This window comes from Seriola aureovittata, chromosome 5 (assembly GCF_021018895.1).
Source record: "Seriola aureovittata isolate HTS-2021-v1 ecotype China chromosome 5, ASM2101889v1, whole genome shotgun sequence".
NCBI classification, from domain to species: Eukaryota; Metazoa; Chordata; class Actinopteri; order Carangiformes; family Carangidae; genus Seriola; species Seriola aureovittata.
The window spans coordinates 15,328,812-15,396,895 of record NC_079368.1 but is presented as its reverse complement, the minus strand read 5'-3'; the positions used below and the strand labels follow the sequence as shown (position 1 = coordinate 15,396,895).

The 68,084-nt window shown below is 41.7% G+C and overlaps 4 protein-coding genes across 7 annotated transcripts; all 4 read left to right on the top strand.

Moving 5' to 3' along the window:
- Positions 1–8,442: 8,442 nt before the first annotated feature.
- Positions 8,443–13,183, top strand: LOC130169989 (eosinophil peroxidase-like). The gene is made up of 12 exons (XM_056377062.1): positions 8,443–8,509; positions 8,824–8,911; positions 9,072–9,247; positions 9,366–9,498; positions 9,798–9,927; positions 10,105–10,311; positions 10,555–10,912; positions 11,027–11,187; positions 11,285–11,543; positions 12,306–12,476; positions 12,608–12,845; positions 12,958–13,183. Exons 1-12 carry the CDS (start codon positions 8,443–8,445, stop codon positions 13,166–13,168), a joined length of 2,199 nt encoding a protein of 732 aa, XP_056233037.1. The 3' UTR covers positions 13,169–13,183.
- Positions 13,184–16,567: 3,384 nt separating this feature from the next.
- Positions 16,568–21,813, top strand: LOC130169987 (eosinophil peroxidase-like). Its single transcript, XM_056377060.1, has 15 exons — positions 16,568–16,621; positions 16,812–16,880; positions 17,164–17,251; positions 17,399–17,574; positions 17,689–17,821; positions 18,034–18,163; positions 18,341–18,547; positions 18,812–19,169; positions 19,284–19,444; positions 19,542–19,800; positions 19,887–20,057; positions 20,198–20,435; positions 20,549–20,745; positions 20,856–20,888; positions 20,998–21,813. The coding sequence occupies exons 2-15, from the start codon at positions 16,814–16,816 to the stop codon at positions 21,417–21,419; spliced, it is 2,640 nt and encodes an 879-aa protein (XP_056233035.1). The 5' UTR covers positions 16,568–16,621; positions 16,812–16,813; the 3' UTR covers positions 21,420–21,813.
- A 4,204-nt stretch (positions 21,814–26,017) lies between these two features.
- Positions 26,018–31,383, top strand: LOC130169988 (eosinophil peroxidase-like). The gene is made up of 15 exons (XM_056377061.1): positions 26,018–26,091; positions 26,279–26,347; positions 26,631–26,718; positions 26,866–27,041; positions 27,135–27,267; positions 27,480–27,609; positions 27,787–27,993; positions 28,135–28,492; positions 28,607–28,767; positions 28,865–29,123; positions 29,210–29,380; positions 29,521–29,758; positions 29,872–30,068; positions 30,179–30,211; positions 30,330–31,383. The coding sequence occupies exons 2-15, from the start codon at positions 26,281–26,283 to the stop codon at positions 30,740–30,742; spliced, it is 2,631 nt and encodes an 876-aa protein (XP_056233036.1). The 5' UTR covers positions 26,018–26,091; positions 26,279–26,280; the 3' UTR covers positions 30,743–31,383.
- A 3,829-nt stretch (positions 31,384–35,212) lies between these two features.
- Positions 35,213–65,491, top strand: ebf2 (EBF transcription factor 2). 4 transcript variants are annotated; one of them, XM_056375410.1, is made up of 16 exons: positions 35,213–35,991; positions 37,921–38,077; positions 39,855–39,912; positions 41,545–41,600; positions 41,722–41,795; positions 43,167–43,235; positions 58,957–59,038; positions 60,482–60,623; positions 61,669–61,799; positions 62,019–62,145; positions 62,261–62,349; positions 62,459–62,524; positions 63,041–63,215; positions 63,308–63,487; positions 63,589–63,759; positions 63,937–65,491. In XM_056375410.1, the coding sequence occupies exons 1-16, from the start codon at positions 35,858–35,860 to the stop codon at positions 63,966–63,968; spliced, it is 1,743 nt and encodes a 580-aa protein (XP_056231385.1). In that variant the 5' UTR covers positions 35,213–35,857; the 3' UTR covers positions 63,969–65,491. The 4 variants fall into 4 exon arrangements, with proteins under 4 accessions (XP_056231385.1, XP_056231384.1, XP_056231383.1 ...); XM_056375409.1 differs by having other exon boundaries at positions 39,849–39,912; XM_056375408.1 differs by having other exon boundaries at positions 63,589–65,491.
- The last annotated feature ends 2,593 nt before the right edge of the window (positions 65,492–68,084 follow it).

Sequence of the window (68,084 nt, the reverse complement as noted above, 5' to 3'; positions counted from 1 at the left end):
CCAAGTAATAAATTGCCTCTTTTTGTTACATATACATCTGTTTCAGTACTTTTCATTGAGATAACAGTATTATATAGCGATATATATATTAGGAAAGAGACCAAAATATTATTCAAAATACATTTTTAATATTTTGAATATTCAAAACATTGCGAACATGGGCAGTGCCAGTACCAGTTAACCTCCTGTTCTGATAACAAATGATAATAACAAAATTCAAGGAAAAAAAAAAAAAAATAGAACAGAACAAAGTGGATCAGTGCATGATCTTTGGTCTCTTCTGATAAAGACGTCAGAGCAGTCACGGCAGGTTGAGTGAAGAGACACTGATTTGCAAACAGCGTGACATTTGCTTCCTTCGTGCTCTCGGATGGTCTCGAGTTTCATCGTTTTATTGCCAACCACAAATTAATTGGTGCGCTGCTTTCTCCTCTATACTCTTTCTTTTTGGGTCACTCACACCGGGTATGTGCCTCCACATTGCTGCGCCGGAACAACACTGCGCGGGCTGGTGGTGACGCGTGGAGGCTGATTTATACTACTGCGTCAAGTCGACGCCGTCACGACGCAGAGCCTCTGCGTCGACGTGAACCCCCGACACAGAGCCTCTGCGTCCGTCAACGTGCACCTCCAAAAATGTCTAGGCATTTTATCGCAGCAATGTTTTGCTATATTGTGACAAACACTTACCTGCCCCATGGCATGTACCCCTCCAAAATTAAGTCGCCAGGGGAATATTTTAGTCGCATTTGGCGAGTGGCGACCGTTAGTTTACAGCCCTGTTTATCACCTAGGGGAGAATCAGTTTATTTATTTCTTGTTCATTTACTCTGTGTTCTAAGCAATGGGGAATATTCCTGAATTTGTTTGTGATTCTTTTACTGAAATGAAGTCCGCAACACGTATTTGAAAAAAACAAAAACAAAACAAAAACAGTCTACTTAAGGCTTCTGAAGTGACCAATAGATGGCAGCAGAGCAAAAGAAATATACAGGGCTATACATGCTCGGACTGGAAAATCGGGTTAGAAAAAAAAAAAAAAAAAAAGATTAAAAAATCCAAAATCCAGAAATTATAAACACATGATAAAATGAAAAATGTGCATATGGTCCTTGGATTTGCTAGAGGATGTATCTAAGTGACAGGTCATTCACCTCTGCCAGCTGGGCCTTCTCAGCATAATTGGTGGTGTGACCTATCATTACTGTGTCATCAGTGTGACGATGAAGCTGGAACTATTTGTACAGAGAGTGTAACAGGGAGCTAAAGACACAACCATTCATCAATCAATGAGTTACCTAATGTGTATTTTTAACAGTTTTGTATTTTCTTTATAGATTAATCCTCAGTTTTGTGGCACGTTTTGTCTGCAGAGCTTCCTATTTATTTGGGCCTACAAGTGTAGGGTTATGATTATTTCCCACATGTACTGTCTTGCATGAGAAGCCATAGGTGGGGTTGTATTTGATAACAATGCAGACTTTAAAATTCCCTTTGTCATTAAGATCAAGAGTGACTGAAAGCCACTTTATTAGTGAGTATGCAGCTCTCTTTTCTCCGTGTTGGATGCATATACTAAAATAAGAATAAGACAATAAGATAAAGTCCATCAATTTTACAATTCCTGGAGGATTGTGTTGCAGCAGCAGATGGCATAATGTTATAAAACCAGAAAATATTATGCAATTGAACACTATAGGTGTGTGAAAGGGACAACCTTTGTGCTTTTCTCTGTTATGTAATAGTTTCCATGCCGTGCTTGTATGTTGTTGCAGTTCATTGTATTTAAGGTTGTCTCTGTCTCTGTAACTATCGGCTTACGCTAACTGCTCATTATGAGTCAATCAAACCTTGATGTATTATGTTCTGTCCTGTGTTGTCTCACCTATATGTCTCTTCTCACTTACAGTGCATTCGGAAAGTATTTAGAGTCCTACGATTCTGTTATGTTGCAACCTTATACTAAAAAAAAAAAAAATCACAATTTCCCTCATCAGTGTTCACTCAATACCCCATAGGGACAAAGTAAAAACAGAATTTTTGAAATCTTTGGGGAATTTATTAAAAAGGAAACTGAAATATCACATTGACACAAGTATTCCAACCCTTTGCTTTGACACTTGAAATTTAGCTCAGCTGACTCCCATTTCTCTTGATCATCTTTAAGATGTTTCTGCACCTTGATTGGAGTCCACCTGTGGTAAATTCAGCTGATTGGACATGATTTGGAAAGGCACAAACATGCCTGTATAAGGTGTCACAGCTGACAAGACATATCAGAGCAAAAACCAGACCATGAGGTCAAAGGAACTGCCTCAAGCTCAGAGTCAGGATGGTGTTGAGGCCCAGGTTTGTGAAGGCTACAAAAACATTTCTGCTGTATTGAAGGTTCCCAAGAGTATAGTGGCCTCCATAGTTCTTAAGCAGAAGAACTGTGGAACAACCATAACTTTTTCTACAGCTGGCCGCTCGGCCAGACTGAGCGATCGGGGGAGATGGGTCTTGGTAAGAGAGATGACCAAGAACGTGATGGTCACTCTGGCTGAGCTTCAGAGATTGATTATGAGGGAATGGGAAACACACGCTCTCTCGCTCAAACTGTTCAAACCTGTTGCACTTGTCTCACAGCATTGACTTCTTACCCTTGGCTTGAAAATTTAGTGGTGACAAGATTTAAAAAAAAAAGGGGGAAAAAATATAAATAAATAAAAAAATAGCATGAGTGTGTAACGTATTTAACTGGGCCACTGTCATCACATGGATTTACTTAGATGTGGCCGTACAGGTTAATCTGCACTTGTTTGCTCACAGAAAGTAAATATATATTTATGTATGCCAACATATATATATATATATATATTTATGTGAGAGGCCAAGGCTTCAGTATTTTGTGATACTGTAACAAAACTAAAGACAAGAACAAATAATTATGTTCTTTCTTGTTGTATTTGTTATATGGCATCTGCTTGCACTAAACTGAAATAAATGAATTCCACAAATGTTAACATAAATCCAATTTCATGTATTTTTGCAGTAGAACATCATATGCAAATTATAATAACGTGAACCTACATAAAAATGCTTTTTGCAAAGAGATTAAAGAACAAAATCAAATTGAAACAAACACAAAAAAACAAGTGGGTGGCCCTCCTTGATGTCATGTCAGCTTTGCCTCTGCCAGCAAACACAGAGTAGACATGCAGGTTTTTCTTCAGTTTTGTAAATGCAAACAATAAATATGCCAGTTATTTGTTAGTATTTCCTTACACTGGGAATAGCCTTTACGGAAGTGCATGATATAATTGGCAGACAGGACCAAATATGAGGAAAGACTACAAACAAACTTTCACGTTCCATCTGCAGTGTACCGGAAAGAAACATGCCCAGAGGACAAAAGAAGCCAAGACAATGACGAAGGTGCGATGGAGAGTCAATCTGCAGACAGATGGTCATACATGAGTGACCACACACACACACACACACACACACACACACACACCACACACACACACACACACACACACACACACACACACACACAAGCAGACTTGTTCCATTATACCTGTGGGGACAGCCATTGACATAGTGCATTCTTTAGCCTGTTACCTAATGTCCTCACAACAATTGTTTTTGCTCTTATTTATAATTGTGTGCAGAGGTGGACTTCTTTTAGCAGTTCATTATCTTTCAATGCTGGTGTGGAAAACACATTTATCTTCTCTCCAGGAAACTGTGTGAGGTTGAGCGCTAATCGGCCTTCTTCTTCTTGAGGCTCCTCCCTGTGTTGACTGATGAGCACTAATGTGTTCATTCTTTGCATTATCAGTCTTGTGAAATATTACTGTAAGTGTAAGGGAGAATTTTACATTTCATTTCTCATGTCAGCAGTGGTGATAAGTAGCTGTGTGCTGTACATTTTTGAAGTTCTTACTTGACTGGAGGGTTTCCATTGCATTCTTCTTTAGTTCAGAATGAAATATTAGCTACTCCATACTTTGCAGATTAAGATTGTACAACCAACATATCACCCTCTAATAAAATATTGTCTTGTTTTCAAATAAACTGCTAACAATATATTAAATATATGAATCCTTTACCACGAACTGCTGCAACATTAAAATTCTTTGTACATGTTAATTTATCCATGTAAAAATGACCCAGAAATAGGATTTTGTTGTTGTTGCTCTTTTGTTTTGTTTTTTTTTACCTTTTTTTTTGTTTCTGATAATGTAACAATCTGAAACAGGGTTTTTTAATAAGGACTACTTAAATAATCTGTTAATTAATAATTATATAATCCACAAAGTGAGGCTTTCTTGTGCAAAACCAAAAACACACACTTCCCATATATTTTTAATTTTGTATCTACTAAATACAAATTCTATATATATTCTTCTTTTTTCATTGTAACTTTATAACTAACTCTATAACTATTTTAAATTTACTTTGTGCTACATTCGGTAAAGTTAGTCACTCTTCCAGTTTGGCATCTCTGTTTTCCTTATACATACCAGAGTCACTCCATTCCTTTCAATCAAGTAAATCAGCTATTTACCTGAAACACCATTCAGCTGTCTGACTGTAGATACTGAGACTATTTCCCTGTAAAGGCAACCTGATGATAAACATCAGATAATTAGCAGGGATTTTCACATTTTTTTATGGCCCTGACACTGAAAGACAAGGTCTCACTCTGCTGAATATGTTGCAACCAAAGAAACTCTCAGTTCACTGGTGTTGAAGAGTGGAGATTCTTTAACCTCAGGGTCTGAACTCTAAGTCCCTCACAACTAACATTTAGAGACACTAAAAGCACTAAGATGACTGTCTTTTTCATTTTAAATGGGAGTTTGTCTGTCAGGAGGAGATATGTTTGCTGTTTGTTTTGTAATGTTTGGGAAGAGGGGAAGGAGTGAATTGATACATTTAGGTAACTGTTGTCCAGTTGATGGATAATGACAATCATTTGGAGCTATTTGTGCTCTTGAGCAATTTGTTTTTTTTCTCTTGCAAGCCAGGATCTTCTTATTTTAGTTTATACATACATACATACAGTATATATATATATGAGATTAATTCTACAATAAAAAGAGAAAACCAATGTACTACAGCCAAGACCATGTGAATATTGCATGACGATAAGCGTAAGAGCAGCTGCTGGTTTTGGAAGTAGATTTTTCTTCTAATTTTATGTTTAATGATAAATTAAATACAATCACTGGAATCAATTGGATTATTAAACAATGCAGGTGCAATTTTCAGAATGTCTAATGACACTAAATACTAGAAAAGCCTTCTAAAGCTGTAGCATCTTCTTCATGAATCATAAATGAATCATAAATTCTCCCACTCCACAATTCTCATTTACATGGGCTCTTTTCTTTTTTAAATGAAATTTACAGTACTGTGTAATTCATTGTGTTGCAATCACATACTGTAGGTTTTTACAGCACCTCAGTCACACTGGTATAACAATTGTTTAAATTTTGGATTATGACGGTATACTAAATGAAAAGGTGGGGCAGGTAGGTAATTATAGCCTACAGTACAATTATTTTTGTGCAACGTCCTCTGCATCTAATGGCACCGCACTGCTGGTAAAGTCGTGTGACCGAGAGTACACTAATTATTTTAAGACGACAGTTGTCTGATGAGGAAGTATCCATGCTGCATCAGCCTGTGCCCAACCTGCTTTTTAAAGCCTGCAGATGTCTCATCCAGGTGATGTCATAAGGTTATCAAAAGACACCAGTCTAGTTTTGGCATTGCTTTGTCTGCTGTGTTCAGGGACTGTCTGGCAAAACATGTCTCAGGTTTCATTGTGCATCTTGACTGAAAGCATCAAAGGCTGCAGATAAATTAAAATTTTAATGTTGCAGCAGTTCGTGGTAAAGGATTCATATATTTAATATATTGTTAACAGTTTATTTGAAAACAAGACAATGTTTTATTATAGGGTGATATGTTGGTTGTACAGTCTTAATCCAAAGTATGGAGTAGCTAACATGAAATATTTGTACCGGAGTAAAAAGTACAATATTTCATTCTGAACTAAAGAAGAATACAATGGAAGTAAGAGCTTCAAAAATGTACAGCACACAGCTACTTATCACCACTGCTGACATGAGAAATGAAATGTAAAATTCTCTCTTACACTTACAGTAATATTTCACAAGACTGATAATGCAAAGAATGAACACATTAGTGCTCATCAGTCAACACAGGGAGGAGCCTCAAGAAGAAGAAGGCCAATTAGCGCTCAACCTCACACAGTTTCCTGGAGAGAAAATGCGTTTTCCCAATAGAGAACACATAGACCTATAACCTGAAAAGTTTCATACATTTTAATGTAAAATTACAATATTTGATAAGTTTAAGGTTAGTTTCATTACTGGTCGTATTGATATTATTTAAGACCATGAGACGAACCACTCATTTGTATGAATGACAGCCTGTAAATATAAAAACCTTCGGTCTGCAAAATATGCTTTTCCTTTTCCTGCATTACTCATCATTGTCAGTAAATGACCTACTTACACATTGCCAACTTACTTAACACTAGAAACAATCACTGATGAGGAAACAGCATGTAATTCCATTTGGATATAATTACCAACATTACAGCATTTAGGCTAAATAAAATGTGTTTTTTTTATGATTATATATTACTTGCACTCACTCTAAAAATCATTATTATAGCTCTGCTCTGCCTAAACAACAACAAGCTTTTTTTTTTAACAAAAACTAATGTTGTTTTTATGTCTCATGTTCATTTAACAAACATACAGTAAATCTTGGACAGTGTCACCATCCCTAACTTATCACTGGCTGTCATGAAGTCAAGTAACAAAACCAGAAAGGCCACATGCCTGAATGAAAGCAATGGCAAATCTACCTTATTGTTTCCAAATTAGTGCTATTTTTGTCTTTGAGGAAATCCATGACACTTATGCAGGATCAGGAAATAACCTGATAATAACCTGATACATTAGTCGTAAGTATTTGATATGGTATGTTTTGTTAAGTCCACAACACAGGTTGATGAAAATTGTGCATGCTGTGTTTTATACATTTTAATTCACTTGAATTGAAAGTGAGGTCTTCAACTGTAAATTTTGCAGCGGCCACGAGAATTTATTCAACTGCCAAAAAAATATTTGTAGAGAACTATCAACTAACAACTAAACAAATTTTTCAACAACAATGTAATTCAAAGACATAGAAAGGCATTAAGGCAAGACATACAAGAGAAGATAAGGATAGTTCAAACTCAATAAACCACAAAAAACAGCAACTTAATAGTTAATCTTGTCCCTCTATAAAACAAATCAAACTGTCACCAATAAAAAAACAAAAAAAAAACAAAGCAATAAATAAATAAAAAAATGCTGAATATTAATAACTTTAACACACTTTACTAAGAAATGCATACTAATATGTTGGAAAAATGAATCTCTTCCTACTTTTGGGAAGTCTCTAGACCAAGTAGTGAAATAAAAAGAGATGGAAAAAAACAAACAAGCAAAAAACAAAAGTGACGAAATATGAGAGAGTTCATTAAGAAATGTTTCAATTCTTGTCTGATATTTGCAAAAACCAGTGGACAATGATCTGGACTCCTGCAAGGCAGATTCTTACATAAAGTAAAAATAGATGTTTGTTTCAATTCTGTTTCAGTAACTAAATGAAAGAATCACTTTTCTTTTTCTTTTGAATCATGTTGCATTCCAGGTAAAAGCTTTAGGAATGTGTTGAGTAAACTGTTGGGTACTGCCAGAGAGGCGACATCATTTACTGATTTTAAATGATGAGGAACTGTTTCTGAAAATGGACTCACGGTGGCAGGAGTCAGTTATGCCCAACTGTCTGTATAATAGTCCCGCTTAGTTTATTTGATAGGATTTTACCTCATCCCTTCACTCGCTGTCCTTCACAAACTATGAAAGTAGGAAGTAGGGAAAACATTTTGACACAAATGACCCTCTTATGACCCTCATGGGGCTATTTTCACTTAGAGCATTGTGTTGGCGGTTAATTGAAGTGTTAGGTCCTACAGGTTTTTTAGTTTCCTGTTAAACAACATGTCCATTTCTTTCGGAACCTGCTCGAACAAAGATGCCCCAGGTGTCACCAATGGGGATTTCTCTGACAGAGAAAGTGCTATATATATATGGAGGACAAATTGGTGTAAAATGCACTGACTCCTGACTGCAGGTGGAGGATCAAACTGGGACGTCACAGGTACTGTGGTCGAGCATCTTGTCTAACTCTTTACCTTTCACATAGTGTTTCTTCATACTTGTGAATAGCAGATGCACCTCACATTCAGGCAATCATGCACTCGTTATATATTTTTAAGTAAGGATTTTAAAGAAAAGTTAAAAAAAAATCTGTATATAATCAGTTTTGTACATGACAGGACTGTGCCTGTCTTTTTCAGAGATGAAATGGTTTATGTGTCTGATAGCTGTCGGTCTTTACCTGTGTTTGCAAAGCCATGTAAATGCTGGTGAGTATTATGAAATTGGAAAATAATTTCATTATAATAATTTCATATCTATGACATTATAAATGTGTATAAAATAGTCTCTTGCTAAAGTTTATTTTGTCAAATTGATAAAAAATAGAAATCAGAGAAGATATATTGAAACAGTGTTTTGCTGTAATTACTGAATTGACATTAATTGAATTGAAACTTGCAGATAAAAAAAATCCATCAATTTTAAGAAATCATGCAGAAAAAGAAAGCACAGAGACAGGTGACTGGATTGTGTTTAACAACAAAGAGCAGATTTACTGTGAGATTTCTTTTTTCCCCATCAGGATCACGTTTCAGCAGAAGTGTCATTGAAAAAGCTGTGACTGAAGCAAAGGCCACTGTGGACTCAGCTTATGAGTACTCCAGAAAAGAGTGCGTGCACACATCTGCTCGATTTGCTGCACATGTTCTGCAGTGAGAGAAAAATAAATGGCAAAACATGAATGTATCAGAATATTCAAACTGCAGATTTCATGGCATCAGAAGCAGTGACATCTAAGTGCTGATAAATGGACCTCTCCACACAACACAGGAGCATTGATCGGGTCAGGAGGAATGCAGCGAGTCCCTCAGACGTCCTGCGGCTGTTGAAACAACCCGCTGGACCAACCCGCACTGCTGTCCGTGCTGCAGACTATATGGATGTTGCTGTGAAGCTGATCAAGAGGTCTCTGGACAGACGTCCAAAACGCTCCATCAATGCCACAGGTGTGTATCCAAACTACAGTGTCTTTTTTTTTTTTTTTTTTTTTAATTTTCCATACAGGTGGCTTCAAGTTACTAAGTAAGTCAGCTAAAATGTCTATCCCTTGCCTCTGTGAATTAGATTTGATCTCTGAGGAGGATCTGCACTTCATCGCTGATCTGACCGGCTGCTCTCCCCGACACCGGGTCCCTTCTTGCAAGACAACTCCAAATTTAGACAAGTTTCGCACTGCAAGCAGCACCTGCAATAACAGGTGAGGAACCTGCTAGATTATTTTTTTTAAGAGAGGAACCAGGAAAAGAACAAGCAACAAACAATCAAGCTAATTGACTGCTTAATTTTTGCCACCGTGGTCAATTTGAACCTTGTAAAAGATTCCACCCCTGAGTTCTGTCTTTTTTGTCATTTGATTTCACAACTACAAAAACTTAAAGTGGGTGTGGATGGTTGGAATGTTGGCAGTCAAGTATAAGACTGTTTGTTCATGTTTTTCACGATACACCCAGGTGCAAGACAAAGAGAAACAATAATAAAGGATTTTTTCTCCCTCAGAGAAAACACTCGCTGGGGATCCTCCAACATACCTTTCACCCGCTGGCTCCCTGCTGAGTATGAGGATGGCACCTCTCTGCCTAAAGGCTGGACCCCTAATCTGAGAGTCAACAAACATTTGCTTCCATTGGTAATATATTTATATATATATTCTATATAAAGAACAATGTGCTGTTATAAATTGAATATTTAATCACATCTGCAGTGATGCTTAATGTATTTTCTCACTTGTAAAATGAGAGATAATCAATGATAGATGTATCAATCACTTTCATCAAGGTGATCATTGTCTACATCCTGTCCCCAGGTAAGGGAAGTGTCCAACCGAATTCTGCGCACAGCTAACTCTGATGTGGAGAGCGACCCTCTCTACACTCACCTGGTGACAATCTTTGGCCAATGGACTGACCACGACCTGACCTTCACTCCTCACTCTCCTGTCATCCGCTCATTCAATAATGGTGTTGACTGCGACAAGAGCTGTGAACGCACAGAGCCCTGCTTCCCCATTGAGGTCAGTGTCACTGCATCACAAAAGAAAAGATGTGAATACACACACACACACACACACACACACACACACACACACACACACACACACACACACACACACACACACACACACACACACACACACACACACACACACACTCTCTCTCTCTCACACACACACACACACACACACAAACACACACACACACACACACACACACACACACACACAGTGAATTCTAACTGCTTCTTGTCGTCTAAACAGATTCCCAAGAAAGACCCCCGTTTTGGCAAAAAGTCAGAGGAGTGCATACCCTTCTTCCGCTCATCAGCAGGTTGTGGATCAGGCAACACTGGCCACATCTTTGGTGCGAGCACTGTCCGTCAGCAGATGAACTCTCTCACAGCTTTCATCGATGTGGGCCAGGTGTACGGTTCAGATGATACCAAAGCTCGCTTCCTCCGCAACCTCACCACGGATGAGGGTCTATTGAGAGTCAACACAGAGTACACTGACAATGGCCGTGAGCTCCTGCCCTTCACCAACATGGGTGCCAACATGTGTGCCTCACGAGCCCGCATTACTAATGACGATGTAGAGGAGGTGCCCTGCTTTCTGGCTGGTGAGTGGCAACAAAAGCTGGTAAACAAGCTGCGGTGCAAGTACTAACCACACATTGTGGTTGTACAACAACATTTGATTGTGATTGTTAAAAACCTTCTGCTTTGTGTTCCAGGTGATGAGCGCAGCAACGAGAACATTGGTCTGACCTCTCTACACACACTGTTGATGCGTGAGCACAACCGTCTGGCTCGTGCCCTGGCCGAACTCAATCCTCACTGGGGCGGAGAGAGACTCTACCAGGAGGCCCGCAAGATCATGGGAGGATACTTCCAGGTCAGAGAGGGGCTTAGCTGCATGAAGAACACAAATCTTGCATTAACGATTGTGTCCTTGCGTGGTTCAGTTAACTCAGTTTCTTTTTGTTTTTCAGGTTCTTACCTTCAGAGACTACCTGCTCCACATTGTTGGTCCAGACTTCATCGCCAGGCAGCTGTCCACCTATCCTGGTTATGATGAAAATGTGGACCCCAGCATCTCCAATGTGTTTGCCACAGCTGCCTACCGATTTGCTCACCTGATGGTTCAGCCTTTCATGTTTCGTCTTGATGAGAAATATCAAGAGCACCCTGAATACCCCAGCAAGCTGCTTCACAGAGCCTTCTTCACACCATGGAGGATCGTCTTTGAAGGTTGCCATGGAAATTGCACGAATAGCGTCTAATGATAAACACATAAATGAGTATAAAGATATAAAGGAATAGCCTTTAAGCTATTCCTTTATATCTTATATCTACATATATGTATATATATATATATATGTATATATATATATATATATACATACATATACACATATATAACTGAGATTCCTAATGAACAATAGTGAAACATTCAAGAGAACAAACCGTACTGATAATAACACATGAGACATATAACTAACATACTCAGCCTGATGTGTATCAGACCTATAGTATACCAGAACACTTGCGCATATAGAACATGAGGAACATCACACCGACACACCCATACAACTGTATTATACAGCTGTCATACTCATGTCATTTCAGGCAACAATGCAAAGACATTACATGATGTTATGTAAGATGGGATATTTTTATGTCTTATACAACCTCCTTTCTCAATGTATGGCCAACAAGCTCATTAACTTGACAGAAACTGACAAGCAGATAATAAGTAGATAATTGCTTAGGTACAATGAACCACTGGCACAAAACAAGATGAGCAACAAAAACAATTAACACAAAGCAGCTAAAACCTACACTGAGCTGCAGAGAGGGGGCAACATTCTCAGTGGCATCAGCAGCACTATAAGTGCTCTCACATGACAGAGGCTTATAAGTAATCCAATCAAAAATATAACCAAACTGCAACTAAACTGAGATCCAAAATAGCTTTAAAGTTAAATTGTTCCTATCTCTTGGGCTCCTCAGGTGGAGTGGACCCAATCCTGAGGGGGCTGGTGGGTCGCCAGGCCAAGCTGAACACACAGGATCACATGATGACAGATGAGCTGAGGGACAGGCTGTTTAAATTCTCCACTGAGTTGGCTCTGGATCTGGGTGCACTCAACATGCAGAGAGGAAGAGACCATGGACTCCCTGGTATTACTCTGGTTCAACCGCTCTCTGTATTTTTTGACTTGTATCTGTGGGACGTTGTCTGCATCTAAGTCTTTGCAGGCTTTAAAGAACATACACACTGTCCTATCTTCACACTGTATGCTCCCTTTTAGGTTACAACCAATGGCGCAAGTTCTGTGGACTGTCCCAACCACGAAATCAGAAGCAACTGGCAAAAGTTCTGAAAAATAAGAAACTGGCCAGGAGCCTATTTAAACTCTATCGCAAAGCTGACAACATCGATGTGTGGCTGGGAGGAGTGGCTGAGCCGTTTGTCCGTGGAGGAAGAGTGGGACCCCTGTTTGGCTGCCTGATTGCCACTCAGTTCCAGAGGATTCGCCAGGGAGACAGGTAAGCGGACAGGAAGCAGACCTGAAATCACATTACTGACAGACATGTACTAAAGAGCTGGAGATAGCTGAGTTAGCCACAACTTTGGACATTAACAAACTGTCAATTTCAGATATTGGTGGGAGAACGAGGGAGTCTTCACTGAGGCTCAGAGGGAGTCCCTGAGGGAAACATCACTTGCCCGCATCATCTGTGACAACACTGGTATCACTGAAGTACCAGCTAAGCCCTTCCAGTACAAGCTCAGAGTGTCCGGTTACACTAAATGTACGAGCATCCCTGCCTTTGACCTCAGTCCGTGGAGGGAGAATATGACAGTCTGACAGTCTGACTAAAGGCAGCTACATCTCAGACCATCTAAAGAGATCTTTCTTCACACTGATGTGATGTCCTCAAAACATTACTGACACAGAGCTACAATGTTTAAAACCTGTGTCATTGTTTGATTTTGAATATTTGCTTTCTTTGTTGTGTTGAACGAAATAATTGTCCTTGTGCAGTTTACCTACATTACTTATTTAAATGAAAAAAGAAAATTCCTAGGTCATATTTTCTCAGGCCCTTTAGACTAAAATGTTATTCTTATGTTCAACAAATAAATGTGAACCATCTCATAATTTCTAAATGATGTAAAAGATATGCATTTTTTCAAAGTTAAATAAATTAAAAACGTGTGGAATAAAGTTGTGTTCTACCTATGAATTAACATATAAGATTAACAATACTTTAAGTGTAAAGTAATAAAGAAACGGCCCAGCATTTCCTTTTTATAACAACATTTGGAAGATCTTTGGTGTCGTACTGGGCAACACTGACAGCAGGAGAAAATACATCCATGACACAGCATACAAGAGTCATGCTGGCTTGGTATAGACAATATTGAAATAAATAACATGTAATAAAGAAATATATATAATAATCATCATAAAGGTTGTATGCACATAATGGTTTCAGTAACAGTCAAGCCTTTTTCTGTCAGAGCTCGATCTCTTCCAAATTTTATCTGTCTGAGTTAGAACTTCAAAATAGGAGAAATATGTTTAAAGGGCATATTTGATAAGCTACAGTATATGTAGAGTATTTCACTTAAAGAGCTGCTTTTTCTAGATAAAGATTCGGCAACACATCAGTCTAGTTTGTTGGACTGCCAGCCGGTTGGTGTGCAATGAAATAGAGAGAGTGGAGGTGAGTTTACCCTGCACTGCATCCTTACAGCTACAAGAATACAAGCAGTAGTTTTCCATCAGATGGGAATAAATTCATGCTCAGGACTTGACTCTCAAAAGTGAAGAGGTGTGGCAACCACTCACACTTGAAACATGTTCCAATGTAACATAAGCAACAGGCTTATGTACAGTTGTTGAGTCCAAATGACTATGTGGACTCTAATCTCAGAATAAGGGGTTTTTAAGACAACAGCAGTTATGTCATATGACTTTAGCTATTATCTATTTGTTGACCTTATCTTTTATAATACAATCAAGCTGTAGCCCATCCACATCTTATAACAGACCACACATTAACACACCTGCCTGCCAAATAAACCTTATTTTCTTTACTCTTTATACTGTAGATTGATATTGTGATACATTTTGCTTTTTCACAACTTAAAAAACGTTCTCTGCCTCACTGCACTTACATGTGGAGAGGGATTCAAAAAGGCCAAAGAGGCCGCTGGGTGTATCCTGCATAGCAGCCAGAAAATTTGGAGCTTCAAATGTTGGATTTCTGCAACTGAGCGTGTAATATCTACACAAAAACAGTGAAATTTCAGGTTCAACACCATGATGTTATTGTGGATCACATAAACTAAAAATAAACCATAATGGTCAAAAAGGCAAAGGCACTGCAAGGCCCACACCTTCCCATTGAATGGGTTGACTAATTACTTTAATTACAATGACTCACATTATAATGTGGTATTCTGTAAACCACCTTAATAGTTGGTAAAGCTTAGCTTTCCACTGTTGGTGATTACTACCCCATGTGCCCTGGATGGAAAAGTTTCTCACTCAGGAACACATGAATCCTGATTTCTTATAGAAAAGGAGCAAAGTTCTTGGATTAGATGAAATGAAGAATGAACAATCGTGTCATGATCTCACTGCTTGGTCGAAATACGCTGATTCTGTCCAGCTCACTAAGAAATAACACACATTGTCAGTGTAAGATGGAACTACATGCTTTGCATCGAATGTGCGCAGATTTGAAGATCTCTGTCCAGTTGAAAGTCTGTTTGCAGGTAAAAAAAAAGAAGGCGTGTGGGCACAGCAGCTTTGTGGCTCTGCTGTGGTTGGTTTTCAGCTGTAGGCCTTTTCACAACTGACATATTGACTTATTGTGAAAAGCACCAGTGTTAGTAATAATGTAAGATGAGATTTATTCTTGTGAGGACATATTCAACAGATTGCCTTATTTTGCATTGTTCATTATTTTGAGTCCACATAATTTAATTATTTGTAACTACATTTATAAATATTGTATTCTGCTGTTTAAGTTTAATCTGGAACTATATAATATGGCGCACTTTAGTGGCAGGTAATGTGAGTTATGATTAGGAGTGGCGGAGTGATATGTAAGAGGTGAGATGTCACTTTGGTAGTCAGTGTTCGGTTTGCCTAGGGGGGGTTCTCCGGGAATTAATAAAAGATGGATTGACCTACACAGAGAAGTTGTCCCCGTGCTCTTGCTTTACCCACAGCCCTTCGATAGTTTAATTAAGCAATATGTAAGGCAATAGTTAAGACATCCCAAAACATGTCTTACAATAAATTCAGGGACGGCTCAAGTCGACTCAAGTCTCCCAGTGAACACACATAGCAAGAAAATTTGGATTGATACTTACTTAAAATTTCACTGAATTTCATAATACAAATTTCACATAGAGCATCATTAAGTGAAACTAAATATTAAATGAACTTATTTCGCTTTTAGCACAAAAAAAGCCGAAATTGTATGTTGGCTTTTGTTTGTGTTATATGAAACTAGGTTACATGTAAGGGACACTGAATTTTTTGGACATGATGCTTTTATGTTTTACTGTACCTGTTCATGTAAAGGGGTATTTATATTCCATATTTGTTTAGAGTCCAGTAAACGAAGCAGTTTGCTTTTGTCACTGTGTATTGCTCAGAAATTATACGTCCAACTTGGCCTACAGTAAAACATCAAAGCACTATGTCCAAACAAAATCAGTTTCTATCCTACTTCTATTTATTTGTTTTGTTTTCTATATTGTTCCAGGAGGCTTTTTGTTAGTCACGTAACCTCAGTGATGTCTCAGACCATTCTGTAGGTTGTCAGAAGGGGGGCAAATGTTTTCAGGTAAGCGTTGATAGGCTGCCTGACAAATGTGGCGTTGCTGAGCCACTTATTGTTTGTTTGGCATCATCTAAACGCTATAGCGGAGTTTAACTGAATAAAAGAAAAATCCTCAATAGCCTATATTATAAGCATGCAATAAAATACACTGGAACAACATTTTAAGAAATAAAAAAAAGTGCAGTCAAAGCTAAAGTGAACAATTCGGGTTGATGAAATGCCACTTTTGACTTTAAGTGGAGTGCGTTCCTCACTGCCACAGCTGTCATGTTAATTGGCTTAATTATCAGAAGTTGCTTTACAGGGATACTATGGAGGAGGAACGGAGAACATTCTTGACTACAGGTGTCACATAAATGAAGCGTCGCGGCTATATAAACACTGATCACGACAGCAAATAATTCAAGTTGGATACTGAAGAACATTAGAGGACACGAGCTTCAGCTTCTACACAGGTGACTTTTCCAAATGCTGTTTTTTTAACACCATATACACAGTTAGTAGGATATATTATAAGCTATAATAGAATGATGAATAGATATTTTTGTCCTGTTTGTTTTGAAGGAAATGTTGAAATATTCTTTTAGCTAGAATTATTTGATCAGTGCCTAAATGACAATATGACAATATTTGTCTGTTTCACAGAGATGAATCGTTTTCTGTGTTTTCTGGCTGCAGCACTTTGCATGTGCTTGCAATGGCAGGTGAATGCCGGTGAGTGCTGCCTCTCTCATCTTAGAAGAGTTAAATGATTTAATAGTGTAATTGATCTAATCTCATTCTAATACAATGTATTCTATTATTTTTATATTAAACACCAGATCTTAAAGAAATGTACGTTTGGATCTTCAGTAATGTTATTCTGTGAAATGCTGTAACTGTGTGATATGAACGACATTTAAACATTATGGTGTCAGAAATGCACTGACCAAAAACATCCACATTAAGAGTGAATCATAAGTAAATTAAACAAAATACATATTTTTTTTCTTTCCAGAATCGCGTTTGAGCAGGAGCGTGATTGAAGATGCGGTGGCAGCGGCCAAGGCCACGGTGGATAATGCCTATGAATATTCCAGACAAGAGTGAGTTTACAAACCCGTTGAACGGCTTTGAAATCGTTAAATCTTCAGTAGGTCGAACCAAAAAGGGACAACAACATAGATCCTTAAAAATGATACTGTTATTTTGAATGACTGTATTGATACATCGGACCTCTCCACACAACACAGGAGCATTGATCGGGTCAGGAGGAATGCAGCGAGTCCCTCAGACGTCCTGCGGCTGTTGAAACAACCCGCTGGACCAACCCGCACTGCTGTCCGTGCTGCAGACTATATGGATGTTGCTGTGAAGCTGATCAAGAGATCTCTGGACAGACGTCCAAAACGCTCCATCAATGCCACAGGTGTGTATCCAAACTACAGTGTCTTTTTTTTTTTTTAATTAATTTTCCATACAGGTGGCTTCAAGTTACTAAGTTACTCAGCTAAAATGTCTATCCCTTGCCTCTGTGAATTAGATGTGATCTCTGAGGAGGACCTGCACTTCATCGCTGATCTGACCGGCTGCTCTCCCCGACACCGGGTCCCTTCCTGCACTACAACTCCCAATTTAAACAAGTTTCGGACTGCAAGCAGCACCTGCAATAACAGGTGAGGAACCTTTCATTTTCATTTCAAAATAACAGATAATGAAAATAGGTGAATGATACCGAGTATGATGCACCTGGTTTTGAATGTGGCAACATGTTTCCTTTTCCCTGTGTTCTCATTTAAAATATTTAATAAAAAAAGAGCCATGAGACTTATTCCCAAAACAGAGAAGATAACAAGATCAATGATAGATTTATTTCTCTGACATATAGAGAAAACACTCGCTGGGGATCCTCCAACATACCTTTCACCCGCTGGCTCCCTGCTGAGTATGAGGATGGCACCTCTCTGCCTAAAGGCTGGACCCCTAATCTGAGTGTCAACAGACATTTGCTTCCATTGGTAATGTATTTATATATATATTCTATATAAAGAACAATGTGCTGTTATAAATTGAATATTTAATCACATCTGCAGTGATGCTTAATGTATTTTCTCACTTGTAAAATGAGAGATAATCAATGATAGATGTATCAATCACTTTCATCAAGGTGATCATTGTCTACATCCTGTCCCCAGGTAAGGGAAGTGTCCAACCGAATTCTGCGCACAGCTAACTCTGATGTGGAGAGCGACCCTCTCTACACTCACCTGGTGGTGATCTTTGGCCAATGGACTGACCACGACCTGACCTTCACTCCTCACTCTCCTGTCATCCGCTCATTCAAGAATGGTGTTGACTGCGACAAGAGCTGTGAACGCACAGAGCCCTGCTTCCCTATTGAGGTCAGTGTCACTGCATCACAAAAGAAAAGATGTGAATACACACACACACACACACACACACACACACACACACACACACACACACACACACCACACACACACACACACACACACACACAACACACACACACACCACACACACACACTCTCTCTCTCACACACACACACACACACACACACACACACACACACACACACACACACACACACACACACACACACACACACACAGTGAATGCTAACTGCTTCTTGTCGTCTAAACAGATTCCCAAGAAAGACCCCCGTTTTGGCAAATGGTCAGAGGAGTGCATACCCTTCTTCCGCTCATCAGCAGGTTGTGGATCAGGCAACACTGGCCACATCTTTGGTGCGAGCACTGTCCGTCAGCAGATGAACTCTCTCACAGCTTTCATCGATGTGGGCCAGGTGTACGGTTCAGATGATACCAAAGCTCGCTTCCTCCGCAACCTCACCACGGATGAGGGTCTATTGAGAGTCAACACAGAGTACACTGACAATGGCCGTGAGCTCCTGCCCTTCACCAACATGGGTGCCAACATGTGTGCCTCACGAGCCCGCATTACTAATGACGATGTAGAGGAGGTGCCCTGCTTTCTGGCTGGTGAGTGGCAACAAAAGCTGGTAAACAAGCTGCGGTGCAAGTACTAACCACACATTGTGGTTGTACAACAACATTTGATTGTGATTGTTAAAAACCTTCTGCTTTGTGTTCCAGGTGATGAGCGCAGCAACGAGAACATTGGTCTGACCTCTCTACACACACTGTTGATGCGTGAGCACAACCGTCTGGCTCGTGCCCTGGCCGAACTCAATCCTCACTGGGGCGGAGAGAGACTCTACCAGGAGGCCCGCAAGATCATGGGAGGATACTTCCAGGTCAGAGAGGGGCTTAGCTGCATGAAGAACACAAATCTTGCATTAACGATTGTGTCCCTGCGTGGTTCAGTTAACTCAGTTTCTTTTTGTTTTTCAGGTTCTTACCTTCAGAGACTACCTGCTCCACATTGTTGGTCCAGACTTCATCGCCAGGCAGCTGTCCACCTATCCTGGTTATGATGAAAACGTGGACCCCAGCATCTCCAATGTGTTCGCCACAGCTGCCTACCGATTTGCTCACCTGATGGTTCAGCCTTTCATGTTTCGTCTTGATGAGAAATACAAGGAGAACAGAGAATTTCCCTCCCCACTGCTTCACAAAGCCTTCTTCGCACCATGGAGGATCGTCTTTGAAGGTTTGGCCAAGAGCCTTAATTCTTTGTTCTTCCTTAGAAAGAAAATTAATACAATTGATCACTTAATGATATGTTGTACTCTACAGGTGGAGTGGACCCAATCCTGAGGGGGCTGGTGGGCCGTCAGGCCAAGCTTAACACGCAGGATCAGATGATGACAGATGAGCTGAGGGACAGGCTGTTTAAATTCTCTGCTGAATTGGCTCTGGATCTGGGGGCACTCAACATGCAGAGAGGAAGAGACCATGGACTTCCTGGTATTTATTTAGTCTTCATAGCTTCATTTCCTTAAAGTTGAGAATTAATTTTGCCTACATGTCCGGGCTATGGCAGGCATTACAGATTACACTCTGGAACTGAACAGGACAACACTTTAACCCAGTGTCTCCATCTTTAGGTTACAACCAATGGCGCAAGTTCTGTGGGCTGTCACAACCACGAAATCTGGCACAGCTGGCGAGGGTTATGAACAACATTGGCCTGGCCAAGAACCTTCTGGATCTCTACGGCACTCCTGACAACATCGACGTGTGGCTGGGAGGAGTGGCTGAGCCGTTTGTCCGTGGAGGAAGAGTGGGACCCCTGTTTGCCTGCCTGATTGCCACGCAGTTCCAGAGGATCCGCCAGGGAGACAGGTATATTACTAGACCAACATTGATAAAATATGTGGACATAGCTGTGTTAGCTGCACCTTTATGTTCCTTTTTCATTCAGAGACTTCAAATGTTAACAAACTGTCAAATTTCAGGTTTTGGTGGGAGAACGAGGGAGTCTTTACTGAGGCTCAGAGGGAGTCCCTGAGGGAAACATCACTTGCCCGGATCATGTGTGACAACACTGGCATCACTGAAGTACCTGACAGACCCTTCCAGTACAGGCCTCGAGGATCTGGTTACACTCAGTGTGAGGACATCCCTACCTTTGACCTCAGTCCATGGAGGGAGGGTGAGTTGATATTGTGAAATCTGCTCTGACACAGTTGAGTATGACTTGTGCCAACATTGGAGTATTTTGGAAATACTGATTTTTCCCTTTAATCCTTTAATTTTCTGTAGGTGGAGACTCAATTGGAACACAAGAATCACCAGGTAAGTCTACCACTTTCTGTCCAATTATCCATGCATATTTAAATTGATATTCTCAAAGTAACTTTAAAATGGGACGGTTCTGTTGCTTTAATTGTACTTTTTCACACAGGAAAAGGGCTACGCACTCCAAGAGACATACACTCTGGCACCAAGGAGAATGTTGCCTTCTCTGTGCGACTGGGAAACAACTTCCCCAAATCCGGCGTGCCTATCACCTTCCGTGACGTCATCTACAATGGACAGAAGAGCTACGACACCAAGACAGGGATTTTCACTTGCGAGCACCCAGGTGTTTACGAGTTTCAGTTCCACTGCACGATCAACAAGAACGATGCCAGTGTGGATCTGCTGCGTAACGGAGAGCTGATCGTGCACTCATTCACCACGCGACAGAACGGGTACATCACAGCCAGCGGCAACACGTATGTTAAGCTTCAAAAGGGAGACAAGGTCTGGCTGATGGCCAACCATGGTAGCAACGGTTTGACCAAAGACAGCTTCTTCTCAGGGCATCTGCTGTTCACTGAGTAGGAAACCTCCCTCAAGTTACCCTGCTCTAAAGGAATTGAAGACAAAATAACATGTTAAAACTGACAAGTATCACAGTCAACCTTGCTTACAAGAAAACAGAGTGTTTAAAAACCCATGGCATTATTTTAGTATTTAAAAGCTTCTACTTGATGTGATATATTCTCTCTTTTCTTGAATGAATCATTTTCTTGCCTTTTAATATTGTCTTTAATTCTTTTCTGAAAGTTGCATTATACAGTAACATTCACACAGCCTTTGTCCGGAAAATGATTGTATATTGTAACAGCTGTAATTTTTAACAGATTTTTGGAACACACATTTGTTTGTCCCAAATATAAGTGTAAGACACTGTGTCACGTTTGACATCAATAAATGATTTTTTTTTAGATATCAACTTCTGCCTCTGAGTGAAATGCATCATGATACAGAACAATCGTTCAGAAGATAATTCATTTTGTTTGCAGACGCATCTGAAGATGTCCTTAAAAAGACCAGCAGATGCCACTTACATACAAAGTTTCAAGGACAGGAAGGAAGGCACAAGCACAACCTGTGGGTTTGGAGGAATTTCAGTTTCTGCACTAAGGACTCAGGGGTGATTTTTAAGTTTAACTGTTGATTTGTTGATGGAGGACAAATTAAAGGAAAATCCTGAAAAATGAGTGGAGAAACAGCATGACAATGCCATAGGGAATGATGAGTCACTGAATGTTTTGAGTATGAAAATGACACAAATCAAATGCTATGCCCTTTGCAGTGACTAGATCTCAATCTAATTGAAACCCTGTGAGAGATTTTGGATCAGCGTGTTTGATGATGTGCATCTCTCCACCACATAATCAAAACACCAAATGAGGGCATATCTTTTGGAAGAATGATGTTCCATAACTCCAGTAGAGTTCAGAGACTTGGAGAATCAGTGCCAAGGCGGACTGAAGCTGTACTAGCAGCATGTAGTGGCCCCACACCTTACTAAGACACTCTGTATATGTTGCCTATACTGTTAAAAACATCATAAATTAAAAAAAATAAAAATAAAATTTCATGTTTGCTTTAAACTCATGCAGTCTTAAACGTTGTAATCGTTTCAGTTAAAGGAAAGCAAAGAATCAAAATAGGTTGATTGCTTGGAGCTAAATTAAAAGACAGGATGTTCAGAGGTAATGTTTATTTAGATTATGTATTACTAGTACTGATCCAGTGCTACCCAATACAGTGCTAATTTAGTTCTTCAGTGGAAGAATGTTGAAAATATTAAATCACTGAAGGAGAGGTGAACGCTAACCAGGAGAGAAGTTATTTTCAGTAGAGTATAAAGCATAATTTAACAAAACGAAAAGCACAATTTAGTCCCATAGATTTATTATTCCAATAGACTGCAGTTGATTTCCCTTCAACTCAACACAGTCCATGTAAAAGCTGTGCTCTCCATCCATGACAACATCGACATGTGGCTGAGCCTCAATTCCACTCAGCGCATCTGGCCACTCTGGTCCAGCTGTTTCAAGCTCTCTTGTGGGACATTTCCACAGGACATTTAAAGCGCACTTTGGCGCGCTCTGGTGGCAACGAGGCTCCTAAGCAGGCGCTTAGTTCGCATATATGAGTCAGGTCAGTTCTGATTTGATCCCCTTTTTCTCATTGGCACTAGAAAGTAGCCTATTGATTTGATCTCTTTAAAAAAAAAAACTATTATAGTAAGTTTGTTGAATGCAAATTAATGTATGGGCTGTAATCTCAGAGTCACAGTCTTCAAGCGGCACCAATTGATACCTGTTACAAGAAGTCTAATAAAAGCCACATTTTACAACAAGTGCTAACATTTATTATATCATCATCACCAAAATTCCAGTTAATCCAGTTTGTTGACTTAAATTACATAAAACATTAAACAGCACTGAATCCTGCAGAATATTCAATTACCTGCGGTTACATATCACCAAATAATCATATTTCAGTGCCTGACTTCGCGCTGCAAGCTGTCCAGTATCCAATACAGATGGCAGTTTTTAATTCACACAACGATCATTGTGTGAAAAAAAAAATATAGTGTTTTAAGTATTATCATTGAAAAGGATCATTTAATATAATAATGAATAAATTCCCGTTCCCTTGCAAGTATGCCAACTGACATGTGATTCAGAACAGCGCTGCTCCTCCTCCTTCAGCTGGCAGCACGGCTGGTTCACTGATACGGGCATGTGGTCGGGAAGACAGGGCTGCTTGTGTCCGGCCTGGCGCCACGCAGGGGCAGGACAGCTAGTTTAGGTCCAAGAGCTTTGTAAATGGCGGCTAAAAGAGGAGCGAAATGTAAACACTCATTGTCTGTCAAGATATTAAATAACTGGTGTAATGGGAGCCCAAACAGCCTGTTTCACTGTGGACTAAGCTAACAGGTTAGTTTACAACACTCACCTTACTTTGAGAAAAAGTGGGTGACATACTGTCGACCTCTCGGAGTTTTCTCCCTCCTGTCTGTGTTTACTGTCCCTGCAGTTTGGAAGCCAGGTTGCTCTTTGGAAGGCCGACACATGCTTCAGTTTCCACCGTCATGTTTGCAGTTCACTTCTAGCATCGTTCCGTGTGCGCCTAGTTTGAAGGCAGGACCGAACCGTTTCATGTAATTTATCTTATGTCAAAAAAGGAAAAGGAAATTATTTGAAAATAAAAATTCCTAAAAATAGTTATTAGACTATGTATTTGTTGACCTGATCTCTTATAATGCCATCATGCTGAAGCCCATCTTATAACCACAGATCACAAATGAACACACCTGCCTGCCAAATAAACCTTGCTTTCTTTACTCTTCAAACTGAAGATTAATATTGTGATACAATTAGCTTTTTTCACAACTTAAAAACGTTTCCTGCCTCACTGCACTTACACGTGGAGAAGGATTCAAAAAGGCCAAAGAGGCCGCTGGGTGTATCGTGCATAGCAGCCAGGAAATCTGGATCTTCAAATGTTGGATTTCTGTAAGTGATTAAAGGTATAGTGTAATAGCTACACAAAGACAATGAGATTTGATGTACAGAAACATGACGTAGCCTAATTGTGGAACACATGAACTAAAAATTAAATCACATGTCAAAAAGACAAAGGCACTGGAAAGGCCACAAGTTTCCATTGCGTAGTGCATATCTTACACTAATTATTCTGATGACTACGGCTCCAATTACAGTTGACAATTTGTAAACAACGTTGATGCCGATCAAGTTTGCTTGCTGCTGTCGGTAATTTCCCGGAAACCTGATTGTTGTTGTAGAGAGTCAGCTAAATTCTTGGATCAGATTAAATGGAGCATGAACAATCGTGTCATGATCTCACTGCTTGGTCGAAATACACTGATTCTGTCCAGCTCACTGAGAAATAACACACATTGTCAGTGTAAGATGGGACCTCTCCTGCTTTGCGCCGAATTTGATTTTAATGCCCAAAAATCTCTGTCTTGTTGAAACTTAATAGGGTTGCATATAGGAACTGAATTTGTTTGGATATAATGCTTTCATATTTTACTGAAGCCTACTTGATCGTGTAAAGGGGTTTATATATTCCATATTTGTTTAGAATCCAGTAAAGGAAGCAAACTTTTTAGTTAAGAGTTTATAAGCAGAAAATCAATCATTCTATTGCTACTTTATTATTATTATTATTATTATTATTAATATGATTATTGTTGTTGTTGTTGTTGTTTTTATTATTATATAGCGTATATATATTTATTTAACATTGATCCAGGAAGTTGGTTTCTTTTCCTTTGTCACGCAATATAATGTGCCAGACCATTGTGTGGCTTTTCAAAATATGTGGCGAATGTTTCCACTCAAGGAAGTTGTGGATACCTGACATATCTGACATTGCTAAGCTGTTTTTTCTGTTTGACATCGTCTAAACGCTACAGCAGAGGGACTGGAAAAAAGATTTCCCCTTGAATTATAATGACTGTATTTTAAACCTGTATATAATGTTTATCTAGCACTTTTCAAAAGTATCAAAAACAATATCATGCTCATGAACAAGAACAGTTAAGGAATTTTGTTAAATAAAAACTGCAGTAAACGCTAAAATGGAAAAATAGAGCTAGTGACAGATAATAACAGGTTTCACTTTAACTATATGCAAAAGTTATATTTATAAGTTGTATGTGAAAGAACAGTGTGACTTTGCCAGAATCATTCGTTCAGGTGAAGCGTTGCCACGCAGCTTTGATGCACCTGACAAAACATGAAAAATTAAAGCCCAATAAAAATGTGTCACTATCAGAATGTTTTTCTCTGGTCACCCAAAATGTCGTTCAATATCTTGCATTATTCCTGCAAGCATGTTCTTCTGCCTGGCATTATTTTTTTTCTGCAGCTACAACTCCGGATAAACTTAATAATACTATAAAAGCATCGATGTTGACCTTCAGCAGGGGTTGTTTATTCCTCACTGCTCTGTTACCGTAATTAACCTACTCGTGAGTGGTTTCTTGAAAAGGACGCTTAGGAGGAACTAGGAAGAAAAAAAATATTTCATTGTCTGGTGAAAAATTCCTGACAACAGGTGTCACATCAGTCGAAGCGTCACAGCGCGGCTATAAAACCTGTCCAACTCTGATCGTGACAGCATCTGCGAGTTCAAGTTGGATACTGAAGAACATTAGAGGACACGAGCTTCAGCTTCTACACAGGTGACTTTTACAAATGCTGTTTTTTTTAACACCATATACACAGTTAGTAGGATATATTATAAGCTATAATAGAATGATGAATAGATATTTTTTGTTTGTTTTGAAGGAAATATTGAAATATTCTTTTAGCTAGAATTATTTGATCAGTGCCTAAATGACAATATGACAATATTTGTCTGTTTCACAGAGATGAATCGTTTTCTGTGTTTTCTGGCTGCAGCACTTTGCATGTGCTTGCAATGGCAGGTGAATGCCGGTGAGTGCTGCCTCTCTCATCTTAGAAGATTTAAATGATTTAATAGTGTAATTGATCTAATCTCATTCTAATACAATGTATTCTATTATTTTTATATTAAACACCAGATCTTAAAGAAATGTACGTTTGGATCTTCAGTAATGTTATTCTGTGAAATGCTGTAACTATGTGATATGAACGACATTTAAACATTATGGTGTCAGAAATGCACTGACCAAAAACATCCACATTAAGAGTGAATCATAAGTAAATTAAACAAAATACATATTTTTTTTCTTTCCAGAATCGCATTTGAGCAGGAGCGTGATTGAAGATGCGGTGGCAGCGGCCAAGGCCACGGTGGATAATGCCTATGAATATTCCAGACAAGAGTGAGTTTACAAACCCGTTGAACGGCTTTGAAATCGTTAAATCTTCAGTAGGTCGAACCGAAAAGGGACAACAACATAGATCCTTAAAAATGATACTGTTATTTTGAATGACTGTATTGATACATCGGACCTCTCCACACAACACAGGAGCATTGATCGGGTCAGGAGGAATGCAGCGAGTCCCTCAGACGTCCTGCGGCTGTTGAAACAACCCGCTGGACCAACCCGCACTGCTGTCCGTGCTGCAGACTATATGGATGTTGCTGTGAAGCTGATCAAGAGGTCTCTGAATAGACGTCCAAAACGCTCCATCAATGCCACAGGTGTGTAGTCTTTACATATTCTCTGATCGTTGCCTGCTAATGTCTGCAAGTGGGTTACAGCTGAGTTTCCTTTGTTCCGCTTCTTTTCATTAGATCTGATTTCTGAGGAGGACCTGGAGGTCATCGCTGATCTGACAGGCTGCTCTCCCCGACACCGGGTCCCTTCTTGCACTACAACTCCCAATTTAAACAAGTTTCGGACTGCAAGCAGCACCTGCAATAACAGGTGAGGAACCTTTCATTTTCATTTCAAAATAACAGATAATGAAAATAGGTGAATGATACCGAGTATGATGCACCTGGTTTTGAATGTGGCAACATGTTTCCTTTTCCCTGTGTTCTCATTTAAAATATTTAATAAAAAAAGAGCCATGAGACTTATTCCCAAAACAGAGAAGATAACAAGATCAATGATAGATTTATTTCTCTGACATATAGAGAAAACACTCGCTGGGGATCCTCCAACATACCTTTCACCCGCTGGCTCCCTGCTGAGTATGAGGATGGCACCTCTCTGCCTAAAGGCTGGACCCCTAATCTGAGTGTCAACAGACATTTGCTTCCATTGGTAATGTATTTATATATATATTCTATATAAAGAACAATGTGCTGTTATAAATTGAATATTTAATCACATCTGCAGTGATGCTTAATGTATTTTCTCACTTGTAAAATGAGAGATAATCAATGATAGATGTATCAATCACTTTTATCAAGGTGATCATTGTCTACATCCTGTCCCCAGGTAAGGGAAGTGTCCAACCGAATTCTGCGCACAGCTAACTCTGATGTGGAGAGCGACCCTCTCTACACTCACCTGGTGACAATCTTTGGCCAATGGACTGACCACGACCTGACCTTCACTCCTCACTCTCCTGTCATCCGCTCATTCAATAATGGTGTTGACTGCGACAAGAGCTGTGAACGCACAGAGCCCTGCTTCCCTATTGAGGTCAGTGTCACTACATCACAAAAGAAAAGATGTGAATACACACACACACACACACACACACACACACACACACACACAAACACACACACACACACACACACACACACAGTGAATGCTAACTGCTTCTTGTCGTCTAAACAGATTCCCAAGAAAGACCCCCGTTTTGGCAAAAAGTCAGAGGAGTGCATACCCTTCTTCCGCTCATCAGCAGGTTGTGGATCAGGCAACACTGGCCACATCTTTGGTGCGAGCACTGTCCGTCAGCAGATGAACTCTCTCACAGCTTTCATCGATGTGGGCCAGGTGTACGGTTCAGATGATACCAAAGCTCGCTTCCTCCGCAACCTCACCACGGATGAGGGTCTATTGAGAGTCAACACAGAGTACACTGACAATGGCCGTGAGCTCCTGCCCTTCACCAACATGGGTGCCAACATGTGTGCCTCACGAGCCCGCATTACTAATGACGATGTAGAGGAGGTGCCCTGCTTTCTGGCTGGTGAGTGGCAACAAAAGCTGGTAAACAAGCTGCGGTGCAAGTACTAACCACACATTGTGGTTGTACAACAACATTTGATTGTGATTGTTAAAAACCTTCTGCTTTGTGTTCCAGGTGATGAGCGCAGCAACGAGAACATTGGTCTGACCTCTCTACACACACTGTTGATGCGTGAGCACAACCGTCTGGCTCGTGCCCTGGCCGAACTCAATCCTCACTGGGGCGGAGAGAGACTCTACCAGGAGGCCCGCAAGATCATGGGAGGATACTTCCAGGTCAGAGAGGGGCTTAGCTGCATGAAGAACACAAATCTTGCATTAACGATTGTGTCCCTGCGTGGTTCAGTTAACTCAGTTTCTTTTTGTTTTTCAGGTTCTTACCTTCAGAGACTACCTGCTCCACATTGTTGGTCCAGACTTCATCGCCAGGCAGCTGTCCACCTATCCTGGTTATGATGAAAACGTGGACCCCAGCATCTCCAATGTGTTTGCCACAGCTGCCTACCGATTTGCTCACCTGATGGTTCAGCCTTTCATGTTTCGTCTTGATGAGAAATACAAGGAGAACAGCAAATTTCCCTCCCCACTGCTTCACAAAGCCTTCTTCGCACCATGGAGGATCGTCTTTGAAGGTTTGGCCAAGACCCTTAATTCTTTGTTCTTCCTTAAAAAGAAAATTAATACAATTGATCACTTAATGATATGTTGTGCTCTACAGGTGGAGTGGACCCAATCCTGAGGGGGCTGGTGGGCCGTCAGGCCAAGCTTAACACGCAGGATCAGATGATGACAGATGAGCTGAGGGACAGGCTGTTTAAATTCTCTGCTGAATTGGCTCTGGATCTGGGGGCACTCAACATGCAGAGAGGAAGAGACCATGGACTTCCTGGTATTTATTTAGTCTTCATAGCTTCATTTCCTTAAAGTTGAGAATTAATTTTGCCTACATGTCCGGGCTATGGCAGGCATTACAGATTACACTCTGGAACTGAACAGGACAACACTTTAACCCAGTGTCTCCATCTTTAGGTTACAACCAATGGCGCAAGTTTTGTGGGCTGTCACAACCACGAAATCTGGCACAGCTGGCGAGGGTTATGAACAACACTGACCTGGCAAAGAACCTTCTGGATCTCTACGGCACTCCTGACAACATCGACGTGTGGCTGGGAGGAGTGGCTGAGCCGTTTGTCCGTGGAGGAAGAGTGGGACCCCTGTTTGCCTGCCTGATTGCCACGCAGTTCCAGAAGATCCGCCAGGGAGACAGGTATATTACTAGACCAACATTGATAAAATATGTGGACATAGCTGTGTTAGCTGCACCTTTATGTTCCTTTTTCATTCAGAGACTTCAAATGTTAACAAACTGTCAAATTTCAGGCTTTGGTGGGAGAACGAGGGAGTCTTTACTGAGGCTCAGAGGGAGTCCCTGAGGGAAACATCACTTGCCCGGATCATGTGTGACAACACTGGCATCACTGAAGTACCTGACAGACCCTTCCAGTACAGGCCTCGAGGATCTGGTTACACTCAGTGTGAGGACATCCCTACCTTTGACCTCAGTCCATGGAGGGAGGGTGAGTTGATATTGTGAAATCTGCTCTGACACAGTTGAGTATGACTTGTGCCAACATTGGAGTATTTTGGAAATACTGATTTTTCCCTTTAATCCTTTAATTTTCTGTAGGTGAAAACTCAAGTGGAACACAAGAATCACCAGGTAAGTCTACCACTTTCTGTCCAATTATCCATGCATATTTAAATTGATATTCTCAAAGTAACTTTAAAACGGGACGGTTCTGTTGCTTTAATTGTACTCATGTATTTTATTCACTCAGATATAATGCCATCTGGTCCAAAAGACTACACCAAGGAGAATGTTGCCTTCTCTGTGCGACTGGGAAACAACTTCCCCAAATCCGGCGTGCCTATCACCTTCCGTGACGTCATCTACAATGGACAGAAGAGCTACGACACCAAGACAGGGATTTTCACTTGCGAGCACCCAGGTGTTTACGAGTTTCAGTTCCACTGCACGATCAACAAGAACGATGCCAGTGTGGATCTGCTGCGTAACGGAGAGCTGATCGTGCACTCATTCACCACGCGACAGAACGGGTACATCACAGCCAGCGGCAACACGTATGTTAAGCTTCAAAAGGGAGACAAGGTCTGGCTTATGGCCAACCATGGTAGCAACGGTTTGACCAAAGACAGCTTCTTCTCAGGGCATCTGCTGTTCACTGAGTAGGAAACCTGATGCAGCTGCTGATTCATGACACCCTCAAAACACTGCAGAGCAATGCTGAGAGTTCGTGGAAGTTATTCATTTCTAGTAATAGCACCTCATAAATGTGGAAGTTACCCTGCTCTAAAGTAATTGAAGACAAAATAACATGTTACATGTATTGTAGTCAACCTTGTTGAAAGTAAAGCACAGTTGTTGTTTTTTTTTGAACCGATGGCATTATTTGAGTATTTAAAAGCGTTATCATGTTTTAATGTTTGTGATGCACTGACGCCTGCGCTGGTAATGTAGAAATAACATCATTGGTTATTTTACATATTTTTTTGTGAATGTTAAAATCAAAGTGAGATCTACCTGACTTGATATGTGAAGTTTTCTCTATTTTTTTCTCTACTAATTAATCATCTTCTTGTCTTTTAATTATTATTTTTTAAATATTTTAAAATTGTCTTTAGAATAGTTGCCCTATACAGTAACATTTATACAGCCTGTATGAATGTAATCAGTTAATGCTTTCATAAGCATAAATTGTAACGTGATTTTTAACTGATCTTTTTGGAACACGTTTTTGTTTGTCCCGAATATAAGTGTAAGACATTGTGTCACTTTGTTTGACATGAATAAATGATTATTTTAAAGATTAACCTCAGCCTTTGAGTGAAATTCATGATGATACAGAAGAATAGCTCAGAAGATAACACACTTGTTTGCGTACCCATCTGACAATGTCCTGAAGCAGACCAGCAGATGGCACTGACATACAATTTTATCAAGGACAGGGAGGCAGGCACAAGCACAACCTGTGGGTTTGGATGAATTTCAGTTACTGCATGGAGGACTTAAAGGTGATGAAAGGTCTGTTGAAGTGGTGATTTTTATATAAAGCCGTTTTATTAGTATCAATCATTGAAGGCATACATTTTTATCTTTGCTTTAATCACATGGAGCTTTAAACTAAAGCAAACAATCAATATAAGTTGATTGCTTGGAGCTAATTTACAAGAGAGGATGTTCAGACAACTTATTTATTTAGATTGTACCTACAGTATCGTAATTCATTGTATTTTCCCGTAAACCTCTTTGTACTGTCTGAAAGGACGGTGTCAATGACATGAATGAATTGTGGCTGCATTTAGATTTTAACTTTGGTTTAACTTGGACAGAAAGCAACGTTCTTTTTTGTAATATAATGAAGAAGAAGAAGATGTTTCACCACTTCGCTGTTGTAATTTTGGTGTCTTTTAAGTCCTGGGCCTTTAAATAACTCTCTAAGACACTGAAATGCCTTTAACTGCTCATGTGCTTACGTTGTGATAGGTCAGAAAGTCTGCTGTGAAGGTGAAAGGCTGAGTGCGTCAAAGTTTTGAATAATGTGCTGAGCAGATGCTAAAGTTAAAATATATATAAAACCAATTCACCTGAAAACCAAAAATATTTCACCTTTTGCAATTGCTGCAACCGCAGTATGGAAGCTTTTAGTTATAATATGATATTCAGAAGTACTTCTGTGATAGTTTTACTCCTCACAAGATTTTCTGTGATAATGTTTGATCGAAGATATTCTCAGCCCTTAGTAGTTGTGTTGTATCCTCCTAAAATGGACCATGTTGTTTTTTTTTTTTAAGTAACTGATTGAACTCCAAATAACAACAGGCCTGAATCCAAATGTTTGTTAAAGGTTTAGCAGATGATGATGGTTTTTGATATTAAGGAATGAGGCTAAAGGTGGTCACTCCGCTTTAATTGCGGATGCCGCCAGTCCCCAGGGGATCTGCATCCTTGCCTAAATATAAGTAAACAAAAACCGAGAGCAATATAAGGTGATCGATTGGAGACGTGGTGGGTCGCATTAGCTCTGTTGTTTTCTGCACAGTGGAGAGGAGGAACGGGAACCAGCTGCTGCGTCTCCAGCACCCCCCCTACACACACACACACACACACACACACACACACACACACACACACACACACACACACACACACACACACACACACACACACACACACACACACACACACACAAAAACCACGCCCCTCCTGACCTCCGTGGATCCACAGAGAGTGGCTCTGGGTGTCCCATGGGAGCAGGGGAATGCTGGAGAGGACGAGCGGCACACGATACCCCATTGTTTGGTTTAGCAGTCACTGATCACCCCTCCCACCCCCCACCCCCCCACCCTAAAACACACGGGCTGACCGTCTCAACGGGTTAAGTTGATTAGAGAGACGTTTGTGGTTTGACTAATCCCCTATTCTCGCCCCGGCTCTCCGCTTCAGCAAACGAGGAGAAAGCTCACATTTAGACAACAACTCTCGCACCTGTGGGACTGAAGTGGGGAGACAAGTTGCAAAACATGCAACGTGGATTTGAGAGAAGGACTTTTTCGTTATCCTGCTACATAAACTTTCAGCAAGCTTGACAAGCTTGACAGCAGGCCGCAGGGTCATAATGAAATGATTAATATAATATCGATTACCAGAGATATATGTAGCTGGATGAAGATTGTAAGATAGCCTGGACAGGGCTTTTAAACGCTTTATACACTCTTGATTAAAAGTGCAACAATCGTTTTTCTCTTTGGCAAAACGAATAGAAGTTTCTTCTGGAAAAAAATGACCTCAATAAATAGGAAATAAATCCCTTGGTATATAGATGGAATAGGCCCAAAGGTGCACTTCTTAATGACACAAAATCTCAGCCTAATGACTTGTGTCAACTAAAAATGTGTCTGATGACTCAGATGCTTTGTGATGTGCCTACTATAAAGTCTAGGCTACCGCTACCTAAGGTTAGTGGTGTTCGCGAGTGGTGCAATCTGTTCAAACCCAGTTCTTAATGAATCGTTTCTCTTTGGCCACACTAATGGTCAATTCTGCATCACTCACCTGTGTTCTTCAACAAGGCACAGAAACCGGCCCTGCACTGGATGCAGTGGCCATGTGGTGCTTGTTTTAAATGGGACAGTCAAAGAACCAATAAATCCATACAAAGATTTTAAAGAGAGCATCTCCCTGCATTTCAATTCAAAACGCCCCTCTGGAAGTTTTGCAATGAGTGGAGGAATTTTATTAAAGTGTGTCATCATATCTAGATTTTTCATGCTTAAATAGAGCTGTCAATCATTTTAGGGGAAGTGTGTGAGGGACACGGCGACAGGGCGGAGACTCGGCAGCAGGATTCCCCAAGACTGCTCTCATAATTGGGGGAACATCTGACTTTGTCCCGCGCTGGCAGATGGTGGGTTGGGGCGGGATCCAAGGGGGGAGATTTACATTCATTGTCCAGGCGCACAAACTCTACCCAGAGACAATAGTCTCGGCGAGGGGCAAGGCACCAATGTTGGAGAAAAAAAAACTTTCCTTTTCATTGCCAAACGAACGGGAGCGGAAATAAATTTTTTGTCAGCAAAAGTCCTCCAAAACATAATAGATTTTCTATTTGGGGGCTAAACACAAAACACGGATCCATTTGACTCAGAAAATGATTTGAACATGATATCGTTAAAATAAAATATAGAGCTTTTGAGTTTACATGATTGACGAAAATAGCAGAAGCTGTTGTTGGGGTTGTAGCCACACTTTTTGGGTTGTTAGGCTACAGACTGTTTTTCAAGACTTCTAAGCCGTGAAATTATCCAACGCAAAAGAAACTTTGTCAGACTGTGTTCAGAATGATTACTTTCCTATCCGCGCATTACTTGTTTTCCTAGATCACTTGAATATATATTTTTTTTTTAACCATCGTCATTTGTGACAGGTTTCATGAGCAGGCTGGGTTTGATAAGACGCTCGTTGTATTGATTAAGAACTCATTTCGGGCACTGTCAGGCAGCGGTCCAAACGCCAATCAGAGGGCAGTCCTGTCCGCTGCTGGCGGAGATTGATGGACCAACCAGACGGCCATTGTTGCGGCTGACACTGATGCGATGCCTCCTCAGCGGAATCACCGCGTTCAAAGGAGCAGACGGTCGAGCTGCTGAATACGCGCCTGTCGAGAGCGCACTTGTGTTAAATTTTGACTCAGATGAATAGACCAAACAGGATTTGCTGCTGAGACTATTCAGGGCAGTGGTAGCCCAGTGTTTACAGGAGAACTGAAAAGCAGAATGAACAAGTGGCTTTTATAAAACACCCCAGACATTAATACATATAAATATGAATTATTTTGTGAGTAAAATGCAAGCTTTCGACATTTTTCCATCAATAATACGAATAATAGGCTATTGATTGTAATGGTCCCCCCATCTTTTCATCCGCACGCGCACGCACGCACGCACGCACGCACACACACACACACACACACACACACACACACACACGCACACACACACACAAAGAGGACCTTTAATTTAAGATACAAATAATACTCCTATTCATGATTAAAGAATTTTTAGATGCTTGCAGCTTCTGCTTTAACATGTTGTGTTATCTCTATCACCCTGGTAGAACCTAATGTGTGAAAAGTTTGCAGCAAGAGTCAATGGTTGGATGCTGAATCTGGCAGAAGTCCAAACAACGGATGCACTTTACACCAATGAGAGCATCCATTTCAACAATCGGTCCCCCATATGGCACTAAGGCCCCTCCTCCACGCTCTATCCCGGCAGAGGGTCTCATTCATGCTTCAAGACAGCGGTTCACTTCAAGCTTCCTGGCCCTCGGATCAACTGTTTTGATCCAGTCTGGCCTTCTGACAAAGGAAGACTTTCTACACACAGATATCTGAAGAATACTCTGAGACAGACTCGCTCTGAACCGCGTGAGGAGTTGAGCCCACCGAGCAGGTGATCGTTTGCGCTCGAACTGACGCTGGAGATTTGCGCTTGGACAATGCTCGCAACCAGCCGGGGAGTGTATTTAATATCATCTTTTGAGCCTTGAAAGAAAGTCTGCGTGGATTTTTTTTTTATTTGTTGAGACGCCCTTTGAAACATCACACAGCACCGGTCATTTATATCTCAAAGCTCCGTGCAAGCTCTGTTTTCTCGTGGCGCTCTGGAGGAGCGCAGAGCCTTGGGGTGGACCTTCTGTTGTTTGCCAAAGTGCTTTAGCTCTCCAACTCAGTTTTTTCCCCTTCAAGTTCAGAAAAGTGCACCACACGATCGGGACAAGGCTTAAATGTTCGGGATCCAGGAGCATCTGATACGAGAAGTGAGCGGATTAAAAGAGAGAAGTCTTGGAGAGGAGATGGATCCAGTCCGGTCGTGGGTGCGTAATGTCGGGGTTGTGGATGCAAACGTCGCGGCGCAAAGGTACAGTACAACCCAGCTCATCTTCTCATCAGGTATTTCCATCGTGTGCGCTCAGGCTTGTTAGCAACGTGACAGAATTTATTTTCATGATCAGTATCACCAGCACAATGTTCTAATATGCGAATATTTCAAATTAGAACAGGCGCCCTTTCAGAAAAGAGCTGCAAACTACTTGTTGCAGAAGATGTCACGACTCCCTTTTAAAACCAACTGGCCCCAAACTCATAAAACTTGAAATGAGATGAAAGAACAACACTTGAGATTATCATTATTATTATTATTATTATTATTATTATTATTATTATTATTATTATTATTATTATTATTAAATCGATTAAAGGAAAGTTCTGATCATGTGCACAAAGGGAAAGCAGGCCTATATGTAACGTAAAACTAATAATCAGAACTGGTTGACTTTGACATAAAGTCACTCACAAAGAGCATTTGATCAGATGATTTACTGTCGTGCAAAAGGTCAACTTACATTTTTAGTTCAAACAATTAAATTTGAGACGATTTCTTAAAACTTCTGTGTGAGCAAACTAAATATACGTTTCATAGACCGGCTATTTTAGCTGATGGAGCTGATGTTTTTATTTTCAGATGAAAAAACACTTTTACCCTCATCGGCCAAACTCCTTACATTTACATCATTGTTCTACTTATCCGAGTATTTTCCACATTTCACTACATGTTCAATCATCCTCTTGGCATTTTTAATTTCTATACCAACACACAGACATCGGTGTTCTCATGTTCCAAACTGATTGTGTCCGAAGTTTAGAAAACAGTTTAAACAGAGTCATAAAAACGCAGTGACAGAGAGTAGGCAACAAGTTAATTAGTATACATATCTTAATAAATAATAATAAAAAATAAAAATACCAATTAATAAGTAATACTACAACAACAGCGGTGTTATTTGTATTGCATTTAGGATATTTGATATCATAAAATATTCTATTGAACGTTAAAATGTAATTTTAAAAATCTCGATTATACTTTATATCTATATCAAAATCGTCACAGGCAAATTTTTTCCTCAGGCTTTTTTTTTCTTAATAACAGAAACGTTTACGGCTGTTACAACAATATCCATAATCTAGTGAAGTTTGAGTGAGGCTTTCTGAAAAGATATAAAATGACCGAAGTTACATTTACAGAAAATCAGTGCAGGCTCTCTGCGGAACCTGATGATTTGATCAACTCCAAAGTTTCTTTTGAGGGACTATGCCTAGTTATTAAAATTAATTTATTGTAATTCAGCAGTCACTTACCTATTGTATATTTTACAACTAAGATCCTCCAACATCAGCTGCAGTCAAAAGACCTGATTCTATTGTGACTTTAAAGTTTAGTAACTCAACCACAGTTTTATCAAGTTTTACTTTCCCAGTTTCTCCTGTTTTTTGCCTTGGTTTTATTTTTTGTGTAATTTTCCAGGCCCCATTCTTTATTATACAAAGGCATATTATAGCAAAAACTAAATATTTATAAAACATCAATTTTTTTCTTTGTAAATTATTGATACCTATTGTATAAATAAACTGAAGGCCTTAACAATTTAGTAAAAGTAAAAATCTTTTTATGTAATGGGAAATAATATGCTTATTAAAATTATTTTAATATTTGAAAACCTGCCTTTTAAGGGCCAGTAAATCAAACATATTTGATATGCATATTAATTTAGTTTTCATTATTTAGTGCAAGCAGAGTAAAGTGTTGGCTGGTCTTTAGTTTTTGTTTGTTTTTGTTTGTTTTATATAGATTACTTTGAGAAATATTGTCAACCATCAATTATTGTTTGGTGGTCATTAAGCAAAAAATAACCATTTAGCAGTGTGAATCAGTTTATTTAACACTGTGTGAATGTCTTTAATATCATGAGGGAAAGTGTGAGCTGACTGTCTCTTCCTGTTGTGTTCTCAGTGGAGTAGCTCTGTCAAGAGCTCATTTTGAGAAGCAGCCGCCCTCCAATCTCCGCAAGTCCAACTTCTTTCACTTTGTCCTGGCGCTCTATGACAGACATGGCCAACCTGTGGAGGTGGAGAGGACTGCGTTTGTGGACTTTGTCGAGCATGATAAGGTGTGTTGGTGTTTCTGTGCGCTTGTCTGTCTAATTAATAATTATTTCAGGAAGTTGTCATCTTTAAAATTCCTTTCAGGGACGTTTTGACGTGATGAAGCTAAAGCAATAGCGGCTGAAAAACTGTGGATAATAACAGAGCGTATTAGTAATGTACACTATATTTCAGCTGTAACCAGGTGCTCAACTTGATCTTCCCCATCCCCAGTAAAGCCAAGCATATCCAACAGCTGACGGCTACATGTTTACACAAGCTTTACCCTCAATGAGCTGATGATGTGGGATTGAAAAAGAATATCTAATGACTAATTAGCAGCTTGCCTCATTAGGAGGACATCACTACTTTTTAAAATGCAAATTATGCTCGCTCCTGTTAAGTTATACAGTCAACTAATCATCAAAGTATCTTTTCCTACATGCCCCCCTCCCATACTCTAAATACTGCTGGGGGGGGGGGGGGGGGGGGGGGGGGGGGTTGGATTCCTCAGGTTTGACAAGACCGAAATAAGGAAGGGTGCAGTGTGGAGACAGGGATAGAAAGAGACCAGAGAGGGCAGACTGCCTGGAGTGGGAGCCTTATGCCCAGCGTTGATGGATGTTTTTGCCTTGTGGTGAGGGGGAGCAAGAATCTCCTAAACTGGCAACAGCTCTCCCCTGTGAGAAAGACAAGAGGACACCGTCCTGTCAACTGAAGTTCAAACATAGTTTCACTATGCATTTCATGGGGGTATAGGGAGGGAGGGAAGGAGGACGGCAGGCGGCAGCGCTAATGCCAGGGCTGAAAGCTGTCAGCGTGCTCCCCTTTGTGCCACACAGGCCAGCGCAGAGTAATATGACGGCAGTGGAGGAGTTCATTTTCTGCATGGTTACCCTGGCATCTGTTTTTGCTTTGTAATTATGAGGAGGCAGAGTGATGGCATGGCAAAATAAATGTTCCTCCGTGTATATTTACAAAACTTATGAAGCCAGGCTTCCATCTATCTACTGATGTGTCTCAATCTCGCTTCTGATATTAAGTTTTGAGCTCTGTTACTTTCCAACTTATCTTCATGCATCTTAATTTCCCCCACTTCTTCATTCCTCCTTACCACTGTCTCCTTTTCCTGGTTTCTCCTACACTCCCCCAACCTCCCCATTCTCTCTCTGCTCCTTTCTTGCTCTCGTCTCTGTGATGCCAGCCTCCTGGGTTATTGGACCAGAGAGCATTCCTTTGAGACCACTTAGAAAGACCAGTAGAGGTAGAGGAAGAGAAAGGAAGCTGGGGAACAGGAGACAGAGAGGGGGAGAGAAGGAAGAAGTGAGAGGCTAGTGGAGAGCCTCGGGGAAGGAGGGATAGCAGAAAGGAAGTTTTTCTGTCAAGGTCGACTGCTGCTCAGTCTCACATACAGTACTTTCCACCAACTGGAACACACTTTGCACACACACACACGTGCACATATACCCATGCCTGTACTACCTCGTTGCTGGGCGGACCACTGCATTTGATCTCAAGGTTTTAGGAGTTCGTATCAGACATGATAGTTCAACCTCTACAAAGAACATCCGACTCAAGGTTAAGCACTCAGCTTATGAGCACAACGCGGGGTCCCATATGGGCTTTGAGCAGACAACCCTCTGATCTGAATGCTGCTCCCAGGGAAGGGCGAGCTGCAGGATTAGGAGAGACTCACTGTGCTTAACACTGCATGGGGATGCCCAGCTGTACTTATCTGTGGCCCAGATGTGCTTAACTGCATGCCCTGCATTTGTCTGTCTTCTGTCTCTTTCCAAGGAGCAGACGGGAGAAAAGACCAACAACGGCACCCACTACAAGCTACAGCTCCTCTACAGCAACGGTGAGTAGAGTCAGACATCAGCTCTCAGGTTGTGGGTTGGTTCTTTGCCCTCTGAGGTGTCTAATTTGACCATTTAGACGCGATGGTAAGACCTGCACATAACAGGAGGGGAAAAAGGTTACCGTGACACCAGCGCGCTAACATAACACACACCTTTCCACTTAAGTAATCTTCCTCCACATCCTCCCCTGCTTTACCTCGCCTCTCCTCTCTGAGCTCATAAATTTCCTTCCACTCATCGCCTAATCACTGGGCTTGTACAATTCAACGCTCCGCTCTGCGAGTAGCCTCTTCTGGGCCCACGTATGGGGAAATGAGGTACATGTTGCCCCCCCCCCCCCCCCCCACCCCCCAACACCACCTTCCACCCCCCACCCCCCACCCCCCACCTCATGGTGCTTCCACATCAGATCGGGGGCTACACAGAGAAATTTGGTTCCCATGAGCCACTGCTGCCCCTACTCTGCCATCGCAGTGGCACCCATGGGAGAGAAGATAAAAGACATGTTCTACAGCAACCCCCTCATACACCCTCCATACACACATACACACACACACACACACACACATGTACATACAAGCACACCAAAAGCACTTCCTCTCCATCCCCTCCTCTCATCCCCTTCCCCCAAGCGATATCAAAGGCATCTCAATCGAGACTTTGATGAGAGGAACACATTTTAAAAGCAATACTCTCCAAAGTCTCCATAAAAATTCCTTGGGTAATGCGCTCTTCTCTCAAGAAGCAATTCATTAAATGTCGTTTCCCACTGTAGTGTGATTTATCGTGGAGGTTTCGAAGCATCCAGAGGTTCAGGTGTCTCTAGAAATCTTAACCAGAGACACAGCTGATTACACAGAAGCCAGAAACTGATTTTGTTTTTTAAAGTAATTCTCTCTTCAATTAAATCCCACAACAAACTGATCAGTTACCTGTTGGTGTTCAACTAATCTCACATCAGTCAACTAAACTTGGGGATAAATCAAAAGTTAACAGAGAAATAACCACAAAAAGAACAGCCTGACAAATCGTGAGAACCTGGATATAAATTCTGGCCTCAAAGCAGAACATGACTAATAATCATCAAACATCAAATAACTCTCAATCCCCTCGGAAACCATCAGCGAGAAAGCATGAACTGCATGCCAATCTTATTCCTCCATGTTTGCTGGACGGAGTTCAATGATTTTTCAGAGAGCTTGTCCAGAGTTTGAAAAAAAAAAAAAAGATGTATATCATAAATCTTTTATTTTGAGAATCCTCAGTGCAATGTACTTTTTTTTATTAACTGGTAAGAGTGGGTTAGTGAGTTTAAGTACAATGTCAGTTGCTTCATTCACAGTTACCATGACTGAAGCAACGGTAGGTAGTATTTTGCAATTAGGGTCCAGCAACTCAGCCTTAATTTACAAGTGTTCAGTGATGTGAAGGTTATCCGCACAATAAAAAAAAGGTTATTTGTAGCTCCATCTCTCATCTACTCCCTGCTTCTGTTTAACTAACGCACTGAGGGCAAGAGATCATACAGTTTCTTTGGAAAATTTATTTCACTTTAGTAAAACCTTTCTCATGCCTAAAATAAATTGTCAGAGTTATTAATAACAGCCAATTTCTGTGTTTTCTTTTTGCAGGGGTCCGTACGGAGCAAGATCTTTACGCACGACTTATCGACTCTGTCACCAAACAGGTAGGTAAACTTCCCTTAAGTCTTCTTGAAGGGGATTCCACCTCCAGCTATATAAACAGACGTTTCATTGATTCTCCGTGAAACTGAATCTGTCCCATTGCTTCTCATTTCCTCCTCTCAGCCCATATCGTATGAGGGACAAAACAAGAATCCAGAAATGTGCAGAGTTCTGCTCACACACGAGGTTATGTGCAGGTGAGTGTTACACACACATACACACACATACACACACACACACAAAAACACACGCACACTCATTGAAAACTTTCACCCACAGGGACAAAATCCAAATATCAATTACTCTCCTTCACTCTTCTCTGTCTCAGTCAGCTTGAAATGTGGTTTTGGGATGATGCTTGGAGCTCTACGTTTTTTGAAAACTAGACTGTGGCTGAACCGTAAGTCAAGCCTGTCTGTCATCATCCTTGTTACAGTGGTAACCCCCTGCTGCTTTCTGCTGTAATGCAGCATGTTCTCGGCCAGCTCCTGTTTCTTCCCGGAGCTTCTTTCTCCCTGTCCTGGGGGTTTTGCAGCCAGACCTCAGCCGACAGCAGCAGACGCACTTTAGGGGAATAATCCACCTTTCCCAAAATCGAAACCGCAGCTCTTCTGTTTAGTCGAGACAGCATGTGTGAACTTTGTCAACAAGTGTAGTGGTGCAGAAAGTTCTTTCAATGGCAGAGCAAGTTTCAGAAGTCTAATCATGGCTTAGAGGCCGAAGGGTTTTTGTCATTATTTGGTGAGTGAAGAAAATGGTGAATGCAGGGTTATGGATGGAGAAGAGAGAGCGAGTCTGAGGGAGCGGTCTGGAAGTGGGGCAGTCACCCAGGATTCGAGGGCAGCAGGGGGAAGGATAGGGGGCTGGGACAAGGGGAAAGGGGCTTAAACAGAGTGGGCTTTGCCATTGTGTAGCCAGCAGATGCCCGAATGTGACTCACAGCTGGCTAATAACAGAGCCGAAGAGGCAGAGGGCAAGCGTCACAGCTGGGGAGTGAGGCCGTCTGACAGGGGGGCGGAGGGGGGCAGGGCAGGGCCAAGCTGGGACACGAGAGGGGTGAGGCGAGGTGTAGGGGTGGCAGATGGTTAGGGGTGGGGGCACTTTTGTTATGCAGTGAAGGGGACTTTGGGGAGGGGTGGGCTGGGTGGCCAGCAGGCTCCTCGGACAGGACTGCTGACGAATGGTAGGATGTTGTGGGACGGTGTGTGTGTGAGTGTGTGTGTGTGTGTGTATGTGTGTGCGTAATGAGGCTGCGTGGGGGTTGAGTTTGATTTTGAAATCAATGTGACAGATTGCCTGGCTGGCTTTTCACTTTTGAATAGTCTCTCACTGTTTGTAGGGTGTGTTGTTGTACCTTTTCTTCCTCTTTTATTCTTTTGTCTATTCTTCCCCTCCCCTCTCATGCCTCCTTTGTGTGCTCCTGGATCTTGGCCGACTGCTGGGCAGAGTAGTCTGGGCCTGAGGATGTGGAAGGCCCAGACAAATGATGGCTCCTCTTGTTTAATTTGTTTTTTTTTCCCCCAACACTGACTTTTTCCCTTTTTCTGTCTCTTTAACTGCCCCTTCAGCCGCTGTTGTGAGAAGAAGAGTTGTGGCAACCGAAACGAGACGCCCTCTGACCCAGTCATCATTGACAGGTAATGAGATCAAACCATGTCCCACACAGTGTCCACCACCTCAAACAGGCAACTCTTCATACTAAGCATTCAGGCTGCCCTTTCTTTGTGTATATATTCACCTACACACTCACACACAGTGCCAGAGAGAGAGAGAGAGATCATGGTTGGATGTGAAAGTTGTTGTGCTGAGATCCAACCAATCAGCTGCTGCTGCACTTACAGCCAATGAATATCGACTATAGTGAGAAAAGTAACTAGATAACAGAGTGAAAGCCCTGGAGGCTCAGTAGTGTTAATGTTTGTGTGTTCATTTCATATGTAAATATTAATTTGTACATGTATGAATCGCATATAGATATAAATATTTACAACATAGCGATAGGTGTTCACAGTAGTCAGTATCTGCCATGTCGGTGTAAACTGCACCGGTGAAGGTAGGCTGTAACATACAGTACAGAGTATCTGTGTCCATGTCTGTCTCCCATGTGTTTCTCTCTCTTCAGCTCTCTGTTTATCTGTTGATCTATCTTCAGCCTTCTGGGATCTGTTTGAGTTCAGTCTCTCATTACGTTGAACTGCCGACATTGCACCTGAAACCTGCCAAAAGCGTAGATTTCCTTTTTATCAGAAGCATGTGGATTTTTCATACCAGCAGACGGGCTCACATGTGTAGTAAATGTTCACCCTGACAGCCACTTATCAGGCTTAAAGGCGGATGACCACTGCTGTAATCAGCGTGTGTGAGGGCCTTCACGTCCGAGGGATTTCGGAGGTCTTGCAGTGTCTGCCTGGCATTAGCCGATGTGATGAATGTTCATAAGCAGACTGCATGTGAAATACCTTCTCTGTGATGTCAGAGATGCAACCTTCATCACCTTTCCCTCCCTCAGTCCCTCCTCTCGCCTCTCCTTTCCTCTCTCCTTCCCTACCATTGTCTGTCTAGAAAACACTCACTTCGTTTACGTCAAGGACCTTTTTCTTCCCTCTCCTCAGTTCAAGCTGGCTGGCTGTTGACAGTGTGTCTCAAAGGATCTCAGCTGAAGATAGTTTTCATATAATGGAAAAATGGGGCTGTTGTCTTTTGAATTTTCCCAGAATGCTATGGAGCAGCTGCTTTTCTCATTTACTGTAGCACATTGCTCTCCCAATAACCCCCTCTGCACCATTTTTATACTTCCTCCTAACATGGCTAAACCTCTTGAAATTTATTTGTAAGTAGCTTGGTGGCGTGCTGGTGAGGAAAGAGAGAGATCTATATCTTGTTGTGACTTTGTGTGTGTGTGTGTGTGTGTGTGTGTGTGTGTGCATGTGTGTGTGTGTGTGTGTGTGTGTGTGCAGGCTGGTGTGCGACTGTGAGGATTGATTTAAATGGAATCATTGACCTACTGTACTCTCTAATCACACTGGGCATATCCCATCCTGATGGGGGCTTCTCCCTCTTGACTGGCCTGCGAAATCCTCTCCTCAGGGAGCTGCCTATTAGCAGCCAGTTAATTTCTGATAAGCCAATGGAATTTTGTGCAGCCCTGTGCCCTTTTATCCCACCTTATGTGCACTTTCTTATTTGACTGTGTGTGTGTGTGTGTGTGTGTGTGTGTGTGTGTGTGTGTGTGTGTGTGTGTGTGTGCACTACACACTGAAAACAAGAGAGAGTGGAAAGATTGACAGGGCAAGATGTGTGTGTATGTTCTGAGCAAGTGTTCAGTTTGTGTGTAGACAAACGGATGTATATTTTCATGTGAGTGTGTGAGGATCCTCGCACGTTTATTTATGTATGTATATGGACGTATGTGCAATTGTCTATGTGTCTGTGTGACCCCTACTCTGACCTTTTTCCCTAGTCACTGCTTGGGTCTTAAATTATTCATGTGTGTATGGGTGTGTGTGTGTGTGTGTGTGTGTGTGTGTGTGTGTGTGTGTGTGTGTGTGTGTGAGTGCAGCCTATGTGCATTTGTGCATCCCTGCGTGTGCAGTTGTGTGTGTATGTGTGGAGGAGACGGTCTGTTTCTGTGGCTCCAGTAATCAGCCTCCTGCTCCCAGCCCCAACACCTGTTCTCCAATTAACATGCAGCGTGCTGGGGCCCACTCGCTCCTTTCGCCCAGCCACTGCTTTCTACCCTTTTTCTTCCTCTTTTTCTCTTTTTTTTGTGCCCCATGCTCCCTTCCTCCCTTCCTCCCTGCCTCAACTTGTATCTGTACTTCTGCACAGCCCTCTCGTTCTTTTGTATTTGCTCCCACATGCTCCTACTGTGCACTTACTCCCTATTGCTTAATTCCCTTGCTCCACTTCTTTTTCCTTCACGTTACCATCTCTTCCACCACCCCCCAACCTTCCCTTTAGCCTGTCTAATTTTGCCATAATTAGGCGGTGTCATTAGGACACCTACCCAAGCACAAGGGAGTTTGCAATTCCCCAAACGGCCCAAACCCCCTCTTTTCTAATCTCCTTTCCATATTGTTTCAGTTTTCTCCCCCCCTTCTCCTGCTGCTGCTGCACCCCCTGCTCAGCCTCCCCTTCTCCCTAATCCTGATTTGAGTGAAAGGAGAGAGAGGAGATCACAGCTGATCCATAGGGAGGGGTGAAGGGATACAGGGTGGAGGGACCGAGGGATGAAGAGGGCAAGGGCAGTCGCTGACAAAGAGATGACTCTTAAGTTGCCTATGGGAGAGAATTATCTGTCGCTCTATCTGCCCCACTACCCGCTGTGCCTATTAGTTTTACAATTGTCTGATCTTAACTTGAGTGAACCGTTATACTTGCAAGCCTGATGTGACTTCTCTGTTTGGAGGATGTCACCTATCTTTGACTGATGGATTGGCTTGTTCACTGATTGGTTAGATGATTGATCAACAGACAGATAGATACATTGGTTCCTCTGGGCTCACCACCATAAATCCTCACTAATGCTTCAAATGAATGCTGTCAATGTTTTTGCTACTTTTCTTTTTTGTTCTTCTTTCATATTGTATGGTATGGTTGTTGTACAATTAGTGCTGAAATGATTAGTGGATCACTTGGTTAAATGACAGAAAATTAATTGATAAAAACTTTTGTGATAACTTGATTTTTTTGAGGTAATTTATCAACCAACCAAAAAAACCCTCAAAAGGGGCGTTTTGCTGCTTTCATCAGTTTTTAACCCTTTACCCTATCAAAAACAAGTCAAACAAAAAATAAAATCAGCCCCTTGTATAATACAGGTATTTTTCACCAATCTTTGTTGCTTTTACTGCGTAAAGCTTCTCTGTGCTGAGGGTTCTCAGTGTTAACTCAGGCAGATCTTTTAATGGTGGCATTATTGTCATGCTGACCTCTGACCTCTGAGAAACTATATTGGTTCTGGGCCAAAGCTGGCCTCTGTATTTATGAGTGAACCATGGGTTTACAATGGAGACAAGCAGATGTCAGTATTAGTATTAGACTGCGTGGTTTGTATGTGAGGGGTCAGCTCTCACTGTGAGTGTGTGCTTTTATATTTGGCTGAGAAGCTGAGATCAATAGTTGGTCATAAGGCGTGTGTGTGGAGGGATCCATCGTGAGGCAAGAGCCTTATGAGGTGGAGGGGGGTGATCAATGGCAAGCACTATCTCACTAATTGATTGTGTTTCCAAGAGGGGTCTTTTTTAACAAGCCGGTGCTCAGAGAAAAGAAGAATAATCAATAGGAATTTTCCAATGTTGTCAATATGGCTCTTCCCTCCCCCAGACTCAAAAGAACTCCCAAAGACTCAGAAATATCCATGTAGGTTTTGATTCTTGAATACTGAGATAAAAAAAGAAAATGTTGTAGTTTTTTATAGTTTTGTGTTTTATTTTTCTTTTTAGCAATTAATTTTGCTTTCTGAGTTCATCATTTTACGATTTAAACGATGATTAGTTGTCCTGGGAAATGGCTTGACTTCAGATGCTCGGCTCCAAGAGGAATCCATTAGTCTTAATCTTAGGTTGTGGGTTTTATTGATCTGTTTGTAGTCTTGTTTCTAGTTATATGTGTGTATCACAGGTTTGTTTTCAACTAGTCAGTGCCGTGTTTTGTTTTGTTTTTTTCTTTTTTCTTTCAGCACTAATCGATGTACATTGCTTCAGTTTCAGCTCAATTACAAAATTCCCCAGTTGAATGTTTATTATTGCAGTCATTAGTTGTTAATTCATTATGCTGATATTAATTCTGAAACCAATTTTTCCTGTGAAAAGACATCTTACAGTATGGTAATACACAAACACAGGTGCACACAGTCTCAGTTCTGCAGTACAGTTAAACTATGTTTTTCTTTATGGATTAACACTGTCTGGACAGTTTGACAATAAACTATTCAGATATCATTTGTTGCTGTATGTAAATGTCTGCTCTCGGCCACAGTGATGTCTCAGAGAATCAGTCTGACCATCTGTTTCAATGTTAGTCCATCCAGCTGTTTATGCCTGCCCATCTTAAACAAATTTTAAAAAATAACAATATATAACGACTGAGGCTGTTTCCCTCTTTGCTTCTTGAATGTCATTTTTCACCGCCGCCTACCTGTTCTTACAGCAGCCCAGAAACTTTTTCGTCATACTACTGATTGTGGAGAACGACGGCCTCCTCCTCATTCTTCATCCGCAACCAAAAAAGAAAATAGAAGCTGCAAAGAAGTCTTTGGGAAAAGAACATTAAACTATCAGCCAAAGAATAAATGCAGCAACATTTTTTGGACTGTGTCAGGGGTCGAATTCCTCCCCTTTCCCAGATGCATACTCAAGTTCTGCCGCCAAGTCGCTCTGTTAGGTCATCATATATACACTTGAGAGTTTTATGTGCGAGACAACAATATCATTTTAGGAGATTGTTTCTCATACTTCCCGTGTAAGATTCTCCTGTAGCTGTAAAGTGGAGCTCATAGCTCTCTGTGTTGATACTGGCATGTGGTTCTACCTTTTCTGTCTCATTATTTCAAGATGGATTTTCTGAAGATAGTCAGGGGCAGCGCCATGATCGGGTGATTTCTGAATGATACAATTAAAAAAAATCACAATTCAATATAATTTACAATCTAAACTATCAGATCTCCTTGTCAAGAAATGATTTAAAAAATGCCGTCAAATAGCTTTGAGTTTATACTTTGCCTTTTATATTTTTTATATATCAGTTTTGATGTGAGACCTCAGAAGAACTGTTGTTGGACTGTAACTGTCATCCAACTTACAGAGGATGTGGAGGAGGTGCCTTTTTTCTTGTGCTCAGTTTGAGCCTTTGCCTGCAGAGAGAGCTGCAGATGATTTTGGCAAAGTCGTTGTTGCAACCATCAAGAGTGGTTGGTGCTGCTAGTGACTTTGCTTGTTAGCGCTGAACAGTATTTATGATGGTAGGAGCTGGATAGTTGCAGGAAAGCCTCAAAATCAAATAAAAAGAGGGATTTATTTTTAGGTTTTTGATCATGTAATTGTTGTTTGTGATTTGGTCCCTTTTTGAGTGCTGCTGCCTGTGGCCGTGGTGTAAAGATGGTAAATTATATTGTGAATCTGATGCCCAATGAAGATTTATGTAGACATGTGGCCTAGAAATCAAAAGCTCTACATTTTCTTGGCAAGAAGAGAAAGGTTTTAAATACACAATCTGCATCACAACATGTCCTTACATACATTAAGGAACACTATATGTAGTGTCTTTATTTAGCCAGGACAAGCTGACTAGGCAGTTACGCTTTCCATATGTGAGCTATAATAAATGATGAGCTGTTCATCCATAAGAACATAAGGGATGAGGTGGAGGTGAGGAACATCCCTCTGGTTGGTGTTATGGTGTTCTTCCACACATCTCAGGGTGTGTTATTGCACTCTGCTCTTACCAAGCCGTCATCCATGTTTTTGACATTAATGTGCCGACAGTTTACTTCGTGGTGTATGAGTTTCACCAGGTGTAGTTAAGTGTTACTGTAGCATGAGTTACAGTATATTGATATGTTACCTGCAGGTCAATATGCGCTGCACACTTGGTTTCAGAAACATCTGAATTTTATAGTGTTGCTTTATGTTGGGTTTCACATACACTTGCCATATCATAAGCAAACTCTGCTTCACAGTTGCTGTTGATATTCACTGAAGACAATGACCAGGCCGTAAAACTACTGGTTTGCACTCACAGTCATCCACATTACATAGATGCAGATATTAATATGTATGCATGAATTACCTGTCCGTCACACATACATACATGCAGGGAGACAAAGTCAGAGACATTGGTCCCCTCAGTCTACTGTCACAGGTCTCTCCCTGGTGGGCTAGTACTGTCCGGTCCCTCCAGACCCCCTGTCAGCGAGCCCCTCATGCAGGGGGCCATGCAGCGTGGCGACAAGGCCCTGAGGCTCCAGTGCACACCGCCTCACACAGCGGAGCGGCACGCAGGCTGGACCACTGAGCAGCTGGCACAGGACCGTGGGGATGGCTCCTCCCTTGGGGCAATGCAAGGGAGAGAATGACACAAAGATAGACAGGGAGAGACGATGCAATGTCTAGAATATCAAATTCACTGACAGGTAGTGCTTCAAACAGTGAGAGCCCCACTCAGAGTTAGACTGGTGAAAATGAGTTCAGGGACCTTTCTGTGTGGCTCGAGCGCCCTGCGACGTGGTCTCATGTGAACTGGGAAGATCCCGGCCTCCAGTTTGCACAGGAAGTGTATAATGAGTGGTAGGTTATGAGCCGAGTTTGTGTTTGGTCACCTTTGCTCTGCTTTGGCCATTGTTGGCTGTTGTGGCTTGAACCCTGACATCAGAAGTAGGCCTGGTTTGTTTTCTTTGAGAGCCTACAGAGGGGGCAGTCGGAAACAGAGAGCAGCAAAGAAATGTTTTGACAGGAAATGGGAATGGACTTCCAATGGGCTAATGTGGAGGAACAGCAGGGGGACTTGTGTGAGTGGGTGGGATGCAGAGGGGATGGTGGGGGTGGTGGTGGTGGTGGTGGTGGTGGTAGAAGTTTTGAGCTGCAGCTCAATGGCAGTCTGAAAGGCCTCGTACTCCCAGAGTAGCCAGGGCAAACCCTCCCATTTGTCTGGCCACTAATAGGGTTCACCTTTGGTTGAGCAGTGTAGAGATTAAGTAGGGGCACTCAGAGGATCAGAAGGGGGCAGATTAGCGTGATTTAGAGGCACTTCACTTTGCAAGCAAGTGAGCAATGTGTGGTTATGTGTGTGTGTGTGTGTGTGACGTTGGAATCGGTTGTCTGTGGGTTTACTTTTCATGTGAAATTCCTGCATTTGCCATTTATATTTTGTAAGGGGATCTTGTATCAGTGAAATCAGGATCTCATGTGTATGTGTGTGTGTGTGTGTGTGTGTGTGTGGGTGTGGAGTCAGAGGCCAGTTAACCATGGTATTTAGGTACAGGGGCTGTTTTCTTTGGCTCAGTTTCTGTGAGGGTGTGTGTGTGTGTGTGTGTGTGTGTGTAACTGGGATCGGTCATCCTCCTCTGTTAAGGTCTTAAATTTCACTAATGACTTAACGATGCCCCCTGGTGCTGGGCCGGCCCCGCAAGCCACCATGTTTGTTTGTTTGTCTGTTGATCTGGAATCTGGACACACTACGCAGTATTTCTCCCAGGAGTTAGATTCCTCTAAAACTCCCCACCGTTCACTTTTTGAAATCACCTCCTAACACTAATATTTACACATCTGCAGTATTAAAATCAGTATTAAAATCTGATTAAGTTTCCCTATTGACTTAGGTTTGAGGCAACAGCTATTCATCCTGTGGTCCATTGGAAAAGCAACTAAGGCTGGAATATTATGTAGATACATTTTTAAAAACTTCTTTTAATTACTCCATGCTGACAGAAGAATATGCTAGGGCGTGTAATGTAAACATGTGTACTGAAATGCAGCACACAAACTTAAAGAGAAGCAGGAGTCAGTGCTGGCTCTTTTGTGCTTTGCAGCCCGAATCGTTGATGCAACAGATGCTGTGTTTTCCTCATCATGGAGGAAAATATAAGTCAAAGAAAAACAGGAACAGCAATTTAACAATTGCAGTGTCACTATAATCTTTGTCAGTGTGCGTGTGTGTGTGCAATGGTCCTGATGAATCTGTCAGGGCTGAGGGCAGGGGGTGATGTGACTGCTGACAGGCTCCCAGCAGGCATGCTGAGAGCCCCAACAGTCTGCATGCCCTCCCTTCAGCCCCCCTATCAACCCAGCTCCCCTTCTCCTCTGCCGGTCCTCAGCTCAGCTCCACACATTTGCTGTGTATTAGCCACGGACAGTAAATTACAGCACCCTGGACCTCTGAGCGATTCCATTCCCATGTTTTCACACGTTCCACGTTCCTCTCTCCCTCCAGCACTATTATCCAGCTCACCTTCTCTGCGTCTGTCTATCTCTCCCCCCTTTTCTCTCATTTTGATCTGTTTTCCTCCCTCTGTCTGTCATATTCGTCCTGGCTCTTCGACTCCTTCAACCCTGTCAGATTTCTCTCCCCTGTCTGTCTTTCTCTCACTTCTGTTATACTTCTCATCCTCCGTTCTTCTATTGTGTCACGCTACACAGCGTTCCCTCCCTTACACATCCCCTCCGCTCCCCCTTTACTTTCGTACAAGCAGGTCCCTGTTGTCTAGGCTTCACAGGTTTCTCAGCCGCTTTTCTCTCTCGCTCTCTCTCATCTTCCTTCCTATCCCTCTCTCCCGTCCTCTCCTTCTCTCTCCCTCTCTGCTCCCCCCTCTCCTCTCTCTTTCTGGAAACAGATGTTGTTTGTCAGATCTTATCATTACTGGCTAATTAAGAAGACATCTCTTCTCCTTCTGTTGTTGCTTCACTCTCCACTCCTAGCCCTCTTGGTGGCATGCATCCCAGATTCATTGTTCTTCTCAGAGGAAGGTTCGGGTCGAGCTTTGATATACCCATGTTATTGGTAAATCTGATTAGTGATTGATTGATTGAAAGGGTATAAAAAAGCAAGTGTATTGCAGATGACCTTCTTGTATGTTTGAAATCTATTCAGCTGTACAGGGTGCTCTGCGTTCCATCTGACAGTTATGAGAGTATATTTTGAATCCTCGTCCCTCAGGACACACCAAGCATGCTGGGAGAGGTCAGGCCACTGATGGGACTTCTATTCCCTGTCCTGGTTGTGAATTCATGCTCTCTAGACTCTGAATATCTATCCATATCCATCTATTTGGCAGGCTGACCGCGGTCCCATGTGGCCAAGCTTTGTATGCAATCTATGGCTGAGCTAAGCTTGGGAGACTGAAACATTCATTCATTTGAAATTGTTGAAATGCACATTTAGCAGCTAGAAAGAGGTTATGCAGTAAAGCACTTAAGCACCTAGGAGAAACCTTGTTGAAACACTCAAGTGCCTCTTGTGTACCCTTCCCATCATTCCACTTTCCTCCTTCCAGCACCTCCTTTCCTCTCAGCTCTGCCGTGCCTCAGTCACTTTTTGCGGTGGCAAGCCTGAGGGTTTTACAGCGCTGCCCAACTCTATAAATCAGCGCTAGTGGTTTAAATGTTTGGCTTTGTCACAGTTCTCAAGTTTAGAGGCGGGATAGGCCGGGGCTGAGGTTGCAGGGGTGAAACCAGCCTGGGAGGCAATGAAGAAGAGGCCAGGAGGGGCGCAGCCAGTCCACCAGGCAAATTCATAAAGAGCTTCCCCCATGTGCTCACTGTCTACCTGACATTACCAGGACATGATTTACTCACTGGTTCTCTCACCACTCATCAATAAGATAGATATCTTCTTTTTTTTTTGGCGCTGTTATTCTTGTTATATTTAGAAAAGGAGGAAACTTGAAAACTTAAACTTAAAACTTAAACTTAAAAAACGCAAAAATATTGTTTAAATCAGGAATTATCTGATTAAAGAACAAGGAAACACGTCTATGAATCTGACCATTCGATTCCAACTTTTGTATAGTTTATATTCAAAACCAAAATAGTCTTGAGGTTTGAAACTCAGTCCTACTTAACCATGGTATTTCATCAGTGGAGGAACGTAACTACAGACATTTACTGAACTAGTTTACTGTATTTAAGTTTTGAGGGACTTTACTTTTTTTATTTATTTTTTTTTTTATTTTTTTAGAATTTTACATTTAAAACACACAATCAACTTATACAACTTATATAATATCATCGGTTTTTACAGATTCAAATACCAAATACCAAAAGGTACACAATGGGCTTAAAATGAACTAAACCTTAGCTGCAACATGGGAATGGTTCATAAGCACTTATGCATCTGAAATAATATAATAACACCCTACTTTGTAAAAGTACTTTTACTTTCAGTACTTAGAGCACATTGTGCTGATAATATGTTTGTACTTTTACTTGAGTGAGATTTTGAATGTAAGACTTGTACTTGTAGTGAGTAGTAGAGTATTGTTACACTCTTGTATTGGTATCTTTACTCAAATGAAATATATGAGTACTTCCTTCATCAGTGGATTTCACTTTGCTGGTCTGAGGAGCGTGTCAGCATGTGGGTGCAGATGTTGTTTAAAGTCTACCAGCTCATTCAAGATAAGTACTGATGCCACTGAGAGACTATTAGACATCAGGGTAATGTAGTGACCAGTCACTTGCTAATAGGTGCATAGAGTTTTGTAAAAATGTAAAGTAGCTGTATCTGTAGTGTGCATTATAAAAGCTGCAAAAAGGGAGAAAGACGAATACGGAGTCAGTTTGACTCTGTGATGTTTGCTCATGAAAAGCGAGTGAAGTTGATGCCAGAGATTTCCCTGTATGTTTTAGGATAGGGGTGGGGGGTGGTGGTCGTACTGGGAGGACTGGTGTGAAAGGTCCTGTGGTGGTATGCGACAAAGGGGGTATCAGTTCGTGGACGGTTTTCTGTGCCCCATTAGCAGTGTCAAAGGTCATGTGCCCCGGGTGTTAACCCTGGTGACCAGTCTAGCTTCCAGTCTGCCAGGGGACCTGGGTCCAGGGGTATTTATTACTAACCCCCCCCTCCTCCCCCCTCACCTCCCCACTCCATCCCCCAAACACAGCTCTCCCCATGGAGGAAAACAAAACACCTCCATCCCTCCCCCCTAGCCTTTCCTCGGTCTGGGTACATGTACTAATTGGATGCATATCCATACACTGATGCATGACGACCCATCTGTAGATCTGTGCCTTGGCGTGAAACATTCTTGGGTCAACAGCGGTTTATCCAAATCCTCGTCCACAGCCATAAGCTACGCCATTTTTTGGCCCATTACATTCATGCTTTATTAAAAACCACCCAGCACATCTATGACTTTTGTTTTTGAGGCATCATTTTTGCTAATGTGTATAAGTTTGCATGATTGATTGTGCACACATGGTTGCTTGCAAGTCAGTGTTTATCTTTGTGTATTTTTCTGTGAACTCATGCATGTGTTTGTGTGTGTGTGTGTGTGTGTGGCTTGTACAGCCTGTGTGTGACATATACATGCATACGTGCATGTATCTGGGCCTGCTGTATGAGTTAGTGCTCTCAGTGTGTGAGTGTGGCAGAGGAAGGCCCTCAGCATGTCAGTATGTTTTAATGCTCCACATCTGGTTTCCTAATTTTCCTCCCTGCCTCCCTCCTTCACTCCCTTGCCCTCCCCTCGGCTCCCCTCCACTGCGATGTCAGGACACTGTTTTGTTTTTTCAGGGTGATGGTGGTGGAGGGGATGTTTGATGAGTGATGGCCCTGAATACAAGACATCAACATTCTCCCTCTCTTCCTCTGTCTCTGCCTTTCCTCTTCTTCCTCTTTTTCTTGTTGTGCAGTCTCTTTGGATTTCCTACACCCGCTATCTATTAGGCATTATGGAGTGGAGCAGGGGTTACATGTACAGTATGAAGGGGATGAAGAGGAGCATCTCTTTTTCCGGTCTCCACCTCTTTGTGTTCACGCTTCCTCACTTCTTTTCCTTATGCCTGAGCAGCGGGGCATCCACGTCTGCTGAACAAAAATGATGACAATGTCATCCTCCTCATTCTTTCCCTCAAATTTTTCCTCCCATATTTTAGTATTAACACATAAATTTGTCATCTGCCTGTGCACTAAACCAAAAATTTGAAGGCCGAAGGCAACCCCAGAAAAGGAAAGGCGTGGTGAAAGTTTTCTAGCTGTGCTGCTAACTAACTTGAACTCTGCTTTTAAACCTTTTGCATCGCCTGCTCACATGCTTCAAGAGCCGTTGCTACCAGTAAACCTTCATTTACAATGAGCACAGAGGGCGATGTGTTTTATGTCTATGTGAAAATGCAGTTTATGTCAACAGTGATTAGTGCTGATGAATGCCAATGAAAATTTTTGTTAGGGGTCCTGTGCTGCTTAGGTGCTCACTGCATGATTAGGTCCATATGTAAAACATGGTGAGTAACACTTATGTGTAACAGATGCCCCATGGACTGAGAAATGTGAAACTGATCATCCACAATGAGGAGTGAAATTTTACAAAAAGCTGCATCTCTTTTATTGTTTTTAGTGTCATGACTTTCTGGTTGGTCGTTGAACTAATTTTAGTTAAGCAAGTTGTCACCATTGGGATGGCTGCTTCACGCCGCGAGGCCTGTGTTTAGTCTTGGGAACTGAAGCAGATGCAGACAAAAGGGATAGGAGGCTTTGACAGAGATGCAGAAGTGAAGACAGAAAAGAAAAAACAGACTCCCTGTGGTGCCGCAGTGGAAAATGATCCCAAGGTTTAAGACTCGGGTCTATGTTTTGTTTGTGTTTCCTGTTTTAAGTGCGCCTCTGAAGGGGTAGGTGTTGTAGAAGATAAAACTCGGTTTCCATTGCTGACCAAAGCAGACTATGTGAAATTGCACTCATCAAGTTTTGGTGTCATATTTTGTTAGAAATCAATGCCACTTGTGCTTGTTCCCCGGCTTTATAAAATTTATTTTACAAAAATAATCATTATCATGGACATGTATGACGTATGAAGTTGAACCCTGTTTCCCATTAGCTTTATCACACTATGTTACTCCCATGACAGTGTTTTAATCAAACAGAAGCACTATTTTACACCTGCATTATAGAAGGGAATATTCTGTAAATGTACAGAACAAGGCGCACATTAAATATAAACACGCTAAAGCTAGTGGAGTTCTTTGAAAAAAGCCTTTCTTTGCAATTTCCCTGTGACATGAAAATCACCTCCGATTCTTTGCATGCTCTGCTCATCTCTTCCCTGTGGATGGGGAGGTGTGTGGGTGTATTACATTACCAAAACAAAAACAAACAACAGCAATATTAAACTTCTGCAACCACAATAGAGGAGGGGATAAAAAACAGAGGGTCCTCGACTTCTTATTAATTATGCAAGATTAGTCTAATTATAATTCAGCAAATGAATGTGTGGCAGAAGGTGCGAGGCGACGGGGCTGGGAGATTTGCATGTTAAGTGGGCAGGGGGAAGCGGCTAATGCATGCTAATATATGCGTCAATGTCTCGCTTTAATTTCAGCATTTGCAGCTGTGTGCGTCCGAACTGAGGGGGGTGAAAAGTTGACTCAATGGGTTTTTGGGAGGGGGGCAAAGGTGGGGGTGTCAATGTATTAGAGTGTGCATGCATGCATGTGAATGCGTGTTTCTGTGTGTGTGTGTGTGTGTGTGTATGTGTATGTGAGGCATCTGGTGTCATACAAACAGGGAATGATGAGAAGAAGTCAACAAACAAGGTCAAGAACCCTCAGAAAGTGCACAAAGCCTGAGATGGATGTAGACAACCTCTCAATTAGGGTTGTGATTTCACTATCTGAAGCATCACTGCTGTACAGATATATCATGTTCATCAGTGAAATGAGTGATGACTGCTGGTTAGATGACCTTTAAGTAGCCAAAAATGGAAGTGGCAAGGAAACTAGTGTTACCAAACCACAACCAGACCATGTACATGGTTATTAAATCAAAAATATGGTTCCAATGCATTGTGAATTACCCTCTTATATATGACTGCTATAGCCATAATGAGCCATAATGTAAGAATCATTGCCCAGGATATAATGCAAATATTGTATGACCCTCAAAGGAGGCAGTAAAATGAAATAGAACACTTTTGATTGTGGTCTCTCAAGAAACTAACAGTATTACTTTCCTCGTGCCTTGCAGCAAATATATAGTGTTTAAATCCAGTGAAGCTTCCGTCATGGTGTCCAGCAGGCAGATGTAAGGAAGGCTGACAGAGTCAGACATCGATGAGGAAAGAAATGGAAGGAGGAAGTGGGAGAGGCGCAGATGTGTCCTTTTACATGTTTCCACCCCGATCTGAAGTTTAGTGCAGCTTTGAGGTTGGAGGTCCGAGCTCTCACTGATAAATTATAATCACCCTCTGCCAACAACAATATTGATTGTCCTCCGATGAAATAGCTCAAATCAAGAAATATTGGACACACTGTTGGAACTGAGAGCTAGTTGCAAGCCAGGTCCTGTTCGCAAGGGAGGAAGCTGGAGCGAGTGATGGAAGAATAGTGAATAAAAGCTGACAGAATGAGGGAGAGATTAGTATTCGATGGGAGGGTTCAGGGCTGTGGGGCCAATATGAAGTTCCTCTCCAAACAACCGCTCTCCATTAGGATGACTTATATTTGCAGAGAGCACAGTGTGGGTGGGATTGGAGCTACCCATGTAGCCCAAAACCGCGGCCTCCCTCTGCAGCATTTTTCTTCTGCACTGTTGTTGTTTGTTTAATTGGAACATTAATGGATGTGTTTTTCATAGGCAAGACAGAACTGTGTTCACTGTGAAGTGCAGTGGACATCTGGTTTCAGGGCTATATATTTGACAGTTGCCATAATTATATCTCAACCCTGCATCATTTCCAAGCTCATTTTTCTTTTCTTTTGCTTTAACATATATCGTCTGTCTAAATTCTCCTCTACATGAGATTTGTGTGGTTCTTCTCACCCTCGTCTGCACCTGCACTCTTGATATACTTTCCTGCATCTCACCTTGCCAAGTCTCTCTCCTCCCTCCTCGCTGTATTTCAGTGTTGGAATGTGTTTCTTGTTGTTGCCTTCTCTTTCCCTTCGCTGTCTTTGCCTCTCAGCATGGGGACTTTGGGATTGCGGCAGAGCTTCGTTGCCATGGCAGCGGGCTGTGTTGCCGAACTGTGTACACCTGGGATTTGGAGTCTCTCTCCATAGTCTCCCTCGCTCCTATTTATTCCACCTTCTCTCAGGTTTCTTTTGGTGTAGCAGGGGCTATCAGCACCCCTCACTCCCTCTCTGTCTCCACACTCTATCACACTCAAAAGTAAGCTCACATACGTAATGAGACACATATACTTGAAAACACAATTCATGTCCATACCAAATCCTGTGCCTCTATCACTACCTTCCTCTTTCCACCTCCTCATTTCACTTTCTCTGTAGTTGTCTCTACTTCGTTTCCCTCTCCATTCCCATGTGGGGGTTCAAACACAGCATTGCGGGATACCATGGTCCCCTGAGTCCCCTGGCATACATCACTGTCTCCAGTTTACTTTGAAACACAGCAGTGCTTTTCACTGGACTGTGCTTCAGATTCTCATCACTTGATTTAAAGTGTAATAACATTGACTTTAATACTAAGCTAAACAACTGGGATTGATGTCAGAGCTGTAATCATATAGATATGCACAAACACACACACACACACTCATGTGCACGCGCCATGCTTGTCTCTAAAAAATAATGACTGTCTCCTTTGACTGCGAGTGTGTTGCAGGGTTCCAAATAATCATATACATGGTTCTTTCATGTGATTTCTTAGTTGCTGATGTACAAACACGTGTCCTCTTATTTACCTTTGCAGGTTTTTCTTGAAGTTTTTCCTGAAATGTAACCAGAATTGTCTGAAGACAGCAGGAAACCCAAGGGATATGAGGAGATTTCAGGTATGAAAAAAAAAAAAAAAATGTATGTGTATGCTTGTGTGTGTACGGAAAGAGGGAAGGTGGGTGCCCCTCCATCCTTACAGAACGATTGAATAATTAATTTCTTGTCCAGTCTGTTCTAAGTCGAGTTTATGTTCTCATATAGTGAAGCTCTGGAAAAGTTTTTCCAACCGAAGACATAGTGGGGGGAGTTAGAAGTGAAAGTTAAAAATCAATAAGTCAGAGAGATGGAAAGACAAACGAAAGAAGTTAGATATGTGGGAGACTTGGTCATTGGGGTGCTGGGGTGCAGGAAATAGGTTGAGGTGTTTCAGGAAGTTGTCAAAAATTGAGTGATTGGCTCCAGATGGAGGAGGTCATGCTCCGTGACCCAGGAAGTGGTCACGAGGGACACTCCCGCCTCACTTCCTCTGCCGTCTTTCAGCACCAGCGGCCCCTGTCTGGCATTCTCCTTCTCCCAGCAAACCCTCCGTCCTTTCCTCCTCTTCGAGCTCCCCCGGTCTTCAGCCATGTTTGCTTTAACTCCTGCTATGGGACGCATGCTGAGAAGTTATGAGCACACAGGACTCTCATCTCTGGGTTAAAAGGTGATCAGAGCTGGACTGGAGCCTGCTGCTTGATCGATAATTTACAGTTATTTTCCTTTAAGTTCCCCTTCCTTTCCACCACCTATAGCACATATGCTTTTTCTCCTTTTCTTTCTCATGTTCCTTCACCTGCAAAATTACTGCCAGGTGTTTTATTTCGAAGGGAGTGCAAGATTTTATCTTCGCTGTCTGATTTTCTGAAGATGCATAAAATATTTATGGTTTACTATTTAATTAACTTTTTCTCACTGACCCATTCCCTCTAACTCTCAAAAACATGTTCGTAAACACACACTCAAACTCATTATCATTTTCAGAAATAGTATCACATCGACACTCATAAATATCCAAAGAGAAAAACCTACAAGTATCCTCTCATTAATTATATGTGTGTCAGCCATGCAAGGCAGATGTGGGAAAGGACACACACATGCTGTGGCCAGAAAATCAAATTAGGACCACTATATATCATCCACTGCTTTAACGGCCGGCTAAAATGGGAGATTTCGTCCATATGTTTGGTGTCATTGAAGGATCAGGAGGAGACAACGATGAGCCTGCTGCATGCTGTATGAATCAAAAAGTTAGGCAAGAGGCGGCGGAGAGGCCATATGGAGACCTGATGGAGGAGTGGAGGGGTGTATGAGCAGTGTCATCGCCAGAATGCAGACATATTATGGAGATCCCAGAGATGTCACATTACATATTGAGAAATATTACTATCACCTGTATGCCGAAACAAATTGTTGCTCAGGGATTTTGCTGCGGTAACCGGAGACTGTGACTCGCAGCGTGCTGTCCAAGTCGTGCATCTACACTCATGCATCTTCCTCTTGGCTCTCGTCCTCTCTATCAGGTGGTCCTGTCCAGCACTGTGTGTGTAGACGGCCATGTCCTAGCAGTGTCTGACAACATGTTCGTTCACAACAACTCAAAACACGGCCGGAGAGCCCGCAGACTGGAGCCAGGCGAGTCTGCTGAGAATACTATGGAATATGGTAAAACACTGACAGTGCAACGCTACAATGTCACACCCCATTTATCTTTTTTATTTCACTACGTGTCTGCTTCATCATTCACGTTCAGAAACATTGTACAGAGTCATCCATAGAAATCCAATAGCAGGTTGCTTAATGTCCATTTATAATCACCATGATATATCAAACATTACCAGTGATGCTACTGAGGTCATTAACTGAGCTAATTGATGCATTAATTAAATATATAAAATAAACATAGTATCTGATCTTAAATCAATTTAAAACATAATTTAACCAGCTGTAGGTCAACTAGTCATATGTATCTCCAAACATTTACTCAAGTAGTGTACTTAAGTACAATTCAGAGATACCTGTAGTTTACATTGTACTTTCTTGTTAATATTCAACATACAAAACATATGATGGACTGTTATAGAATTAATTACCCAGGGGTATACGAAGTTGTTCACAATTACTCCATATTGGTTAGCTACAACATAACAAAAATAATAATCCAATACTATGATATATAGAATAACCCTGGGGCCATTTTTCTCTTGTTAGTTCTTCTTGTGATACTTTAAGTACATTATGTAAATAATACTACAACATTTTTTACTCAAGTTAGATTTAAATCATTTTACACTTATTTCAGCACCTTGCCTGTGTCTTTGTAGCCTGTATTTTTGCATAGCTTTTTTTCACTGTTATAGATGACTGCCTTGCTTTCAGATTCTGTGACTTCTTGACATTTGATATGGATCTTTTCTAACTCCCTGTTCATCGTGTTGCAATTTGTGGCGTTATCCATGGATAAACGCCACCCCATGAATAAAAATGAGTTAAAGTAGAAATGAAATAATGCAAGCTTTTTAACCTAAACTTTTTTTTGTTTTGCTTTAAACATCAGAACTTAAGACTAAAGCCTAAACTAAAGAGCACCATCAACACATTCTTCCTGAGACACCCATTACAAACACATGCTATCATCCTCTATTTTCTCCAATTCTTGTGTCCCGTTTTGAAACCCTCACAGTAAATCTTGCTTTGCTCTCCTATCCAGCTACCCCGTGTATCAAAGCCATCAGTCCCAGTGAGGGCTGGACCACCGGCGGGGCCATGGTCATCGTCATCGGGGAGAACTTCTTTGACGGGCTGCAGGTGGTGTTTGGCAGCATGCTGGTGTGGAGTGAGGTAGGAATTGTCTTCAAAACATCTCACTAATGATACAGTCTAAAGCACAGTTTGAAATGATATATATAGCATATGGCCTGTCTCATTATTTAGATGATTTATGGGGAGTCTACATAAATGAATCTTTCCACAGTATTGTGTTAGCCTAAATATTTACAAGGCATGGGAAGGAATCATTTGTTGCTGTTTTGTGACACAATTTCTGTGCTGTATCTTCAGCTGATCACACCACACGCTATCCGTGTCCAGACGCCTCCTCGACACATCCCCGGGGTTGTGGAGGTCACATTGTCTTATAAATCTAAACAGTTCTGCAAGGGAGCTCCTGGACGCTTCATCTACACAGGTATTAAGACAACGCGTTGTGCTCTTTTTGCCCATTTTATCCACAGTCTGAGGAATTTTAAATTTTAGGTTTTGATGAAGTGTGACTGAGGTTTGGTGTACTTTATGTTTCCTAGCTCTAAATGAACCAACTATAGACTATGGCTTCCAGCGTCTTCAGAAGGTCATCCCTCGACATCCTGGTGATCCAGAGAAACTAGCTAAGGTGAGAGACTCTTAAATAAAAGATCTTGCCATGCTCATTACTACTTGTCAAGGAACTTTGCACACTACTCTTATTAAGATATTAATGTAATAAATTCTGTTCCTTGTAGGAGATCCTCCTGAAAAGAGCTGCAGATCTTGTGGAGGCCCTGTATGGAAATCCACATAGTAATCAGGTAAAGACACATGACATATTCAGAGAACAGGCAGATATTTAACAGACTACATCACTGATTTTGTTTTAGCCCATTAACTGTTCAATCAATAGCTTTCCAGTCAATCCAGTACTGTATGAAAAAAAATTAAATTACAGAGATTTGAAACCTCTGTGACCCCGGTAATCCACCAGAATTAATATTTAGACGGCTTTATTTATTTGTTAAATTCCTATAAATGATAATACAGTTCTGAGCAGGGATTGTTTTGAAAAGCTTTGCAGTGGCTCAGCTGTATGCTGTCAAAAAAAAAAAAAAAAGCCCATAAGATAAACAGTATGCAAACATTGTAGCGCACTAGTAGTTTGTGGCAGCCAAGTGACTGTTTGGCAGCTGACTCCCTGTGCTCAGATATGTGCGTTTATAACAAACACTTGAATGCAAGCAGCAGTTGGACAACCGTCAGCAGAGCCACCTAACCAAACTGCATCATCTCTCATTGAACCAATTTTGACAGTTGCATTTGATCTCCTGCAGGACATGCTGCTGAAACGTGCAGCTGACATCGCCGAGGCACTTTACAGTGTTCCCCGTCCTCACAGTCAGCTGCAGGCGCTGCCAAGCTCACCAGCCCACGGCAGTGTCATGGGTCTGGGCTCCTACCCCTCTCAGTTAGGCGTTAGCATCGGGGAGCCAGGACAGAGCAGCCAAGGTGAGCAGAAAGAGCCAAACTATATTCCCTGCTTCTGTTTTTTTTTTTTTCCACAAATGAAGCTCAGATCTGACTCAACATTTTCCATCCAGGTTACATTCGAAACTCCAGCAGTTTGTCACCTAGGGGTTACCCATCAGCCTCCACTCCTCAGCAGTCGAGCTACGGCGGCGGCGGGATGACCGGAGGCTATGGGACAGTTCCCATGACCAGCCTAGGAGTTCCTGGTTCTCCTGGTTTCAGCAGTGCCTCCCCCACAGGCTCACCCTATAGTAAGACCTCATGTGCTCTCTAATTGTCTCTAAATGTGTTTGTTAATTTACCCCGCACTGCTGATCAGACTTGAGACTGACTGTTGCTCTCTGTTCCGCAGTAATGCCCTCCAGCCCCACTATACCAGGAAGCTCCAGCTCCTCATCGTCTCTCTTGCCTTTCTCCTCCTTCCCGTCTGCTGCTAAACAGAAGAGTGCTTTTGCTCCTGTCCTCAGGCCCCAGGGCTCTCCCTCCCCTGCCTGCCCTGCCTCAGGGGGGAACAGCTTCAGAGGTAGCCACCCAACTCACTATCTGACCCCCCTGTCTGAACTTACGAATGCAGTCTAACCCCTCATACTAACCACTCGAAAGCTATGACTGAACAAGACAGAGAACAGTTGCTGGATGTACATTAATGCAAGACCTGATTGATTAGAATCATAGATTTTGTATATTTTTTTCTCTCCAGCGATGACGGGCCTGGTTGTTCCCCCGATGTAGCAAAGCACCCACCCCAATCTACCCCAGACCACTGCTTCACTTAGCCCCTCTTTTGGCACTGAGAGGGCAGGGAGAATGGAAAATTGTTCACTAGTGACCATGTATCACTTTCCTCCCTGAGCCCCCAACCCCCAACCCCCTCCCGCCATTTCTTAGTCCCTTTTTCATCCATGTGGATGAACGGGACGGGGTACGAAAAATGTCCAAAGACCAGCCATCTACTCCAGAGGCAGAGGAGATTACTCCACCCTCAGCTACAGACAGACCAAGCTCCTTAGCTAACAGCACCAGACTGGACCATATTACCGCTGTTTTGTGTAATGAAGCATCTGCATTTTGAAAGGAAACAGGAGAACCGGTCCTGTTTTCACCTCAAGCTTCAAAAGCATCTGTATTGACCTCTGGCCTGCTATCACGTGCAGTATTCGATTCTTCCAACACCCGCCCAAACCTTCACCAGAGAGGCACAGGACGCGTTGTGGGAGCGCTGCTGGATGACGGACAACTCTGAAATAATGTTGCAGCTCTAAAAAGCAGGGTGCTATTTTGTCTGTGTATGGACACCTTCAATGGCATGTGTGTACACTGTCTGTGAGTTAGCGAGAGGTTTTTTTCTAGTAGACTTTTTGAAGACAATTTACATTCCAGAAAAATAGACCCTTTATTTTTTGTTCTGATCTCTACGGTTTTACAAGGGAGAACTCTTTGTCTCAAGGGTTATTACTAAAGGAATTCATATATTGATTTATTTAAGAACAAGCAATTTAACTTATTATAGTTAGTTTAGGGAATAATATAAATGTGTTTTTATAAAGTGGTCCTTTTCCAACTGTTACTGAAATGAAGTTATCTCAACAATTGCCAATGAATTTGCAGAATCAGAGGGAATGGATTTTTTTGGTGAAGAAGATGAACTCAGTTATTTGGACTAAAACATCCCCTGTTTGCAGGTTCTTGCATAACAAAGTCCCACAGTTAAAGAGGGTTATTGTCCTTGTGTAAAGGAAAAATGTTAGTTAGCCTTATCCTTTTTAATTTCACTTATAATGCATGCTTTGTCACACCGATGCCCTGATATTATTTAATTCCACATTGCAAATTTAAATGTATATGACTACAACTTATAGATTTTACAGCATCATTTTAAATGTCTCAACCCAGCACAGGTCTCTAGTCACTATGCAGTAGAGTAAATGAAAGCACAACTGCTCAGTAGAAAAGAACGGGGCGTATTAGGTGTTCATTAACCCATATCATGCTGTTCTTACTCATTGATTTTTGTCATCACAACACAAACTTCATTCTCAGGACGTGAAAACAAAGAACACAAAGAGTATGTGACGTTTGCAAATTTGTTTTGTTTAGAGTTTGGTTAATTTTATTTATTTAAAAATTATTAGCAATTTAATATTATGTTTTTTGAAGCCATCTTTCTTTGAAACGGAACAAAAAATGGTGCAAATGTGATTTGTATATCTCAAGGTGTAATTATATTTTGTGCTCCAAATAAAACAAATGAGAAAAAGAAACCACTGATGCTGCTTTAACTTGTTTTAGTTCTTACATTGGATTAAATTCTGACTTGTCTTGGTGGTTTCTTTTTAACTGTGTGCAGAAGGGAATTACGACACAAGTATTTTCACACACTCTGTATTATCTAATTTCCAGGACATCCAGATTTTCCTATAAGGCTCCAAATTTCAAGGTTCTTCTGGATCTATTTTTGTCTGTGCCCATCACCTGTGTGCTCGTGCAGTTTGCTACACTTTTTGTATACATAGCTGATGAGCCACAGCATCTTAATTGTGATGCGAGCGTTAAAGACTGAGTAGAGCATGTCAAGATAAACAACAACACCCTCCTCCCCCCATCTCTCTCCTCTCCAATAAGCCTGCTTTTCTCTAAGGACCAAGCCTCTGGGGGCCCCGAGTGAGAAACACATGAGTCTCCCTCCAACGTGGCCTCCTCCTCTCTGTCTCTTTCTCTCTCTTAAAACACACACACACACACACACACACACACACACACACACACACACACGTAGGCAAGAGCCTCACCACTGCCTTGTTTTCCAGTCTTTGTTTGGTACCGCTTCATCCTGTCTTTCGTTCTCACCTCTCCTTTGCTCCCCTCAAATGACCCTTCTCTGCTAATGTAATTAGCACTGGTAAAGAAGGGCAGTTAATTACCCACTCTATTTTGATCGGGTAATTAATGTTATGCCAGGAAACAGCAACTGTTTCATTAACATAGCGCTCAAAGCAGTGGACGCAATGGCAGGGTAGCACCCAGTGGATGCATTTGTGTGTGTGTTTGTATGAGACATGTATGGACAAACAGTGTAACTCTACTCAGTGACAGTTAGAGACACCAGGACTTCAAACATGTGACAGTGTCTGTCTGTGATCTGACCTCGACAGCAAGTCGCTGCTTCTCTCTGTGCCGTCTTTGTCATCATCAAGTAGCACTTGTCAAAAAAGCTCAGGCTGCTGCCTCTTCCTCCTCATCCCTCCCACTCTCCCTCTCGCTCTCTTTTGATATGCTGTTAATTTGACAAGTTAAAGTCAGCTTTGTTGCCGGCACCTCAGCATTCATCTTGCTGAGCACTCCTTCTGCCCAGTGGTGCAGGAGCCATATGCTCCTCTTCCACATGACTGTTTTGTTGTTGCTGTAGTGGCTGCAGCGGCGCCATTTACTGTCTTCATGATCACAGTTTGGATAAAGACAGGATGAGATGCCACCTGCCACCAAGTCGTTCCACATCACACTGCACGCACAGCTTCAAAAGAGCATCTAGCAGCAGGGCATATGAGAGCAAAAACCATGTCATCTTTCATTATCGGTACAGATAAAGTACTGATGAGTCTCCATGTTTAAGTTACAGCATTGTCTTCCTTACAATAGGAGGAGCATATAGCACAAAATACACCCTTCCCCTCTTGCCTCTCAAGGGATGTGTTTGTGTTTATATACCCAATTAGCCCTCCGGCCACAGCATGGACATGCATTAGGCTGACATTAGCCCCGGGTGTATGCAACGTCTGAGTGTGTATGTGTGTGTGTGTGTGTGTGTGTAAAATACAGTGCACCCCCTTCTCATTTGAGGCATAATTTTCAGGGGTGTGCCTTATTAGGCAGACTGAGGCAGAGCTTGACAGGGGAGGCCCACTGTTTTGTCAAATAGATTGGTTTCCACACACCCAGCCAGTGTCCTTTGCTTTTGGCCGGTCAGTAAAACCTGCATTGTTGCCCATTAGTCCACTGGACCCCGATTCCTTTTTCCAAAATGAATCCCCCACCCCTTCTGCCATTCCCTTGGGTGTCAGTAGAGTGGGGTGGCAGATGGGACAGACACAGAGCTGCCCCATGAGACCACCCCCCCAACAACATACACACATATATACACACATGTAAACACACACACACATGCACAGTCACATATAGGTGCACACACATACTCAGACATGCATGCATGCACATATGCATAAGCAACAAAACACAAACACACACGCAGAGCACAGTAGCAGCAACACATAGCTCCCCTGCCCCCAGACACAAACCTCATCTGTCAGCCTGCTGCTTTTGTCCACACCACAGGAGTGTGTTCTGTGAACAGAGTGATGTCTCTGTCCCTGCCTCTCAATCTGTGCTTTGTGTACCTGGGCGTTAAGTGTGTGTGTGTATGTGTGTCTTTGTGTGTGTGTAAAGAGAGAGAGAGAGAGAGAGAGAGAGAGAAACTGCACAGTAATAGCTTTTTTTAAATTTAAAATTACATTTTAAAAGTCATTATATGTTCCTCCGATGATGCTCAGATCACGTTTCTGATCTTGCATCGAACACTTTATCAAACCTGATAAGTTTTATAATGTTAAATGTATGAGTTCTTATTTATTTATGTAGATTTAGATCAGTCATTGATCAATAGCACTTTATATGGACAGGGTTTCTGGTCATAATCTAACATAGAGCAGTTTTACTGTATGTGCATTAAAAGCGTTAGTAAACATTATACTCTAAGATGGAGTTTTTTGTGCCAGTGAAATTTGGTGTGACCAACTTCCTGTTTTAGTTTACTGTTCTAATTTTGCGTAGGCCTACCTGCCTCTCATTGTCTCA

Coding starts and splice junctions, on each gene's coding strand:
- LOC130169989 (XM_056377062.1), top strand. CDS start 8,443: ATGAAATGGTTTATGTGTCTGATAGCTGTCGGTCTTTACCTGTGTTTG. Junction 9,248..9,365: donor ACGCTCCATCAATGCCACAG/GTGTGTATCCAA, acceptor TCTGTGAATTAG/ATTTGATCTCTGAGGAGGAT. Junction 12,846..12,957: donor AGGATTCGCCAGGGAGACAG/GTAAGCGGACAG, acceptor TGTCAATTTCAG/ATATTGGTGGGAGAACGAGG.
- LOC130169987 (XM_056377060.1), top strand. CDS start 16,814: ATGAATCGTTTTCTGTGTTTTCTGGCTGCAGCACTTTGCATGTGCTTG. Junction 17,252..17,398: donor TATGAATATTCCAGACAAGA/GTGAGTTTACAA, acceptor CACACAACACAG/GAGCATTGATCGGGTCAGGA. Junction 19,801..19,886: donor ATGGAGGATCGTCTTTGAAG/GTTTGGCCAAGA, acceptor TGTACTCTACAG/GTGGAGTGGACCCAATCCTG.
- LOC130169988 (XM_056377061.1), top strand. CDS start 26,281: ATGAATCGTTTTCTGTGTTTTCTGGCTGCAGCACTTTGCATGTGCTTG. Junction 29,759..29,871: donor AAGATCCGCCAGGGAGACAG/GTATATTACTAG, acceptor GTCAAATTTCAG/GCTTTGGTGGGAGAACGAGG. Junction 30,212..30,329: donor TGGAACACAAGAATCACCAG/GTAAGTCTACCA, acceptor TTATTCACTCAG/ATATAATGCCATCTGGTCCA.
- ebf2 (XM_056375407.1), top strand. CDS start 35,858: ATGTTCGGGATCCAGGAGCATCTGATACGAGAAGTGAGCGGATTAAAA. Junction 39,913..41,544: donor ACAGCTCCTCTACAGCAACG/GTGAGTAGAGTC, acceptor TTCTTTTTGCAG/GGGTCCGTACGGAGCAAGAT. Junction 41,796..43,166: donor ACACACGAGGTTATGTGCAG/GTGAGTGTTACA, acceptor CTGCCCCTTCAG/CCGCTGTTGTGAGAAGAAGA.